The 72,089-nt window shown below is 41.0% G+C and overlaps 3 protein-coding genes across 3 annotated transcripts; 1 reads left to right on the top strand and 2 right to left on the bottom strand.

Moving 5' to 3' along the window:
* Window positions 1-12,563: 12,563 nt before the first annotated feature.
* On the top strand, window positions 12,564-16,308 carry LOC118787368 (peptidase M20 domain-containing protein 2-like). The gene is made up of 7 exons (XM_036542906.1): window positions 12,564-13,179; window positions 13,683-13,831; window positions 14,466-14,608; window positions 14,972-15,126; window positions 15,452-15,587; window positions 15,671-15,778; window positions 16,117-16,308. Exons 1-7 carry the CDS (start codon window positions 12,757-12,759, stop codon window positions 16,248-16,250), a joined length of 1,248 nt encoding a protein of 415 aa, XP_036398799.1. The 5' UTR covers window positions 12,564-12,756; the 3' UTR covers window positions 16,251-16,308.
* A 3,483-nt stretch (window positions 16,309-19,791) lies between these two features.
* Window positions 19,792-37,510, bottom strand: LOC118786769 (gamma-aminobutyric acid receptor subunit rho-1-like). The gene is made up of 10 exons (XM_036542072.1): window positions 37,304-37,510; window positions 28,740-28,790; window positions 26,949-27,055; window positions 24,336-24,403; window positions 23,671-23,894; window positions 22,054-22,136; window positions 21,528-21,668; window positions 21,034-21,186; window positions 20,462-20,658; window positions 19,792-20,114 (listed from the first exon to the last, which is right to left on the bottom strand). Exons 1-10 carry the CDS (start codon window positions 37,405-37,407, stop codon window positions 19,824-19,826), a joined length of 1,419 nt encoding a protein of 472 aa, XP_036397965.1. The 5' UTR covers window positions 37,408-37,510; the 3' UTR covers window positions 19,792-19,823.
* Window positions 37,511-47,886: 10,376 nt separating this feature from the next.
* On the bottom strand, window positions 47,887-70,146 carry gabrr2a (gamma-aminobutyric acid type A receptor subunit rho2a). The gene is made up of 9 exons (XM_036541985.1): window positions 69,940-70,146; window positions 65,860-65,966; window positions 55,201-55,268; window positions 53,394-53,617; window positions 51,831-51,913; window positions 51,267-51,407; window positions 50,751-50,903; window positions 49,945-50,153; window positions 47,887-48,984 (listed from the first exon to the last, which is right to left on the bottom strand). The coding sequence occupies exons 1-9, from the start codon at window positions 70,059-70,061 to the stop codon at window positions 48,679-48,681; spliced, it is 1,413 nt and encodes a 470-aa protein (XP_036397878.1). The 5' UTR covers window positions 70,062-70,146; the 3' UTR covers window positions 47,887-48,678.
* Window positions 70,147-72,089: the final 1,943 nt, after the last annotated feature.

Below are 72,089 nucleotides of genomic sequence, written 5' to 3'. Positions count from 1 at the left end.
GCTGCATGACTAGGTTTCAATGGTTGGCCAAACAAGGTACAGGCTAGGTGGTACAGATAATGAGTGTGTTAAACCATTAGATTACTCTTTCATGTCATTTATTTTAAAATCTAAAGTAATTGATGGGTGAATTTATATTTACAGATTGAGTTTCTATGTATTCCTGGAATTGACAGAATCAAAACTGAATTGACCCCCAAGTTTGTAAAAACACTGTACCCAGATCTGAGCATCATTGTATTATCATGTATATTGCTCGGGTTTTAAAGATAGGGTGTTCATGCATTATTTATGTGTTAAAGCTGGGTTAATCATGCATTAATCATGCATTAAAGATGGATTAATCATGTATTAATAGTATGTTACAGATAGGGTAATCATGTGTTAATCATTGGTTAAATGTGGATTGATCATGTATTAATCATGTGCTAAAGTGGAGAAATAGTTGTTAATCATGTGTCAAATATGGGTTAATCACGTCTTTTCTTTTTTCAACTTTCCTTTTGCCCAGATGTCACATGATAGTGATTGGCATGGGCATTCTCTAGGTTTGCCAGTGAAGCAGGGAAGCATTATTCAATGTCTAATGCCTGCAAGCACACACATGTACACAAATATATGCAAACAAACACACATGCGCACACAATTGCACACCCACACAAACCCACACACACACTCAACAAACACAATCAACTGGTGTTGACTATGAAATAAAGCACTCTGTCCGGGAGAGCTCATGTTGACAGACAGACAAGATTGACGAGTCCTCTCATTATAGACTTAAAGACAAAAGCCTGCCGCCCTCTATTATGAAAAGTTGTGCCTTCCCCCAGTTCTCTTTGTCAGCGTGAAGGCAGATGTGTCAGAGTGATGTTTGAATGGGGAGCTGATGAAGGAGATGGGTTTCTGAAGAGGGGTGAGGTGTGTGGGTGGCTGCTGTTTGACTGAGAACAAGCTGGCGTGCAACACGAGCCTGGATTTACTTTCAAAAGACCACCAGCTGCTCTCTCTTTTTTCTCATCTGAGCAAATGTGCCCACTTACTGTACGAGCCGCCTTGCTTTCAAATCCCACCTCCTGTGGACTGGAGGCCTTCGAAGCTTTCTCTGCCGTGGAGGGGCATGTTGTCTCCAAACCCTCGTCCTGGGTTCACACCAGCGCGCGCTGGTCTTCACTCCAAACCCTCGTCCTGGGTTCACACCAGCGCGCGCTGGTCTTCACTCCAGCAGAGCTCTCAGCTCGTCAGGTCTGTTGTTGAATACTGTGATGGATTTGACACGACTTACAGTGTATCTGCTGTTGGAAGTGTGTTTGTTCTAACAGAGGGACGAAAGGGCGTTTCTGTAGGTTATTGCTATTCATTTGAGTCCCTTAGAACAAGCTGTTATACGGACAGGTATTCAATGTTATTGATTAACAGCCATTGGTTATTCAATGGGGTTTAAAACAATTAATTCTACACAGAATTACCTTAAATGAGACAGCTGCCCAGATTGTTTTCCATAGGGAGATATTAAGAAAAATATGTTGAATTAAAAGTTTGACCTTCATATGAGCACAACACACTTCATGCAGCACATTTTTTCCCACAAAGAATCTATAATAATTTAAATGCTGACATGCTGAGAAGAGATCAGTGTTCGGTTAAACAACTCAATCAAACCTTACTCAATGAGAGCCGAGCTAGAGCAGACACATTGGTCCTCCAGGACCTGAACTGTAAAGCACAGCATTGCATATGTGCACGGCAGATGCCTTTATAAATTCAGACAATTTCACATAGCTTACTGTGCATTTCATCCCCTTATTCAGCTGAATGTTCACTGAAGCAGTTCAGCTTTAGCACTTTCCTGGAGGGCAAACGGCACACATACAGCATGATTCAAACTTTAAGACTGCTAGATGTAGGTCCAGCTGTCTGGCCACTCACTCCACGGTCGCGCAGCAAGGAGACACATTTTCTCTCTCGCAGCACTGCAGGCTGTTTCTGTCGGTCGACGTTGTGAATTGGTCCTATCCTTTGCCTGGGTCCAGGAAATGACTCCCTATTTTTGAGCAGAATTAATGCTAGTAGGCTTGAACTAAACCCAGTTCCTTCTCTCTATGCTCATTGCACATCAGTTGCAACAACTGATTCGGTATCAGCTTACCCTGTCCTCATTCAGAACCCTGCCATTATGTGGAAAAAAAAGCCTGCAGTGATCCGGGGTCACAGCACCCCGGTTATAGACATTAATCGCCCTCAGTGCAGATATCTCAGCTGAACTGCTGATGCGTGGGCAGTTGCAACACGGCATTTCTGATGGCAGTAGTGTGAAAACGATCAAGAAGATGGAGCATGATAATGTCACGATCTTGATGAAGTCTTGATCGTTGTCTCCCGTCATTAACAGGCTGTGTTTGGCTGTAAGGTTAGAAATTGTTGACTGTGAACGCCCCAGACAGTGAGCGACAGTGGTCACCGGTTTAACCTGTCTCTCACGTACCAAAGACATAGAGCCGTTATTATCTCTATAAACAGGATGTATTGATTCCTCTCTGCGGCGATGCATTGGTTATACAACAGAGTAACTTGAGCATACCACGGTCAGTCACGAATGTTAAATTAATCAAACGGAGGCTAAAATTTAATCAATTTTCAAACCCTGTGTAGTCTGTTCCACACAATAACATCACAAACAGTGTGAGTTCCTCTCTAATAGAATATGAGAATATGTCTAAAATACTATGTGCAAAGGTGTTTTTTTCCCTCTCCGGCTCTGTCGCTGTTTGAGAGGAGTTGTTGGACACGGAGCTCAGCTCTGTGAGTTGTTTGTAAAGGTTACCCTGCACACTAAATGAACCACACTCCCATTTTTCTTACATCTTCTTGCCTTCAGCAAGTTTTTGCCCCTTCCTAGTGGAGGGAAAGATGGCCTTGGCCAGCTATTGACGAACCACAAATGCACATTTGCGAAGCAGAAGTTTGATTTTAAATGAATTATAAATGAGGAATTAAGTAGTTTGCAACCACTGAGCTTCAAGAGGGGCTGTATCTACCCATCCGCCTTTGGTCCCAAACCGCGCTCTACAATAATCAATTCATGTGTTGCCAGAGTTCTACAGGAAAAAAAGAACCCTGATAGACAGCTTTCTTTTGCTGCATTATTACATTAGTATGTAAAAATTCTGACATAAATAACTACCTTCATGAAATATTCACCATTGTATTTAGTATGAATGGTTTAATGGCAGAGCACCAGAATATTAAATTCAGTACTCGGATGTGGTCGTTAGCCGTCTGTCTCACTCAAAGCACAACAGGGCAGCTTTGGAAGCAGTCGGAATCTTCAGCAGAATGTCTCTTCCTACAGTGTCAGGATTTTTTTCTTGATGGGAAAGAAGATATATTTGCATTTAATAATGAAACATAAGAGACATGCATGCTCAATTTTTCAAGCAAACCTCTAAGCCTGTATAAACTTAAACTTGTCAGAACACAGGCAGTGTTGGTCAGTATTTCATACACACATACATATATTACATATACCACATACTGTACCTGAATTACTTGTAATTTCTGTTTCTCTATTGTGTGCAAAAAGTGTTTATAAATTTTGTAACATTTTCATTATGTGTACAAACATATGGTGTTATGTTATTACCTATTGGTTCCTCTTTAGGATGTATGCCATTTCACAGAAAAGCCTTATGCTCCATACTTTTTTGTTACACCAGTCATCAGCTTTTCTTGAACTGCCTGGAGGGAGGCATTGTTAGTAAATGTCTCTCTGTGTATCAGTGAATTAATCTACAGTTATATTCAGAATTTCACTGACAATGTTTTTATACTACTTACTTCACATTTTCCACATTTAATATCACTATTTCTTTCCGTGTCTTGGAAAAACCAAGCTTTCAAACTTTTTAATCCTATGGCACTGTTTATCAGAGATGATCAACAGTACAGAAAATTGTACACCCCTTCAGCAACAGAATAATTATCCTTTAACACGCAACATCTAAATGGAGCTTGAAATTAGTTTGAAGTTTCTCAGGAATAAAAAAAGTTGATTAGTATTTCCAAAATGGACCCAAGGGATAATGTTTAGCTGGTTGCAGCTGGCACAGAAAGCTAATGGTCCTTACCAGCCCTATTTATGAATGCTTGGTGTGTCTAACCAAACATTTTCCCTGGGTTTTGCTGTCTTGTAGAACCAACCAAAGTTAGTTTCAATAGAAGCATCGGCAGCCTGCAAAGTCAATGATGCAATTCATGGGCTAGAGAGGTCATGAATAAAAATGCTTTCATCCCTGGGGCTTCCAGTAGAAAGCCTGTTTTTTTCCCCCACAGATGTTCTGTTTTCTGACATCACAAACATTGGGGCCATAAGGGACAGTTAACCTCTGCATTGCTGGATAGTTATTACACACTGATATGAGTAGGATCAAAGGCTGTACATATAACACATTGTGCTGTCTTTAACGCCACCTGAGACCGGCTTCATTCTGAGGTGCGATATGCCCCGCTCATGTCGATGCCAGCTGTAACAGAATTTTACGAATTCCATTTCTGGAATGTCAATATTGTGCCGCTAAGTGGGTTGTGATGAAGTGTACGCACTTTTAAGAATGAGGAAAATAATGAGAGCTGTCAGAGATAACGCTGTCTGTTAAACCTTGTTTTGCCACCATTTGGATGTGGATCACAGTGATTAACAGGGCCCCATTCCATAATGATTTGGCCTGTGTTTCTCAAACTGAGTCCTGGGGGCACACTGTATAGCCATTTTTCAATTCTAGCTGAGTTCAATTAATTTGGTCTGATTGAGCTGTTAATTTAATACTTAGCCAGATTTGATGTGGCTTGGCAATAATTTGCTGTCTTCTTTGTGGGAGAATTGTACTCTTGGAAGTGTGTTTACTAGCAGATGGTTCAATAACTGTCGTTCATGTTGCTTCCAAATCAGGTCTTAATCACTTCATCAAAGCCATTGATTGCATGGAAAAATCAATTCACCTGTTGTTCCAGGTGCCCATTGACTGCTGATGGAAGGGTTACTAAACCCTCACAGCCGCAGATCTCGAGGCAGAGTCAACAATTCTGAACACATTTGATCAAAATAAGCTTACACTAACCATCCATGGCGGATGGTTTGAAAAACCTAAGAAGAACACTGAAGCAATCAAGTGAAGGCTTATTTCCCTGTTGGCCTCCACAACAAGGGTATGCATGCTGCATAAAATGGGAAGCACCCTGAAATACTTCAGTCCAGTTCTACTCCCCAGTTAGGTATTCCCAATGTGCTTTCACTCTTTGACTGGTAGCCAGTCTGGGACTGATGCAGTTGACTGGAATCTCATGGTCTGGTTTCATCTACTTTCATACTGGTTAGTCCAATCAGTTCAATTAAGACTAAGCTGTCGTTAATCAGTGTGTAATGAAACCTCTCAGTGCAACAAACTGGATTACAACCAGAACACCTGCGCCAGAGGGATTCTCAGGGTGGGTCCTCCACATCTGTATGGAAAAGCTCCTTCAGCCACCCCTCCCCCACCCCAGGTGTGAAGGCAACCACAGAGGTGCCAGCGCTTCGTATGAAGGCCCAGTGCGGGGAGTTGAGGCAGGAAATAAGATTATCACAGAGCGAGCAGCAGGCACAATGTCTATAGAGAAAACCGCTTGCCATACAATTTCAGTGCAAAATGAGTTCAATTAGTCAGTAGAGAGAGGGTTTTTGATTCATTTTGTTTACTCCAGACCTTTACAAACCTAGCAACAAGCTTAACATTTTGGCTTCCTTCTGTGGTGTGTAGAAGATTTCTGATTGAATAAATCACAGCGCTGTTTAATTCTTAACTCTCGACACGATTTCTGGACAGCTCTTCAGTCAGAAGCTCTGGGTTTGCTGGCTCCTCTGAAATGCTCTGGTGTCCAGCGCAGTCACGACATGATGATCCTGTCAAGCCGGCAAGCTCTCTTTCTCTCTCTCTCTCTCTCTCTCTCTTCCTCTCGCTCTCTCCCTCCCTGTCTCTCTTCCGCAGGAACTGGCAAACTTTTCCAGCACGATTCCTGGATCACGCTCCAGTCAGGATGCGTTGGCTGTCATCACCTTCCACTCTGTGCTGCTGAAACACTCATTCTGGCCTAGGCGAGAGAGCTTAGGGAGAGCACAGCTCTACTACAGTGTGACACATCTCTAACACAGTGTGACGTGGCTGTAACACAGTGTAACACTGCTCAAACAGTGTAACAAGGCTGTAACACAGCGTAATGTGGTTTCCAAACCAAAGTGCGCATATCACAATTTATTTATGACGCTATGATTTTTGCATTTTCTGTCCATACCTGAATGAGCTCAAGGTCTGAAGGGACTTTGGGGCAGGTCCATGAATGCTAAAATGATTTCTACACTAATGGTGCAGAAAACACACCAAGCTGAGTGACAGCAGAAAAAAGACATGTGGCAGTCGCATGGCGTGGTGAATACCAGTGGCTGTGATGGAATGCGAATATTTTTGTAAACCAAGCATAAATCTGCCATTAGTACGGAAGACCTGACGCCCATGAATGCGGCGCTGTATTCAGCACGGTGTGTGAGCGTACGCACGTGTGCGGCCTGAGTCCACAAGCAAAAGCGCTCAAACAGTCCTGTTGCATTTCGCCGTCTCATTAGATGCAGGCTCTTGTCTAATTAGTGGCGCTCCCTGGGTTCGAGGCAGGGGACCGGGCGCCACCGGCTCCTGGATTAATTGCGCTGCCGAGGCTCGTCTTTCCAGACGTGACAGGAAAAGAGGGGTCACGTCAGCGGAGTGGAACCTCATGTTTAAAACTGCTTCATCAGGGCTGTCTGGGCCCGCGTGTCTAGGGAACGGCGTAGCTCTTTCCTCACGCGGGGGGGCGGGTGATCAAGGAGGTTTCGCGTTATCTTTGGTATTCAGAGTCGAGCAATCAGCGGGGACACTGATGTGCAAATCTGAACCCCCACCCCCCCGCTGCCCGCTCCAGCTGCAGGATTCCAATTACACAGGCTTCCGTTCATACGTCGTGCGGCTGTCTCACTCAGAGACACTCCCCCACCACCCCCCGACCGCGTGCACGTCACCAAGATCAAACGTGCTTGCATTCAGTGGACAGACAGGAGCCTAAATGAAAGATACGCTGACCGTCAGGACCCCGGAGGGCATCCCAGAATTCTCTTTCACGGAGGATCCTTGAAAATTAAAAAATACCTCCCTTACAGAACAGAGCCTAGACTGGAGCAATGTCTGCCAAACAGAGAGCCTGATATCGTCAATGTGATCCCGTTGTTTGATCATGGATTATTTTCTGTTACTTTTCCAAAATTATAAACAGACTGTCTTATCAGCTGTCCTTGCAGAGACAACTGGTTCATGCAATATTATATTTAGTGGGGCAATTCACACCTAGGACTCAAATCTACAAAGGCTTGATTAAAAGTCTTGCCCCCTCACCCCTGGGCCATGGTGCTGCCATATGCACACCTTATGCAGTAATAATACCTTTCCCTATCTACCATCACTCACCTCTACTATTGTGGAAGAGAGAAGCCTGTTTCCTTACAATAGGCAGCCGGCGAATTCAGCTTTTGTTCAATTTTGTCATTTCACATGGGAAAGGCCATTTCACCCCAGGCATTTAATTACACTACTAAACTCATACCCGGCATGCTGGGAACTGGGGGAAGAGCAAAAAAAAACATGTTTACAGTGGAATTCATTTATTCTCCCTTAGGCAGAGCAGACCTGTGATTTCTACAGTGCAAAGCCATGTGGGGCATATCCATGGGGAATATGCCAACAAAGTCCTGCCTGAGGAGTGAGTACATATACATACATACACACACACACACACGCATGTGTGCGCACACACACACACCTGGGCCCTCATCCATACATACGCAAATTCAGATTGTTGCATCCATAGGATTGCCCTGCGGCATTATGGGTAAGCACACAGATGCAGGAGGGCCCAGTGGTCACAGATGAATCTGAAGAGGGAAAATCTCACGCCCCATTTGACAGCCCGGTGACATGTTGTTGAAATGTTTCAGTTTTTTTTCCAAAATAAGCCTAATAGAGACAAAGTGTGCTGCTTTATTTGAAATGTTGTTGGGACACAAATTTATTCCAGAGTTGCCCTTTTTGTTTTGTTGGCTCTGCATCAGCAGTGCCATGCTTGGCGTGCCTATTTATCCAGGCAATTGTATGGATTAATGCCAAATTATGCCAAATTATTATCTATTTGATCAAACTGCAATGCACTTTGTGAGCATTTCTGTGACTGTCAGAGACATACCGTTGTGTTGGAAACTAAAATAAGACATAAAAGCTGCTTAAATTCATTACTAAAGATCAAGACAGCATTTTGTGGTCTGATCGAACAGAGACGTAATGCCTTTATTTTGGAGAGCTAAATGTCAAACTGGATGACAAAGATGCTCCCTGTGAATACTTATACTTAGAGGTAACATGACATACATCTAATGTTTGAGATCAGAGGATAGGTTTGAAATTTCCGCAGACAAACTTGAAGCAAGCCTATCCCACCAAGCCAGAACCAGAGTATTCCACTGCAGAGCATCCGTGTTAGTATCAGTGAAATCCCTGCATGCTTTTCTGTGTTTACGGGATCTGTAATTGGCTAATGAGACGGACAGTGGCATTCTGGGATGACAGGGGTGACTCTGCACGTCACAGAGGAACTAGCATGTCAGTTTGCTGTCAGAGAGTTCATCACCCTTTCCCCCCGCCCACCCAAACCTCCAGTCGGAACCACCTCTGACTGCCATAATACTCTGCCTTTAGTCATTTGTCACTAATTTGGGTCCGCTCCTCAGGGTTGTGCTTCAGTTGCTGCTGTGGAGATCCACACGACCCGTTCCAACCCGCCCCCACACACAGAGACTCCATCATTACCTCATCACATCATTACTGTCGCCAGTAGAAGGAGTAACATGTTGTGAGCCACTTTGTGTACGTTTTCCATTTGTCTGTGAAAACAAGCAGAAAATATCATGGACAGCTTTGACCGACACTTGGTGAAATGCTGGTCAGAATACCATATTGTAAAATGTACTCTTGTGCTATCGTACCATGGGGCACTGCTCAAGTTTACATTGTGGTCTGAGTGATCAGAAAATCGCCTCTGGACCTTAGATAAAGAGTATTTAAGAGAATTGAACAGAGTATACTTTATTAATCACAGAGAGGGAAACAGACTGTACAATAAGACAACATCAAATCATATTCATAAAAATTTAAAGTTCTACTGTAAAGATCTCAGGATTCAATGTGAATAATATATCACAGCCTCAAATCTGCCAAGAGCATACCATTGTGTTCTTCCTGTCTGTATTTAGAGCTAAAACTCACTGCACAAGTTAAGAACGGAACCACTTTGAGTCCACAAGCTGTTTTCGTGCCACTACCGAGGTTAGTATTATTTTATCTTTAGCTAGTTTTCCGTTTCAAAATGCAACATGATAATGAACTTTTTTTTTATCTTGGCATGGTGACTGATAAAATCACTTAAAAAGAGCATAGTTTCAGGGAGTTAAAGCCAGGCGATTCTCAGATTCAATCTTAGATGCTCAGAAAGAGGGTAGTGAAAGTCTATAGTTCTCCCGATTCGTGCTCATAATTTGTAATCAGTTCTTGCGTACACGTTACTCTAGCTCCCTCTAGTGGGTCATGCGCTAATTTGATTTGATTTCTCCTGAACGGAAAAAAAACTTGCTCAATAAAATTTAGGATTTAGGGGTTCGTTTGAAACATTCCCCCTGCTCATTACAAGAAACTGAAGAGTCTGCCATTTGCGCTCTTTCTGATCATTGTCCCGCAGTAGCTGGTTGGTCTCTCGTTTGCCCCGTATAGTATCTGGGAAAGGCCTGCATATATTTTATGGTTCATTTTCCCAGAAGAAATGTTTACATACGAGTGCGCTTTTTCAGGAAGGCAAACCGTAAAAAATTAAACGAAAATCAGGGTACAATATTGAACATCTTATTGAGGTTTTTTTCCTGATGGAAAGCCTAAAAATGGATATATTTTCAGATTTTTACTATTCTTGAAACAATTGCAATCCCTTGATAAACTTTACAAAGGCATACTGCGCTAGTTAATTAATTATAATAAGTCAATGAAATATAACATGTCATTATATTTCATTGATTTATTAATGAAATATAGCATTATAGATCTTCCTCCACTTGTCAGTCTGGTAAAACTGCGCAGCAACTCATTTATGTTCACTATAACTAGACGGTCTGATGGTGTTCTCTTCATCAATTAAAAGTGTATTTGCACCCCACCCTCTATTTAAATAAATAATATTTACAGAAATAATTCTGTATTACACGTTTCAAGTATGCTATTGCTCTCATCCGATTGTTCCATTCACACCAAGTGACTCGTTAAATTTTGGGTCATCTTACGCAAGTGCGTAATCGGTAAAAACGGTATAAAAATACAAGGCAACAGCTGACTACGCAGATGAATCAGATGTGCGCTTTAAAAGCCTCACGCCGAAATAAGGTCATAGCGGATGGTGCCTAAATATTCGTCCGTTCGTTTCTTGATAATACACAACACAACAGAGGACATGGATAATCCTCTAAATGTAAGAGAAAAGTGTAAAAAAGGAGCCATTCTGCCATAAGATTGTAGAACCATTAAAAAGGGCAGCAGTGTCGCGCAGCGGTATGGAGCAAGGCTTGTAACCGAAAGGTTGTAGGTTCAGTTCCTTGTTGGCGCACTGCTGCTGTACCCGTGGGTATTGTGTTTACCGCAGAACTGCCTAGGTGAAAAAACATGTAACATCCAGTGGTATAAATGGATGACGTAAAAGTTGTCGCTCTGGATAAGAACATCTGCTAAATGCCAACAGTGCTTTTTTTTTCCTCCACATTTTGGCTTCATTTTGAAGGCGTTCAAATACAGCTTTAACATGCCCTCTTGTTACTTGGTACACGCAGCTGCAGTGTAGGCTACCTCTGCTTTAGTGGTTCCCAGGCTGGCAGAGCAGTCTCTGAAGGGCATGTAAGGGACCTTTTTCACAGCCAGAGGGTGGTGTAGTTTACCAGCCGCGTGTCAGACCTGGCTCATTCCGACGGTTTGAGGTTGTCCAGGGGGTAGGGAGTCGGGACTGCGTACAGAGGCACTCTCAGGGGACAGAACTCATAAACAAGGAATTTGTTTACTTTAATGAGACACACCGTGACGCCTTGCGGCAAACAGACCTCAAAATCTTTTAAAATAGACATTAAAAAGGACACGGCGTCGTGCGATATTGGATTTACCTTTTTTCAGAATTAGGCACCGGTGTCTAGCGCACGTACCCAAACGCACCCACAAAGTCAGAAGTCATCAGTGATTAATGATATAATGTGCTCTGGTGTTGTACTGGCTCCATAATGGGATTGGCATTTTGTGTTTAAACTGATGTGTGACCATTAATCGTTTATTTCCCCACCTCTGATTACTGGTATGTCCACCGAGCGTCTCCTCTGAGCCACCTGTGTAAGTCACCCACATCCAATAACCGCTATTGCAGTTGACCTGACTTTTTTTTTTTAACTGTCTTTAATGTAGATATTGTCTGAACTAATAAGCACTGTCTTCACACCACATTAACTGTTTCTAATGTATGTCTTGGATGCTCTCTGTGAAGTTAACGAAGCACTGCACTCAGCTGCGTTCCCACATCAGATGTGCCAATAGTTTCATTAATTGGAATCAAAGCAATTATAAAAACTGCAGTTATGAAAACTGATGGTCAACGTTTACCTCAAGTAAGCATATTCAAAAGTTTGAATGTGTGATCTTTACTTATTTGTTCCATTCTGCCAAACAGAACACGTGTAATTAAAAAGTAATTAAAGCTATCAAAACTGCACAACTCAGTTTACAAAATCTTCTGCACATTGACTCACTGTTTGCGTCACTGGCCTGTTAACATTTTTAAAGGAAATAAAAACGGAAACCTCAATTTCTGTGGATTTCTGTTGGTCACTCTCAGTTTCCTGTGAAGCCGAACTCCGTAATTCACAGAGAAATCTATAGAACATCAGACCGCTGCACGAATAGGGGTAATATCAGAATTCAGATCGACATATTACATATATTTCCACATATGTAAATATCAACAGACTCTCGGCGAAAGCAATATTACAGGATTAAACGCAGGGAAACCGGTTTAAGCCACTATACGCATTAATGCGGTATATATGGACATACATACCCCGCAAACGACCCTTACGCTTCTCGAATTGCATTCGTGAACTTGTAGTCCTACACGTGAAAAAGAATATAAACTGCATTTACCATAGTCCATTGCGCATCACAGCCTACTGCTTTTGCGAACGCAAGCTACAGTATTGTAGCATCTGTATCTATTTTCTGAATATCACTGCTGGCCAAGGTCTGCGGTATTTCGACGATTTTATATACTCAGCACGGCAGAGCATCTGCGCCTTTTTTCAGTTCATGCAGACTCTGCTAGTTAGCGCGTCTCTTGCGCAGACTTGATTGTCGTGAATGCAACCGGTGCACTGCCGTACAGTGGGTCTGCAAAGTGTAGCGTGTAAAGCAAGATATTTAGAGTTCACTAACTTGTCGGAATCAGCTAATATACAGAAGGTCTGATGCGCAGTGAAATATTTATTGTAACTTGGCCGTTGTATCCATACGTTGTGAGAAACGTTTATTGAAATAGTGCATCGGTTTGTTCCCTGAAAAGTCACTGCTCTTGGTGAAAATGGCGCCCACAGGCGTTGTGGCAAGTGAAAAGTTGCAAGAATGGAAACTTAAAGCTGACAGGTGTATAGACGAAGCCAAAGACAAACTCTTCACTCTGAGCAAAGACATATGGAGTTGTCCAGAGGTTGCTTATGAGGAAAAACAGTCACATGAGAGACTGGTCCGTTTCTTCTCGGAGGAGAAAGGATGGAAAGTCGAAGGCCACTACAATCTGCCCACCGCATTTCGGGCGACATGGGGACCTTTCGGCGGTAAAGACGGCGACGATGTTGTGAACATCGGGTTTCTTTGTGAGTACGACGCGTTGCCCGGCATCGGCCATGCATGCGGGCATAACCTGATAGCAGAGGTGGGCGCTGCCTCGGCACTGGGGCTGAAGGGCGTGCTGGAGAGCGAACCTGGCACTCCTGTCCGTGTGAAGGTAAGGAGGTGGAGGTGGTGGGCAAGGGGTATTTGCATAACTCGCAGTAAATAATTTAAGCAGAATTTTGGCAGTAACTCAAACATTGTGCAGAAATTGAACATGGATCTGGTCGTCAATACATTACTTTATCAATGGCAAAGTGTCTTAGGGGTTAGGATGAATGCGGGTATTACTTCTTACCTTCAGCTCTAACATTCAATATAATTATTTGGAATCTGGATAATGAGCTCGCTACTTTTGCAGATGTCGCATCAGATTGACCCCCCACCCAATCCATCAGAATCATGATGCAATACCGGAATACCATGTCTTTCACGTTAGCACAAACCTTATAACTAAGTGTAGAACAACTGTGAAGTGTACCTGAAAACCTGTTCAGGTTTTGCCATTAAAGAGGAAGACACAGATACAGAGAGATGAGCCTAAGTGGAGAGATGACTGTGGGGCATCAGAGAGCAGGGTGCGAGAGAGTGATAGAGAGTGCCGTCTGTCTTTTTAAGGTGACTGTGCTGGGCACTCCGGCAGAGGAGGAAGGCGGGGGTAAGGTAGACCTGATCTTGGCGGGGGCGTTTGAGGGCCTGGATGTGGTCTTCATGGCACACCCATCACAAGAGGATGCTGTCTACCTCCCAGACATGGCCGTGCATGAGTAAGACCGCTGCTTCACACTGATGGGAATGTAGACGGCAACGGTTCGAGACAGATCAGCCCTCAAGGGGCCTATCCTGACCTGTGTGTTTGCGGTGTGACTGTACCTGTAAACTGCCCAAAGCAGCCAGCATTTACCAAGTGTCTTTGTCCAAGGTCACCCATAAAAATGTTTTCAAGAGTTTAATACACGATTTATTCTTTTAAGAAACTGTGAAATGTCAGTTACTGTATTTATTTTGCACTCATATTTTAGTTTGGGAATTTGTTTTGCTGTTGATGTGAGTCAGAGGTGATACATTTTTTTAAACATAATTTCACTTTTTTTATGCTGCTGCTGAGATGGCATGCAAAATCTTTAAACTCAAGAGCACCCCCATGCTTTCTTTTTTCCTGAACTCAGCATAACCCTTTTTAACCTCTTTAAAGATGCAGAAATACTCATACTGCATCGGTGCCCCCCCCCCCCCCCCCCCCAACCACTAATCTAGGATCAGTTTCTCTTTACTACAACTAGAAGAGTCGCTGACTCTGAATAGGTTATTGGGTGAAGTGAGCACACAAGCGCACAGCGTTATGTAAGACCAGAGGAGCCTGCCTGTCACTGAAGGAGGCCTCGGTGGTTTTATTTTTAGTGTGACTGTGAAGTACCACGGGAAAGCCTCGCACGCGGCCGCGTACCCTTGGGAAGGGGTGAACGCGCTGGATGCAGCTGTCCTGGCCTACTCCAGCCTGTCCACTCTCAGACAGCAGCTCAAGCCTGACTGGAGACTCCACGGTGAGGCCCGACCGACACCAGCACCACTGTCCCGCTAGTTTTCATTACTGCTCTGTTGGTTCACTCCCAAAGCGTGACCAAACGCTGATCCCCACAGCCACCTGTACCAATGCCTTAGCAAAAAAAAAGTGTGTTCAGACTGCATGTGAGATGATTTTTTTTTGGTGTACCCTAGAACAAATTGAGCCTCTTGCTGTTTTGTGCGGAAGTGTTGTTTTTGTAGGTTTCTCTTTCTTCTTTGACGAACACTTCGAATGACTCTCTTGTTTCTTTATTAAAGGGCCATTTTGGTTATTATGCAAATAAAAATTTGCTGTGTTTTTCAGAAAGCACCCTCTACCTGTTCTATGTGTTCTTGCGCAGGTATCATTAAGCATGGTGGGTTGAAGCCCAACATCATCCCAGCTTATTCTGAGCTGGAGTTCTACCTGCGGACTCCCAAACACAAAGACCTGTCCAGCCTTAGAACCAAGGCAGAGATGTGCTTCAAGTCTGCTGCCATGGCAACAGGGTGCGAGGTAAGGAGTCAGAGTTCTACCGAAAAAATTTTCACCAAGGAGGGTGGGGTAGATGCTTGGTAGTGTAGAAAACTTTACCCAGCCTCACTAAATAGGAATATTCATTTTGTCTTGCCTTTTCATAAAGGTGGCCATGCTTATTCTTATTAGCTCTGAAATCTCAAGCCCACGAGACATTTTTGCACCATTTATGTGTTGGTTTAAAGATAAAGCAGACTGTTAAGTCAGCCCATATGGTAGATGTATTAAACTTATGTATTAAACCTGCAGTTGGCTGTTTCTCATGAATCATGTATCAGGAGAATAAATAGACTGTACCCCTTAGGTTGAAATAGTGTTTGCAAAGCATGAGTACCACAACATTCTCCGCAACCTCACGCTGGACCAGCTGTACGAAGCGAATGGGAAGGCCCTTGGAATGGAGTTCACCACAGACCAGACGGTTCTGAACACACCCTCTGGTAACAACACATTTGTAGTTCACATGCTGCCACTGTTCTCAGGGGACTACATTAACCATGAACATTCTGCACTCTCCCCGCAGGCTCCACTGACTTTGGCAATGTGTCAGGCGTGGTTCCAGGGATACACCCCTATTTCTATATTGGCTCCACCGCCCTGAACCACACCGAGGAGTACACCGCTGCTGCAGGTACGTTTCAGATACGAGGTGAAAATGACAATGGCAGCAGGTCCGAATTGTTGTCATCGAATGCATCAGTAAAGCTTTTGTCACCCATACAAAGTACACGCAGTATATGGAACTGATGGAAGACTATCATATTGGAGGATGTAAAGTCCCTGAATTTATTTTATGCCAGCACATTTATGCATATTAGTTACTTGTTATGCTAGTTTGTGTGTGTCAGGTTTTTGAGGTAGACATTGAATAAATATGGAACTGGAGACTGGGGCACACAGATATTATTGAAACGCAGATTGTAAGCTGCAGGTTTGGAGGAAACGGGACTTTTGCTCTGCCCTGGGCAGGCTCGGAGAAGGCTCAGTTCTACACCCTGCGGACGGCCAAGGCCCTGACCATGACAGCGCTGGACCTGCTGCTCCGCCCGGAGCTCCTGAGGAGGGTGAAGGAGGAGTTCGCCCGGGCCGTGCTGAGGGGGTAGGGGGGGGTCAGAGGGTGGCTGTTGTCTCCCCAGCCTCATTTCCCTGGGACAGTCAAAACCACACAGATCACATTTTAAGCGTGTTTGCACAATGTAGTCAGCAGGATAAAGGTGTGGTCCACATAATGCTGGTTGAAACTTGTGGTTTAGGGTATTCACAGCCTGATTATACATTAATTGCTGCTTGTATTACCTCATTCCTCATACCTCATTGAACGATGCTATGTAATGTTTCAGTGCCTTGCTGGAAACCAAGACGAACTCTTGAAAACAGGAATCCTGATATGACTAATCAATACTCAGTTTGCAGTCTAAGTTGTGATTTGGATAAATAAACTAAAGCAGAGACTCTTACCATCTCATTGTGTTTCTTTGCCATCTGATTTAACATTTATGAGATATTTTAAAAATATGTGTACATTTAAGGTGCAAATTATTGTCTATACGTTTTTTCTTTATGAAAGTTAAGGATTGCCTTTTCCCACAGGAGTGGGGAAATGTTAGAAAAGCACACTTCTATAGGTGTAGCTTGAGTAAAATCAGTGCTTTTAAGTATAAACCCCACAGGAAACATCTTACGGAAATCATAGAGAACGTAAGTTGGTTACTGTGGGTTCAAAGGAAAAACACGCAATGTAAATACTGATACAACCAGGAACAGGGGTGTTAAAACACCCATTGCATGTATCTTTCACATTTTCCCAGTGTCTTTTTAGGGTATATTTATTTATATTTATGTGTAACTGATTTTATTTTTGTTAGAAGTGCCTCCAATAAAGAAAAGGAAAACAAATGCAGTCATTTCATTTGGTAGGACTCAGAGTATATACAGGTATTAAGGGTGGTATGATTTTCAATTAAGAGTTTTCATGATCAATTGCCCCCCCCCCCTTTAATGGAGGTTTACAGGAGTTTAAGAATATTGTCTGTTATGAGATAATTGGGATATTCGGTGAAGGGAATTGGTGGGGAACACAGCATGAGAATGTGGCAGCTTCTGTGACTCCTGATTGGTTGGCCAATTAACTGAACAGTGGGCGTGGTTGGTCTGTTTGGACATTTAAACCCTTTGCTCTCGTTTTTCCTGTTAGGCAGGGCCAGTCAGGGGTGGTGTCCGAGCAGTGTAGAAAAGTGAACCGCTAAGGAAACTGATGGCTAGGGAAATGCAGTGAACAGAAATTGTGAATGTTAGAGGGAAAGGGTAATGGTCTGCCTCCTGTAGCACCTGCTCGTCCCTGTAGCCTCACTGTCAGCTGGATGCTGACGAGTGGATCTGCACACTCGCAGCATGGCTGATCCTGGAGGAGGGGGTGGATATAACTGCAGTAACTAACCCCCCCCCCCCCTTCTCCCATCTCCTAGCCTAAGATCACTCTCCAGGGAGGTGTTTGAAAGGCTGTGCAGCCTGCAAATTTGCCCACCTGTACATTAAACCTACTGTAGTCTTATCTTTTTTTTTTTTTTTTTTTTTTTTTAAAAAGCAATGCAATTTAAAAAGCAATGTTTTTGACATATAGACAAATCTGATGTGCAACAGCTAGGTCTGGGTTTTTTTTTTTTTTTTTTTTTTTGCCAGAGTTGCACAACATTTAGAAAGGCATCTTTATAATTCCTTGTGGTGTTCAGGAGCCAAAGTTACGAGCACAAAACATTTTATTTTTTTTTGTTTATTTAACAGATGCCCTCATCCACAGTTACAAAGCTTAAATTTCATACATTTATACAGCAGGATATTTTTACTCAAACTGCTACCTTGTTTAAGGGCACAACCAAGTACCCCAAGTAGAATTTCAGCTTTCTTTGTCAACTTTGTGTCTTTCTGGTTATTTGGTCCAAGCCTTTAACCACTGACAAACTGCTTTGTAGTTTTTCTTTTTAAAATTATTTTAACATAAAACATCTTTTAATATGTGCAGTGTGAACCTAACTGGTGAGCTTGTATAGCTTTTTATAGCTACTGTGACCTTAACTGTAGACAAATTGTTCCATAGACATATCAGTACACATGTTGATCCACAACACCATTGCTCAAAATGCAGGGATGTTGCCTAGCAACTTCTCACAATGTTTTTTTTCTGTACAACTGGGAAAGTGCAGCCCCTCTGTCCTTTAGTGTCAGGAAGGACACTGGCGTTGCGCATACTCTGAATGTAAAAGTGCCTCACAAAGCAATCTGTACAGAAAAACTAATTTGTGTGCATTATAATACACATGGTTGGTTGATTTTGACTTTAGACATGTTCAGTTTTACTGTATCTCACATAAAAATCACACTCACAGTGGTGACATCAAACAACCTGGGCAATAAGAATTATTACATTGTATGAAACCAGGATGCATGCTTTACAGTGAAACTGCATTATTGAACCAGCATTTCCAACATAATCAGGTTTCAGTTTTTAGTGTCTGGGCTCCTTATCCAGACATGGAATTGACTCACAATGTATAACATCCTCACGAACAAAGAGCTGGTAATACTACTGCAAAGTCAATCACACAACTCCTGTCAGATTTAACCCTCGTCTGGCCATATGAAAAACTGTCATAGTGTAATCCAGTGTGCACACCCTCATATGAATCCATGTGCAACAAAATGCTACGGTGGCAAAACCGGAACAAAAACCGCTGCACTCAAGCTCCTCTCCAAATTACAGTCTCCAAGTCACAGTTACAAGAATCAATGTGCACTGTTTTAAAGCAGTGCTAGTTAAAACTTTTTTTCAGTAACCCTCTAGAGAAAGTGTCAATTTACATTGAAATGCCCTCACAGAATGAACAAAAAATGGCAGGCCAGTTGGACAATTAAATTTGAAAAAAGGTCCTGAATGCGAGGTATGCTAAAATCCATGTTTATCCCCGATACAATCTTTTTAATCCGTCACCAAACTGTGGCTTGAATTGGCATACACTCAGTAATGAGAATAAGAAAAAAAGCCTGAATCATTTATTTCCCCAGAGTTTTTTCACACCCCATAGAGCAGGTTGAAAATTATGTTTCAAATGAGGACATATCTCATTGATGAAGGGTAAAGGGATGGGTCTATATTGACTGTAATGTACACAAAAAACATTACCACTCACTTACTGGGAAAGTCAATGACCATTTCATTTTCTACACATCTAATTTACATAGCAGTGACAGCACAATAGTCATGTGCACATGCACTAGATATGCAACACTCATTTCAAGCCCTTTTTGTCTGTTCATAGACAACTGCATAAATAATCCACACAATCTGACATTATATTGTCATTGCATTCCACGCATCAAGTTCTTCAAACATACATGTGTGACAAGGAACTCTCTTGTATTTATAAATTCTGAAATGTTTTAATTATCCAGAGAAGGGACTAATTAACAACACAATATTCCACTGCATTTTAACAACAAATTGTTTCAGTAATTTTTACATGTTCCTGTGCACATGCAGACAAGCACTTTTTAAAATTATGAACTTTTTTTTATTGTTTTTCATCCTGCTTTCCAAGAACAGAGCTGTCTTGCACAGAGTCCTGCACCATGTTGGTCCACAGTGGGGAGGGGCTTAGCTTAGCACCCAATGGATGCAGCCGTTAGGAGTAGATGGACCAATAGATGATGTTGAAAAGGGTGTAGGCCCCAGGAAAGATCACCCGGGAGTACTTGTCTATGGCATGTGTGTCGATCCAAATGGTCACGTAGCGGGAGTTCTTCACCTGGCCCGTGGTTCGAGTGTCCCCCAGGGCCAACTGAGCCAGGATCCTCTCTGGCCTTTCTGTGCTGTCTGTCATGCCATAGTTGCCCGTGGTGTTGATGTCCACGTCGCTGAAGCTGGTGTTCATCATCACCTGACCCGGGTGCGAGAGGCCGCAGGTGCAAGGCAGCTGCAGTGGAGGAAAGCAGAAAATGACCTCTGAGCTAAAGGGTGTTTCTTTTAAAAGAGTCACTTGCACATTAGTGTCTGATGCCAAAAAAACTGACTGATAACAAGTTTTAAAATTCAATGAAAAAGTTACTTCCAGATTTGTCGTCTTTGGCATTTTCCAGGTGTTACAAACACATTTTATACATGTAATAGCGACTGAGTTAGCTCCAATGCTCCTTACAGGCCACACAGAGTTCTGTTCTGCCCTGCTCATGCCAGGTTTGACGCTCAGCACACATCTTTCTCTAGGGGTGAGCGGAAAATGAAAAGTGACGGGTTATACAAAAGCCAGCAGTCACTCCTTACCCGGTCTCTTAGCTTCCTCTCTTTGCGCTCCTGCACGGTGGTCAGGTAGTTGACGGCGGCGTACTCTATCACCGAGAGAAAGACGAACACAAAACTGACCCAGAGGTAAATGTCCACGGCTTTGATGTAGGAGACCCTGGGCATGGAGGCGTTGACCCCAGTAATGATGGTGGACATGGTGAGGACCGTGGTTATACCTGGATATGACCACAAAACACAGTTACAGAAAACACACACACGGTCAACACACACTGCTGGGCCATTCAATAAAAGGATTAAAAGGATGCCATATAATGATCCTGTTAGCACATATGCTATGTTGTTGTAGTTTGCTTTCTTCTTAACTTTTTTGGAGACTAAATTTAGTGTTTTTATTTTCTTACTCAACATTTTTATGTACTTCATTAGCTTTGGAACTCAGTTGAGGAACACAATGTACAGTAAGACCTTCTTAAAAGTGTTTATCAAAAGACAGACCACATGCAAATGGGCTGAATCTAGCCCTCATTTAAATAACAAGTCAATGTCTGCATTAAAGTGTGTCCACATATTCACTGAATTGTGACTCTAACCTAATGGGACCCTAGCGGGTACCGCGCGGCGGTCGATCCAGAAGGAGACCCAGGACAGCATGACCATCAGGGTGGCCGGGAAGTAGGTCTGCAGCAGGAAGAAGAAGATGTGGCGCCGCAGGGTGAAGTGGATGTACAGACGATTGTACCAGCCTGGGAAGAGGAACACATGCAAGGCCGCCATTAACCACAGATTCATTTCCAATATGGCCACCATTCCCTTTGAAACTGCTATGTAATGTACACTTCAGTCGGTTCTATCAGAAAACCAAGTTATCCGTTTCATTACATATTCCAGGTTGTCATAAATCAGACTTTGGTATCTGTGATTATTGGTCTAACTTCTCACCAGACAAAATGCTAGTCTTTTTTTTCCAGAAAATGTACAATTCATTTTCTGACTCCAATTAAATACAGGTGCTAAATTCTAACTGTAAGGTTGGCATTTGATTAGGAGCTGTACTGAGCAGCCCTATGTGGCCTTTGAGCCATACCTGTGCTGCTGTAGAAGGCCAGCTTGGTGGTGGTGTGGAACTTCTGGATCAGAAACTGAGACAGCGAGATCCTGTCATCTGTTTTAAGCGACTCGTTGCCTTTCTTCCAGTACAGCATGAGGTCGTCATCAGTGTATGCATCTGCAGTGATGAATGTAAAAAAAACAAACAAAAAAAAAAGTGTAAATGAAACAGGACGTGCTGTTATCAGTGCTGTGAAGCAAAGCTAAGAGAGTGTGTCTGGGCATGCTGCCCTCTCGCTTTCATTGAATTTATTTTGAGTTTTAGCTGGTCATAAAAGTGGTTTACCGCCTTACACACATACCATTAGCGAATACACAGAACAAGGACAGCAAATATTGGATATTGACTAAATTAAGAGACCCAAGACCCTCATTGGAAAAATATTAACAAAAAGGAAGGACAAAACGATGAAAACATGTAGCAAGACAAAAACACTGAGCAATTAACAAAAACAGTCTTCAAAAACACAGATTTGAAATAACGTGAGAAATGAAATGCTCACAGCTCTCGATTTCCAGCGAGCAGGTCTGCGTGTCGAGCGGGAAACGGCTCAGGTCCATGTTGCACATGGCAGTGACTGTGACCCTTACAACACAAAGCAACATGTGTGAGCAATGGAGTCTCTCTTTAACTATTACATACACCAAACAGTGGCACCAATGCCAATGGGCAGCATCGTAGTATATCGGTATGGAGCAGGGCTCATAACTAAAAGGTTCCTGGTTTGATTCCCTGCTGCAGGACTGCTACTGTACCCTGGGTACTTTACCCAAAATTGCCTCAGTAAATATCCAGTTGTGCAAATGAATAACACGTAAAATTGTAATCTATGCAAGTCATTCTGTTTAAGAATGTTTGCTAATTGACAATAATGTAATGTAATTATGCAATACACAGTCAATGTTACTCAACACAGTATTGTTAAGGATAGCCTCACAAATGCATGTTTCTGCCAATCAAATCGATGGGCAGAAATGGACCACAACACGTTACACAAAAAGGGAAATATCTGAGGTTCACCTATGTAACTGAATTGGATTTAATGTTCGTTTTTTGCAATTCTGAGTTTAATATGACAGCTGGAACTAGTTTAAACTTCCATATGTTCTGGATATCAACAGTGTTGAACACACAAATATCAAATAATGAAAAAAAAAAAAACTAGTTAAGGCTCATTTATCCTATTTCAGACAAACCAAAATACTTCGGCCAAACACTTTGTTTAGGTGTTGTTTAGGGGAGTTCATAGCATTTGCATCACTGTGTTCTGTGTTGTTTATGTTAAATAAAGGAAATAATGAAAGTACATCTGTTTTGCATGCAACAGATTTCCGTACAGATGACTGTGGTCCATAGACAGAGATGTTATTTATTAAACTCTGCACAATCCTATGGGATTACTCACAGTGAAGTTCTTGAGTCATTCTACAGAGGGAAATGCATATCCCAGACCACCCATCCTCACCGCTGTGCACATAAGAAGCACATGATCCAGGCGACACTTGCAATTACTGACAGGCAGATATTCACATGCATCTCACATTTTACACTGTTTCTCAGGCAGAGTTGCTCTTTAGTTCTTTTTCCTCACACAGTGTGCTTATGCTAAACTGCAGAGGTGGACACCCCGGGTTCAGAAGGTAAAAGTCCATGTATTTGTTCTAGCCATTCACTAAACAAGCTGATTTCACTAATTAGCTCCTCTACCTGGCTGAAGAGTTGTGCGAATTACATTCAGCTGGTGTCGTGCATGGGTGGAACAAATGCGTGGCAGGACTTTTACTTTCTGAAACCGGGGTGTCCACCTCCGCTAAACTGTGACATTAGAGCTAGTGGTGTTGGTTAATCAAATTAAGAACAACAGGAGGGCTTTCAGCAGGATGGGCTCACTCCACTAGGGGGAGTGCTTCACCACAGTGATTCAGCTCTCTTCCTCTGGCAGCCCCCAGTAATTACTGAGAGGTTGTTCAATCAGCCAATCAGTGGTCAGCCAAGTTTTAAAGATATCACACACAGTCTCACGGGGGTACCAGGTTCACTGGGTGCACACACCCTAAAGACAACTTTGTAGATACCAGGATTTTGAGATTTATTAAGTCCAGGTGTCTGCAGTGGTTACCTTAAGCTATAGAGCACCTTGCCATCAGGATACACCCTCAGCATGACGTTGTCGGTGGTGGTGTCATGGATGAAGGACCGCTTGGAGTGCACGAAGAACATGTCCGGCACCCAGATCTTCCTCACCAGCCGGCCGTCGAAGGTCATGCTCTGGTTGTTGGTGCTCGGGAAAGCCAGGCGCTCATCCTTCCAGTAGTGCCGTATATACAGCGTCATGGTGAAGTCCTGAAACGTTTAGTGGGGGTGGCATGTTGCTAAGGTGCTCAACTTGTTACCAGGGGTTGCAGGGTTCAGTCCTGGATGGGGTACAGCTGCTTTATTTATCCTGGTCATTTCTGGTTATGAAAATAACTAGTCGTATGAATGTATCACTGTTTTGTATCTACTAAGCAAACATATGATGTAAAACAAAAGTTAGATGCAAAATAAGATATGCAGCAGGCTGTATAAAGAGAATTCACACTGACCTTTTGTCATACTTTATAGTATCATCATGAAAAAACAAGTATATAAAGTCCTACCTGTTTTTACACACAATTATTTGCTTTTTCTGTACCGAGTACAATATTATTAGAAAAGACATGAAGACATTAATAAAAACATTATTAGTGGAGAAACTCACCCAAGTGTAGTTGGACTCTAAAAATTTATTTTAAAAAAACTCACCATATCAACTTCAGAAATTGTATCAAGACTCTCAACTTGAACATCTACCCCAACTGGAATTGCAGGTCCTACAAATGTTAAAAGGTTAAGGTTAAAGGTTAAGGTTAAAGGTTAAAGGACATTGCAATGAAACACTCCAGGACAGAAAACATTGACATTAAATTGGCTTTTGACAAACTGTCAGCTGGCCTGGCCACAACCAGCAATTTCAGGACCAGAGACAAGGATAACAAGCCCCCACCTCTAATCCCTCTTTACCCTCTAGCCTTTTTATACTATTTATTATATTTCTCATATTTTGACCAAGTCCTATAAAAGATCACTTCAGGATTCTGTAATATTATGTCATGTTTTATTTCCAAACTGTGTTTATGTGGACAAATGTTGACATCCTAACGAAGCAGACAACTGCAAACATATTCTCATTGCACAATGCAGACAGATTCAGGCATACCCCTAAAAAGAACAGAGTACACAGCAGGCAATGTTCTAAGCATTACATGGCAGATTTGATTTTAAGTGTTTTCACTATCACAAAAGCTACGCAAAACTTCCAGCCTAAACTGATAGAGATCTTCAAATATGAGGATGTGCAAGCATTTGAAACCACAACTGAAGAGTGTGAGGTGAAACTAAAGGACAGAAAAGCTCTTGTGTCAATCATAGCCTCTCTTCCATGAACTTTGTTGGGGCATACAATGTCAAACAGTGGAAAATGTTTAGCTGAACACTGAATGGGCTGTAAACCTGGTGTTTACACATACATTTACATACAGTCTAATCACATGCAATGAAATCTGTGTTCATTTAAAACATTTCATTGACTTAATTAAAGCCATTCTAATTATGAGTATGTCTAACTGCAAAAATTGATATATTAGCAATGTATGTACATTAACATTCTCCTTTTCAGAGAAAGTCCCCCGGTGTTGCCTTGACAACACCATCCTCCCCAAAAAAACCCAAAACAAATCAGCAGCTGGAATGAGCACTAAATCTCCTGTGCCAGATGTGAGAGCACTCACGTGTCCCAAAGAAAATTACCAGACGTTTCGTACTGGGGTGCTGGCTGCTGTAACATTTCCAGTTTACACCAGGAGAGTCAGACTTTATTCCTATTGGGTGGTTTTTCTGGTTTTTGCTACTACTGATTAGCCTTGCTTAATTGTTCCAATCAGTTACTTACCTTTGTATATTTATGCTAAAATATACTGCGGTAAAATATTTCAATATTACGCACATGTGTGTGTTTTCATCAAAAACCTACAAAAACACTGGCCAACCAAGAATTAAGTTAGATGTACCTTGCTTACACGATATGAGCAAATGCAGGCATTTTTCCACATTTTTAAGCCTTGTGATCTACAAGTTGTTCAGGACACTGTTCCAACGAACAGACAGGATTTGGCTGTATTTCAAGCTAGCCAGAACAAATTCTATTTTTACCTTCCTTTGCTTCCCATGATCCTTAGCGCTTGCAGAAATACAATTAGGTCACAATGGATCAAAGTTACCACGGCCTCTGACAGCTGCTGGGTGTCCTACGTTTCTCTCCCTACAGATTTTTAAGCTGCCTAGAGTTGACATTTTAAACCGCAGACAGTTGAAGCAGGCAAGCAGGGTTATCTGGGTGATGTCTTGCTCAGGTTATAGCGACAAACCTGTCCTATCTGACCGGTGTCTACAGGTGAGTCATCGCCAGTGTTCACTGCCTTCACAAATGTTCAATTCTGCATTGAGTCATTTGCCACTTTCAGTGAAAGATGAGATGCCTGCTGTTTGCAACCATCACGGCTTCTCTCAAATATCTCTCAGCAAGTATAAGCAAAAAAAAAAAAACATTACTATTTATGAAATTCCCGGATCACACTTTAATGCCTCGGATCACAAGGAATTGTTTTTTTCCCCCATAATCCTACACTTTGCAAAGCCACCACAATAACCAAATCCCAGTAAATAACCATGAAAAAGAAAACAAACTATGAAATCCTTGCTAGTACATGGCATATTCAGACACTGACATGGGAAACAAAATTATGAATTGTTTCCCTCTATACCATCAAGGATTTGAAATACTATTCCTACCAATGACCTCAAGTCAGGCTCTCCAAATATACTTCCTACTCCTTCATGATTTCATATGTACTTCTAGATATTAGACAAAAAATGCCCAAAAACTGCCAAATTGTATAGCGAATATGTTTTTCATTCAAGTAATTAAAAACTTATTTTATTTGCATTGTTGCATTTATTTTGATCTTCTTAGTAATGAAGTGTGATATCTCCATCGGAAAAAAAAGCTGGCAGCTGTAGCTTGTAAGCATACAAATTATTAAATTTCAGACGGGCAATTTAACAGCTGAGTGTTAGCCTGGAGCTGGTCTGTAATTAATCACCAAACTGCAGAACCGTAATCCTGACTCCACTGCATCACTGGACAATGGATGGAAGCTGCACAAGACATTTAGTTTTGTGAGGGCTGTGCATGAGTTTCTGAAAGACACAGTGACTTCTGAAACTTTGCATAATCCGCAACAGCTAAAATTCCTGCGCTGTGGTTTAGTTATTTTGCTAATACTACGAAATAGTGCGTTTGAAATTAAAGGATTTTACCTCCAAACCCAGGTCTCATGGTAAAATCGTGGTCTTCTATTCTGAGGAGCTGTTCTGATTTTGTCATGCCAGATTTGGTCATATCTGGACTTCTTTTCAGGATAGGACTGTAAAGAAAGGACAAAAACTCTGAGTCTCAACTTTGTATGGACACATACAAACACACATAAATTCCATAACACACCCTCAATAAGACTTCAGATGCAGAAAATGTGAAACTGTAAAGAACCTAAGCATGTAAAAATGCATGTGTAGATTACTCTTCTGCTTGGCAGACACGCTGACCTAGAGTGACAGACAAACGTTTCCCTACATTTAATATATTACCTTTCCAAAAATAATAATACTAACACTGAAGGTTTTACAACCCTGAAGATTTGCCTCCCAGATGGGTCAGTCCTTTTGTACACTTGGGAAAGGCAGCTACCCTGAATTGCCTCAGTAAATATCTGGTATAAATGGATAACGTAAGAAAACATTAGCTGTGTCAGTCACTCTGGATAAGAACATCTGCAAAGCAAACAATGTAAAATGTAATGCATTTACTAGACTAGTTTGGATTGCACAAGAGCACAGCACTAGCACTCCAACCATTCAAAACTGGAGCCCTCTGGGTAGTACTTTGGGTGGTATTCACTAATACATATAATCCTACCATCAGCCATTACAGTTACCATCACATTTTAAGTTTGAAGTCAGAGTAGATATGCATTTAAGCATAAGACTCCATATGGAATTCCAATCAAATGCTACCATCCAAAACTGTTACTCTTGAAGAGAATATCAGCCTGATAAATCACAGCCGAGAGAAATATGAAACGCATCTATTAAATCTAACCACACTTCAGTTTTCTCCAACCTTGTAGCCACAGATTTAATCTTTTTTTTTTTTTTTTAAATGGTACACTTTATTACATTTGCATTACATTACCTGTTACATTGTTTGTGGTTAATGCAAGAATGAAAACAAGTTATAAACCCAAAACACAGTCCAAAGTGCCCTGGACAATGACTGCAATGTACAAAGGAGAAAATACAGCAGACAACATTGTTTTTCCTCCATTGCCCAATTGTCCCTGTATTGTAATGGAAATAATCAGGAAGTAAAAGGGGCTTACCAGACTAAAGCTCTCGAATTTGTTCTCAGTATTCAGCTTGGGTTCATGAAGGATTAATTAAAGTCATCTTTTCCTACCAAGTGCAGGCCATCCACATGACCTTTTCACCCTCATGTTGACATTCTGATATTTGGCAGAAGCTCTCATCCAGAGCGACTTAGAAAGAATCAGCACAAAGTGCAGCTAAGACAAGACCCCTGTGGTTGCTACAGCAGATGGAGTTTGGGACCAACCATTTTAAAAAACTGCTTGCTGCTTAACATGAGAGATTTCAGCAGTAGTGCCTATGTGCTTAAAAGAAGGTTCAACTAAAAATTTTATCGGAGCGCAGGAGACACAAGCAACCGTAGGGCAGGGCTATGGTTTGGCCAGTAAGTATTTAATGGACATTTACCCAAGAAGAGTGAGGACTGCTGAATGAACCGAAATAAACACAAGCCATGTAAACACCTCACAGAGAGGGACACCCATGAGAACAATGGGATTGGTGTGGAAGGAACCATAATGGGATGATGGAATGTGGTATTTTTAAAATCAATAAATATCACCCATTGGTGTGTAAAGCTACTAACAGGAATGTATGGTTGTGCACTCTGTAATACTGCAAATTAGTGAACTCATCTTTAACCCTTGGTGCACTCACTGCTCTGCTCTGCCGGGGAATGTGACTGACCTGCCGGATTTGTGAGTCCCAGCGTCCACCCTTGCGGTTTCTCTCCTTGCCCTGGAGATGGGGAAATGGGGAAAAAAAACAAGGTCAATATTGAGGATGGAAAGCAGCTTGAGTCATAATTAATCTGCTCAGGCCCCTGCCCCTCTTCACTCACGGAGCACAGCGTGAAAATTCCAGAACCAGAGATACAGGCTCCTTGCTGCACAAATACTTCACTGGTGGGTATTAAATCCAGCTACAATGTCTTACAAATTTGTGCTGCCTTTTTTTAAATACTCACTTCATCATGAGTTTGGTGTTCGCTGGAATCATTTAAAATATTCTGAAGAAAAAATGTAAAACTTGCTGCAAACTTTTAATCTCTACTAAATGAATCAGTACTGATCCTACATAAAACCTCCCTTCACCCCAAAGAAGAATAGTGTCCGCTGGTCCTACAAATACAGTCCTGAGAGTTTTATAGATACTCAGGATGTCAATAAATAGGTATAAAAGTATCAGCTGACTCAGATTCCCAGCTGGAACAAAGACCAGAAACCCTTCAAATTTAAGTGGACACCAGTGCTCCATATGAACATAAAAAGCACCCAGCGGTGTTAAGATAAAGTTCACATTAGATAATAAAGATCTATGCATCACAACCAAGCTAAAAATTATATTAAAAAATGATGATGATGGCATGGTGATAAACTCAGTCAAAACACAGAAACATAAGTTTTTAAAAAGTATGTTTGAATACCATACATAGGTTATTTTGTACTCGAGCATGTCTTAAACTTTGACACGATCCTCTCTGGTTTCCTCAAATCCTCTAGCAATCTAACACACTGTAACATCTGCAGTCCAATTTGTTCTGCTTGTAACAGAGATGAAAGGATCAAACTAACAGATCTCCAAAGATGGCCTGTTATAATTCATTTATGGTAGCCATGGACTGTTGTAATTTATGTATGACAGCCATGATTTTTGCTTTGTGTGCTCATACCAAGCAATTTCAGGGTGTGTCTGAGGGTTAGCCTGAGGCTACTGATGATTTCCAACACTACCAGGACAGAAATAACTCAGCAATGCAACAAACGCCACCCCAAGCCAAGGTTACCTGGTAACAGGGCAGTGTGGAGTGCACCATTCTCTACCAATGCAATGTGGCTGCAGGTTTTCCAAATCCATGAAAATGCAAAAAAAAAAAAGTTCCATTTTTTTTTATTAATTGAGAATGATGAAACCTCTTGTAATTAAAATATCATTATTCATATTAAAATATCATTATGCTATTACAGATTTACTGGTACCATTTATAACTACAATTAAGGTAAGTACCTATAAAAGAATGGAAACGCTCTTGGAAGAGTAACATCAATTAATGTCTGTCGGCCAATAAGAGAGGGGAAAAAAAAATAAAATTCTCACACTTTGAGATATTTGGGGGCTTAGTGGCCCTCAATGGTCAGAGCTGGAGAAACACTCGCTATTTTTCTAACATTATCCAAAAAAAAAACTTGTTCAGACCTTGTCTTGGTTCCCTGAACATGGACCTGTGTCTAGCACCCACAGAACACTGCAGTGTGATCCAAGTTGACATTGCTCTTGTGGATCATTGACACCCTGTAAACAATATAATTTAAGGTAATGTTTACAGATCATTGTCTATGAGGCTTGATGTTGCCTTTTGTGTACTGTAAGTATATGGAGTGTGGGCTGTGCAGCAGATTTCTGCACTTTTTTAGTTCTGAGCATAACTACCTTCCCCCTTTCCTGTCTACCCAAGAAGACAAATAAAAAAAAAAAAGCCTTTAACAGGTGTTACAGCAGTGGGACAGAGGGCAATCCAAACGCGGGGGTGTTAATCGAGTTAAATTCAGCAGCATAACTGCAAAGCAGGTAAGGCTACCCAAGCAAATAAAGCACAACAATAATTGTTGCACTAAACATTTTGGGAAGCCCTGCAACAGGCCCTGCACAATTTGCTTTCCTCTTCACTTTCAACCCGTGATAGGATTAAAACTGAACAAGACATGCTTCAGACACTCAAAGGTGGATTGTATTGTGTGGGAGAAGTGAATAAAAAGACAATAAATAAATAATAAAAACCACACTCTGGGATCTTGCAGCATGCTTTCACATCAAATAGCATTGTGTACTCATGTTTGAGGATATATTTGTATAATCGTTACAAAAGCATATCCCTCTAAAAGGAAAATAAAGACTTATTTGTAAATTACATCACATTTGTGTAATTAATGTCACATCAGAGCATTTTAATGCTTTTTCAACACCTTCATGCCACCTCATTTCTTCGCAACCATGACAACCCCTCACACAGTAGCACAGAGGGGATGGGAGTGTACTGCTCTGATACAGGCAGCCCACGGCTACCTTCCACACTACAAGTCACACAGCATGCTACAGTAAAGTGGAAGCTCATTGGAGGATAGGTGCTACTCCACTGACATCATCCAAGCACCTGGCAAATCACATAATATAAAGCCCCAGACCACCTACCCACCCATATCCCCAGTAAAATTCAGCCATCTTGTGCCATCACTGTGAGATCCCAGTCATTGTCAGTGAGTGTTTTGGGCCACAGAGATTAGCCTATGCACATCTTGTTGACTGAGCCACTCGGGACCCCCCACATCAATGCATTTTATTTTGTAAAAACTGTGACATATTGCACTTTATATCTATTCATGAAGTGGAGATGGCCTGGGGCTTAAATCTCTTCCGGGCCCTGGGCTGTGTCCCTAAATGCACCTCAATCAAAACAGATATTAATATGGGCATGAGTGAATCGAGTCGGGGGGAGGGGGGCTGGGCCAGACCAGATCGGTTTGTTGTGCTGTTTTATTTTACCTAGTTTTTTTTCTTCATTCGGTGGACGCGTGAGCGGGAGATCAATTTATTTCATCCTTTGAGTGAGCTGTCTGGCTCCAGCTGCAAATAAATGCCTGTCCAAAGACCCTGATTAGTAGCTTCCTGCTCTCTGTGTTCTCTAATTCCTGAACCATCCAGCAGTCTATGCTATAATACCGTTTATACCGCGCTTTATATTTATAAGTGCATTTAAAAAATGTCCTCCCAGGCTCCATGCATTGTCTCTGAGGGAAGAGCTTCCCACATTCCTGTCTGTGCATGACAGAGATACAGCCCAAAACAGACATAAAGGACAAGGGATTTACTCCTCTCAAGGCTGGGAAACCGTGATAAAGGTTAAATCCAGACCCTAAGCATGCAGGACCAGCGGGTATCAAAGACACGTGTGTGGGATTTCCCCCCACTTGGACCCATTTCAGACCCATTTTTTTATGCATTTTATACAGATTATATTCGTAAATATATCAAACATGGACCCTCTTTGCAAAATGAGACCAAGTATGTTGTTTGTAAATGGTACTAAATAGCAAACTAAACTGTGACATAGTGGTGTAAACCTCTGTCATAACAACAAAATGATACATTATATCATTGCTCAGGTGTGGATATTGTATCAGAATATATCTATGAGTTAATTTTGATACTATGTGATATAATACATTTGATGCAATATGATACAACATATCCTTAAATTTTATTCTGTGCTTTTAATGAAGAAATTTAGTGTAACAAAGCAGTGGTTCATTACACAACATTGATTTAACACTCAATAATGAAAGATAACTAGGACTGCCACAAGTGGTCATGTTACATAAATGGATTGATAACAATCAATGTTAATCATTACACCCCTACTTCGACAACCCTGTTTGTTTCATGATGCTACGTGCTCCTCACGAATAGTGGTTTTGCAGGTAAGCTGAACACCACTGCCACTTGATGTAATCTGCATTTTGCGCACATCTAAAAAAAAAAAAAAGTCCAGTGCCCCACATAAAATTCACGTGCGGCTCGGTGATTATCCTTATGACCGTTTTAATCGCCGCTGGGGCCAGCGCGAATGCATTTCTCTCTCTGCGCTCCAGAGAGAGAGAGAGAGAGCGAGGACAAATGCAAAATGGATTAGCGAAAGCACAGTGGAGCGCTCTGAGGGCACCGCTGCTCGGCGCTGACGTGAACGCTGCAGAACCCGGGCAGAAAGTGATACGATCTGCCGTGACAACCTGCTCAGGGGTGAGGGCCAGCGGCGGTGGCTGCTACTGTACTCTGCCTCTCTCTTTCTCTTTCCCTCTCTGTCGGCTGCAACAGCTGGTCGCTAATCCCCTTGGCAGAGATGTCACTGCAATCCCCTCCATCTCTCCGGGGGCACAGACTGTCTGCTTCCCTGCATCGCTATGTCGCCACTGCATTGCTGGACAGGGTCAGTAAATAACTACACTAGCCCCCCCTCCCCTAAGGAGGACATTTCTCAGCTAGCCAGCTTCACGCCATTTTATTTTACGCTTCAAAATCTGCCGCTCAGTAACACCAGATACAATCCGGCACCGTTTGGTGTCCGAGGATGTGAATATTAACCCACTGAGGGATTGTAGCTGCAGCCACTGACCCTGATTGTGCTTGTGCAGTTTGTCAGGTGGCGTAAAGTAATGGGTGGCATGGAATGGTGTTTATTTTAGAGAAATGAAGCGGTGCACTCCTGCTTTGGTGCGGCTGAGTTCAGTAACGAAGACTGTTGCTCTCTGTTTTTACTGAGAACGTGGACAGTCTGATAATCATGTCCATCTCTCATCGTAAGGACACTTTCACCTGTCGAAATTAATGTCTGGCACCATGGAAATAGTGACCAGTAAGTGTGAAGGAACAAAAATCTTTGAGCATTTTAAAAGCAGAGAGAAACCACTTTTGATAGACAGCTAAAAATCAATTCAATGATCACTGGCAATTTCAGAGTGCCAGTCCCTATGCATTAATTCAATATCACATAGTCATAACTTTTAGAGACCACTCTGGGAATTTGGTACAATTTATTATACATATATATTAAGCTATTGCTTCTGTGCCTTTGAAGAACAGGGTATGCTATAGCCTGAGTGCAGGCTTCTAGTTCCATGACATCACTGGGTAATTGGCACTCTCTGTACATTAGTGATTACTGGACGCCATTCGCTCAATGGCAATTAATCACATTAGCACATTATCAGTGTACCTAAGTGCTAAGTGACCTTGAAAAGAACAAGTGAACTGTTTAGATTTGACAGGGAGAGAGACAGACTTCCAGTGCAAAGTGCCAACACTCCAGTGACTTTGTCCTGTCGGCCATTTGACGCAGTAGCTGCAGCATAGAATGTGTTTGTCTGAAATTAAAGCTCATTGTATGTGCCTTCCCACATGGAACCAGCCCAACACTGCCACCAGGGCCATAGCAGAGCATGTCCTTAGTGAGTGATACATACACACTCTTCAATGGTGCTGTGACTCTCACCCAAAATTAACATACCACATTCTTCTGTATTTGGACGACAACAAAGGTATTATGCATCATGCTTCATCCAGCCATTTTCCCAGCTGGCCTTCAGTCCGTAAACCATGGCTGGGCTGGTGTATGGTATATCTATACACCACCAGTGTGCCACCAGGTCCATTTAATTGAGACACAGTGCATTTTAAAATATAAATGACTCCCTTCGGCATTTGAGATGGCTAAAACAATTTGCATCTGTAACTTATCACCTCCATGCATAACAATTTCCTTGGTGTCCCCGCTAGAGAGGAATGCTGTTAGCTACTCCCCAGGTGACTCCACTGTAGTGTAACATCAAATTACCTATGGCTTGAGAAAGAGAAAGCTGACAGTAAGGGAACTCTAGCTAGCTAATTTACAAGAAAATAACTGTGGCATTGACCAGCAGAGCTTTGCAACCATTTACTACTTTATACCTTATATTGTTTGGTTGCTGTAGTTTTGTTCAGTTTAGGTCAATAATGGCACCATACACCTGTCAAAAGTAAATCTAATAGTATATATTTTTTTCATTTTATCACTTCTGTAAATTCTTGTATGCAGTACAACAGAACAGTTATCTGTTAACAGTGCTTTTGATAGGGGATGAACCATGACCATTTCACCTTCCAAAGCCCAGGGACGTGTCTGGCATCACTATACTAATCTCTGGCATAATGACCAGTCAAATAGCCTGTCGCTGTTCAACAGCAAAACAGTGGATCATGCTTATTTTTGAGACACCGTGACGGCACAAAATTTTTGACACCAGCCCCAAACAAGGTGCTGCATGCTGCCACCAATGGGTCACCACAGGGATAAAGGAGAAAGAAAAGACCAGAAGAATAAAACAGGTCTTAAGCAAATAAGACGAGCGAGATGTACAGTTAAGAGCTTAATCTTTTGTTTCAGCAAAAGGAGGCTGAGAGGGTAAAAAGGGATATTTGAAGTGTTTAAAACCTCTGAACAAATGAAAAAAGTGGACCAGGGGAGCTATTTCAGGTTGGCTCTGTTGCTAGTATCAGAGGATGCAGATGGATGTAAAATTAAGATTTACACTGATGCAAGAAAGCATCTCCCTACACAGACAGTTATTACAGCATGGAATAACTTGCCGGGATTTGCGGTTGGAGACTCTGGGATCCTATAAAACCAAACTGGACACAGTGACAGATTCACACTAGATTACATGCAAATGATGAGCCAAGACAGGATGGATGGTCTGTTCTTGTCATTACACTTTCTTATGTTCTTATGGTTTTATCCAAGCAATCAGCATCAAAGCTGCAATGTAATATGCAGTATGATGCATGATGATATGAAGGATCTGCCTCCCCTGGCTCTCTGTCCCCAGTAAAGGAGATGAAAATCTCCAGGAGTATCACCCACTGTGGCCCCAGAGCTCCTGGTCTTGAGTTTGATCCAAAACTGGTACCATGCACCTCTTATCTCATTTTGACCATTAATAATAAGCATTTATTTGTTACGATCACAACGCTGTATACCTCAGGTGTGTTTTTCATAAGTACAAGTGTTTTACTTGCATATGATATCATCAGCTGTTCATTATAGTTATATCCAGTAGGGTATTACATTAATCATTAGTCAAACAATTATTTCAGACATTTCTACAGACCAAACAGCCTTTTAAGTTTCATTTATATATTCAACCTGTTTCAACAATCACCTTAAATCAATTGAAGGATATTGCTAATCTAATAATACAAACACCAGGAAATTAATCTTAGAAGTTTCGTCAATGCCCTTCACCCCTGTGTCAGGAGAACCAGGGACACTATCACGGTAACCGTCCATGCCTTGAGACCAATTGATTTGGTGAGTTCTTATAAAAGCATCTAGTGCTCATGGAGAAAATCAAACTCAGGGAAGATGTTTGGTTGCACATACTCATGATTTATATTTAAGCCTTAAAATGGCCATTGATTTGGTCAGTGAGTTTGAATGGTTCTTCCAACAAAACACTTTTTATTTGGTTAATTTTCAAATATTGACCAACTTATTGACCAAATGATCAAATTAATTTCAAGTTGCACATGTATGTAAACTCAGTCGTTTGGAGGTAATTATTTTCCACAGAAAGCCCAAGGAAGCCTTTAAAGTCTCACTCTACACTTCTTTAAGTACAGTCACAGAACACATTACAAATTCACCTCTAAGGTGTAACAGTTTTCTGTGTGTATCTCTGAGGATGAAGATAACCATGAACTCCCTGTTTTGTTGGACACAAGTGGGAAAAGATTACCCAAATGTCATGATCAACAGGTCAAAATCCAAACTGCTGGTTTCTTTGTCATCAGCTTTCGGTAAAAGAAATAGCCTACATGTTCCATGTGCATCTGGTTCACCAAATATGTGGGTAACACCTTCTCTGGTAAATTTAATCTCTTTCCAATTCCACAGCTTACTTTGACTCCCTGTTGATTCTGCATAATTTGAAAATGCCAGAATTCAGCTACAAAATCTCCACGCAATAACCAGGTTAGTATGTCAGAGTGTTTTGGTTTGAAAACTATCATTTTGTAACAGGTGTTGTAGTGAACATGGACACGGTGTAAAGCCAATGGAATAACTGCCGTGCCCTGTCTGTACAGCAGCAATTAAATTATGAATCAAATATCAAATTGCCTCCCTGCCCCACATACACTTTGATAGACTGTTCAAGGTAATCTAAAGCAAACCGCTTTACTACCATTAATTTAATGTGTGCACAGCAATGTAAACTACATAAACACAAAGGTGAGAAGTACCAAGAAAACTTTCAGAACGTACACTGGGGAAACAAAGATTTTTAGTCAACTCTGATATATTGCCCTAAAATTTGCAAACGCCTGACAATTACCAACAGTTTTTTTTAACGGCAAAGGAAGAGAGAATCGCTTGTCACCTGACGTCCACTGCAGCCGCAACGAGCGCAGAAGGATTAAGGTCTAACCTTCCACTGTTACTGTACCAACAATGAAATCGGGTCAAACAACTCCACAAAGAAAACCGCAAAGGGTGCTCTGGTCTTAAGGAAGCATTAACTCCTTAGGCAAAGTATCTTTGTTTGATACTAACATGCCTATATACCAACTGCATAACTCAAAGACTACAGTAGACACTACTTCCCTCGAACACAAATATTGCTGAAAGCGCATATGTACTATAATTAAAAGATGTGTCCCCTTACCTGGAATTTCTGTAGGGCTCCAACTTGTGACCCCTCGGAGGAACCGATCTCCCACCCACCTCCACTAACCAGACGCACATCAGCACCAGAACATCCGTCTGCATGTTGCACTCGCCCGCGCGACCGCTTCCGAAATCAAATTCCAGGCGCAGAGCAGGCGGAAAACTTTCCTCGTTTCTGTGACATTATAGATGCCGTTTTGACAGAGGAACGTGAAGCTGCACACATCAGAAGCATCCCACGGTGCTTATAATCTTCACAGCGGGCAACGCAATTTCGTCTAAACCCATAAATCCGTCCAGCGTCAGATGGCACGGATTTGATCTGGCCAGAGGCAGATATGCATCGCCCACACCTAGTCAAACAATGAAGTGGTCTTTCGATTCGTCACCCCTCAAATGAGAAGCATTGCAGTGACATCCCCACAAGAGTATTGGACGCGTCCCGCACTCCCAGGCGCCATATTCCCACCTATTTATTAATTAGAATCTGAAGACGATTAAAGATTTTCCTCTTGTCTAGAAAAGGCTAAAAGATACAAGACTTTATTCGCCATGACAAGTAACAGGCAGATCGTGACTACTTTTTTTACCTTGATAGAAACACACTAATACTGTTCATGTATCTATTCCTCAGAAAAAGTAAAGCTTTATAAGTGTAAATCACAATATGGCAGCCAGAATGTGTTTTGTTTACAAAATAATACGTTCATAACGCGACTGTGAATATCGACTGGAAATATTTTTCGTTTATATAAAATCATGTTTTGTAAGAGTGGTCAGCAATGGACTAATGTATCTCAAGAACCCCCAAGAAAATATTTTCTTTACAGTCAGTTATGAAACCATACAAAGGGCTATACAGCGCGAGCTGAGGCTGAGCAAAAGATTATTTCCTTCTGTGTGAAGTAAAATGTTTGCACCATTAGCAGCTGTTTAGCCTTTGTTCAATAACCACCCAATAACCAAAGTGTTTTTAACATAGTTAAATAAATATCAGGCAGAAGCAACTGATTATTATTTAACTCATTAAATGAGCATTCACTCATTTTAATTTTAAACCACCTCCAATCTGATTGTCATAATGAAAACGTTTTAATGTACCTCAGTGTCTTTTTTATGATTTAATTTAATGTAAGGGGTGATAACTATATTTATGTTTTAACATTGAACATAAATGTAGCAGCGAGCAGTGATTATTGGGCCAAGTAGATGCCTTCCATATCATATAACCTAGAGCCACCTCATTCTATCACATTAATTAGTCTGTAATATTGCTGCATTTAAATGCTTTCATCAAAAATCCTACGGCTCATTGGTCTCTGCACTACTACGAATATTTATAACATTTTAATATTTCCAGTTTTGTTGAAAAGACTTGTAAAAGATGTTTAATACATTTTATACCATCCCACCCTTCGGTTCAGTAGTAACACGTACTCGTGACATTCACTGCAGACGCTGAATAAGGACTCTACTTTTTGATGATCACAGAGTCAAAAAAAAAAAAAAAAACTGCAGAATTTAAACTTGGAGATAGAATTTCAATTTTCTAGAAGAACTGGGCATTTCAAAATGGAATGGGCTGTGTTAAAACTCAGGAATCTAATTGTTTATGCATTCACATAATTTATTGCATGGCAGGTAGCAAAATATGAGAACAGCCAATCAACTAAAAAGGGAGGATGCTTGGCATGTTGCACTATTGCTGGAAACAATAATTATTTAATTAATTATAACCCTCGTGATCTGTGATTAGTATATAACCTCTTCATTACTGATGTAATTGCAATGTTGTTTCACCAGAAATGTGTCTGAATTTATTTTTGATTTGTCAGCTCACCGGTAGCTTGAATGTGGTGAGAAGGGCTGGGGAATTGTAAACAAGGGTGCCTCTGCTCCACACCTCCAAAGATTAAAAAATGCTGATTTTATGCTGATGAGATGTTTTGCTTTAGCAATAAAGCCACTGTTGAGTAGTGCCCCACCTGGGAATCCGAGATGAGTTAATTACCCACTGTAGTTTTCATGAGTCGTTAAATTCTGCCATTTTGTGTTCAAGTGTTTGTGTCTGTCTTTGAAAGTTTTGGACAGTTTTTCTGAAACACATTCTTTGAGCAAAATGGAATGGAAAATAAAATTCAGTGGAAATGACAGAAAAACACTAGAGTTGTGTGTTTTGAAAAACAGAATCTGCCATTTTTATTAATACATAGTGGAAAATGTGCAGATCTAGATATGTATGACATGTACAGAAGGGTCTGCTTTGACAGGCTGCCAGGCTGTCTCTCTCTCTCTCTATTAAAACTGGGAGAGCTGGAGTTACACAGCACTGCAAGATGAAAAGATCCTTCAATGTGTGGCTCATCTGATGAGCAGAGAACACATCCAGTTCTCAGCCAGACAGAGAACATAGATCAATTAATAAAAAGGAGCGCAATGGTTACAATGTCACATGGGGCTCTGTGTTCTCTGAGGGAGCAGGGCCAGACCATCACTGGGCACGCCATACAATTTATCAAAAGATGTTTTAGTGCTTTCATTAAATAGTCAGTGTACTTCATCTGAGGGTTTTTATCTATGGTATCTTTAAAATTCTGTCTGTCTGTCTGTCTGTCTGTGTGTTAAATTCTCAGAACACTGGATATAATTAATATCCCTTAGGAAATAGGAACATAAAATGATAAAAAAAAAAAATTATGGATACATTAGCAAATGCATTGCATCATATAGGCCTGTTTGCATGAATGTGTATTTGTGTTTTCACATAAGCAGAGAAAACCAACACATTTATACACAGGGAAAAACATCCTTAATCCTTTTAGGTTATATGACTCTATGTGTATATCATTACCAGAACCAGCGAATGACTATTTCAAATTGTGAGGGAGAGCCCAGTTCCTATGAAGATAAATCTATTTTCTGTGATTGTGTGTATTTTTTTTTCTCTGCTTTTATGAGGGGTGACATGTGGAGGGATATCTGTGGGGCACGCGCACTTTGGCTCAGGAAAGCTTGTCGATGGTGAAGGCTTTTCCACGTGTCCTATTTTTTTTCAGCCGGCTAAACAGTTGGATTATAAGATCATGAATTTGGGTTAGCTCTGTCAAAGTCCATTTTTAAAATTGGTGTAAGCAACGCAGAGCATTGTTTACGTTTGATATTTTTGGCTCTTTGCAGTGGGATTTGTGTTCTTGGTGACCTATTTGTGAAAAATGAACAGTGATAGCGACCACATGAAGAACAGAGCACAGAACATTCAATTAACTGAAGTCCTTTTGCACATGCAGGACACTAACACACACACACACACACACACACGCGCGCGCGCACACACACACGCACACACGCACACACGCACACACACGCGCGCGCGCACACACACACACACACATTGCATGCACATCCAAGTACAGTCACACACGGACCACAGTTTACGCCCCTCCAAACACATGCAATGTTGACTGTATGTGTATCTCTTTTGTACAGGAAGGTCTGTGGGTCAGACATTGACTTCAAACAGCCATCATTTGACAAGTTTCAAATGTGTGATTCAAGTTCATTTGCATTTGGTAATTGTTTTGAAATGCATGAAGACACTTTGTATGCATCACTCTCATATGTAAGAGCGTATCCATGCAGGCACACATGGATACTCCCATGCAGATACAGAAGGAGCATACTGTAAGAGACCTATACAACTAGAAATATGTAGGTCATCTGTTGCAGCTCTTTAACTCCGTGCAAGACCTCATTCTTTTTCATCAGTCTTGTGATGTTACTGTTGTACTGATGTTACAGTTTAATCAACCCTTCTTTAATCAACTCTCCATTCCTTTTGAAAGTAAAGAGGAAAAATAAAATTGTTGTGACACAGCATAAATAGCAGAAATTGAGAATTTTTAATATTTCAGAAGAAAGGTGGGGGAAGCAAATCAGGACTAATTTACATGAGTCGAATGATGCTAAAACGGACAAAAATAACAACCAAAAATAACTCAGATAACTCAAATAACTAAGAAAATTTATTCTACGGGCCAGCATAGTCATAACACCAACTATTAATTGCCACCGCCCCCCCCCCCCCCCCAAAAAAAAAAAAAACATTTCTTTCTGATATTAATGAAAAAAAATTGTCAGACCAATCTTATACTGTTGTATAAGATATATTTCATAAAAGAAAAAGTAAAACGGAAATTAGTCATTCAAATTAAGGGTACTTATTAATTAAGCACTTTGTGTTCAGAATGAATTAAGACCTGAGCTTCTAATAACAGTAGTGCATATTATTTCAGATTAACTGCAATTGAATGATTACAAATTGGATGGAACAGAAAATGGTTAGCATTGCAAAAAAAAAAACCTGAAGGAAATTCAGATTTGGGAAGAAGAGATTAAACTGGACTAAGGTGGAGAAACATGGAAACATTGCATCAGCATTGCACCACAAGCTGGTTCTCTGTATAATAACTTTCACTTTTGTCTCATTATATAGCAGTGTAGAGTCGCAGAGTTGGGGTAAATTCTTTTGTGTTCATCCAGGGAAACCTATACTTTAGTCTATATATTTAGACATTTGTCTATTTACTGAGGCAATTAAGGTTGAGTAGCTGGTTAAAGGGAACAACAGCAATACCTCACCTGAGAGGTGAACCTACAACGCTCAGCTCCTTTTCCCTTACATTACACTACAACATATGTTGTATTTAATATGAAAAATATGGGAATTGCCCTCAATCTAGTCATCTTTAATAGCATTAATTATGTTGGGTCTAAGATGTGATATTCGTAATGTCCAAAAATATTTACTCAACATGAAACCATATGTAAGCTACAAGAACTACGTCCTATTACAGATATGTTAGGCTGCATTGATGATGTCAGTCTCAGAGTGCCACCACCTGTTTGGTGAGAGGAGAGACATCCTTTAAAGAAATCCACCAAAGCCACTAGTGTGAATCCTGCATTTTCATTGGCTCTCCCACCCTCACTCTGGGTCACATGGCCTGAAAAAAATCTGCACTAATGGTGCCCTCTGTTAGCACAGGATGTTAATAACAATCAGTGAAATTAATTTACCTCTGCATGCTAATGTCGCCGTGCATGATGATGCCGAACACCTTTCATTTTTTTTGCAGTTGGTGTTCTGTGATAAATTGCAACACAAAGTTAGGTATACAATGGAGTTATTCCGAAACAAATTTTAAATTTTATAATTGGTTTTGGTTTTATCAATATGATGATGTTGATGGTTGTGGTGGTGATTATGACACTTACTGACAATAAGAAGGAAGAAATTTATTTATTTATTGCATAAACATTATTATTATAAAAGTATTTTTGGATCCAGTATTATAATCTGTGTACCACGTGCAGCACCATGGTCTGTTAGCTTAGTACTTGCATATCAGACCACATCTTGTCACTAGGGGGCAGACAAAATCTTTGAAATTTAACCTAGAGTCATGTCTGGTGTTATGTGCTTTCATTCATCAAGCTGTTTGTGGTGTGTTCACTGTGTCTTAGATGACACATTTCAACCATTACTTTAAATTTTCTGTTGCTGTTAACTTGGGTGTTCCCTGCTTGCATCTTGGTTGCTTTCACATAATTATTATAACCCAATTTGTTAAGGAGGTAAATTTTACAGTTTACAGTTTTACAGGTACAGCTTGATTGCACAGCAGTTAGTTGGCTAACTCACAACCCTTTCAATAATGGGTTCCTAAAATTGCAGTTTATGAATTTAAATCCTGTAAATCTGGTCAGATTTAACACCTGTGTTTAAGGTTGCTAGCTGTTGCTGTGTAACATACAACATTATTGTTTTTAGAGTTGTAAAAGGATAGAAAATGTATTTTAGACTTGTTTTTGCTATCCATTGATTAGATTGTTTGTTTGATTAATCCCCTTTAAAAAAAAAAAAAAAACATTCTCAAGTTTTTGTAATCCAATGACAAGGTCTGAAATTTATTATGCTGGCAAAACTGTTTACATATTTATTAAAATTACAATTTCCTTATCAATTATAAAAGATAAGTGTTGATGGCATTTGTCTTCACTGGGCATCTGTAATTTCCTAAACTGTCATCAGTATGAGATGTGTGGAATCCTCGAAATTGGCTCTCCTGCAATGCACAGTGGGACTTTCAGTGTGTAAAAAAAGCCACTGGCAGCAGACAAGTGTATTGGAGGATTGTACACAACTCATTTCAGTGCTTCTAGCATGAGTGCAGGAAAAAAAAGTTATGCTTAAAGTCTGCTGAATGCATTAGTAATTTAATTTCAATTTAGCATTAGTCTGAGCTGTTTTGGCAAGTCTGCAATTTACATACTATATATGTTATTAGTGGGGAAGTTCCAATTTTAAAACATATGTATTTTTGGAATGCCTTATATTCTGTGATGTTTGAGTTTTTTATATTAAATGTTTGCAAGCTTGCTGTCAGAACAAACCTGACAGACCAAAAGGGTTTACGTTTGTCAGGACATGTGAAACTGTATGTGTCTCTGTTCTGTGTTTTTATGATGGAGCAGTAAATTCATTTAACTGAAGAAATGCCAGCATGGAAAACACTGCGAAAATGATCTGTGTCATGGAACGTACGGACATATTAACATGTCTAGAGTAAAGTAAAATCATGAAGTGAAAATGTTACAGTTAGATCTCATGGAACATGCAAAACATCTTCACTGTGGCTGATTAATCTACTATTCATAACATTTATTTGGCAACTTTTTATGAACAATGAAAAGGCAGCAGTATGTGCTGCATCCCTTATTGACATTGGCATGTCCCACATCATAAGAAAAAAGCTTGGTTACTGGTAATAAGATTAATTAGGATGCTCTGTATTGTGTAGGACATGGAAACCATGGTCAAAAGTACATCAGATGTGTTAGCTGTGATCAATAATTTAACACAGCCTCCAGTGTGCTTTACTCCTCACAGAGAAACCGCTTCAAGAATGCTGTGTGTCCAACTCCAAATGTTCCCTAAAAATTGGAGTAACGCAGCACTGCTGCTGTTACTCAAATTTAATGAAGCGATCCCACGTAGCAAAGATGGCAAGAGCACTCCTAAAACTGCTTTCAAAAACACAGTTTAACAGAAGAAAAAAAATCCAGTTTTTCTGTTTGGTAATTATTTAGAAATTACTTAGAAAGTTAGAGTGGCACTGATGCACAGTATTTCAGCAGAAAGTAAAAAAGCACGTGTTACACCTGAACACGTGCTTTTTTACTTTTATCTGTTTGGAAACACCACACTACAGATTCACCAAACAACAGCTGGACTTGAAGAAAACATGTTTGTTAATTCAGTTAACCCTCTCTACTAACTCACCTTGGGTTCAACAGACAATATTTAAATGAAAAAATGAGTTTCTTTTTACAAATGACCTAGAAATGAAAATACTGTAAATTGTATGAAAACTGGACTACTTAAAGCCCCAACAGCAATGTATCCCTTTTTGCCTGGTAAATTATTTTAATATTCAGTGTTAAGAGTTAGAGTCAGGCAATTGATTCAAGAAAAGCAAGCCTCTAACCTTCTAATTACAGTCACAGCTACACTGTGAACATTCATTTTTGAGAACTGAATCCCCCCCCCGCCCCCCCATCCCACCTCTCCCCCCACACAGCACTAATCTGGATTTGGTATTGCTCTGCGGGCAGAAGATTGCAACACTTGATGCAAAGCCAAATGCATTACATTACATAAAGGTCTTCTCTCTTCATTAGAAGTTAATCTCCACTAACCAACTGTCATCTGATGAGTGCGGCTCGGCTGAACACAGCAGAGGGTACGTGGTGGATACACCGAATCTGCCGTTGTGTTGTCAGAGTGTTAATTTATTAAATAATGCTACAAAAAATACATGAGAAATAGATAAGTTGATTCTTTAATCCCGATTAAAGACCAGCTAACCGTACAGCAGACCTTTCACTGAGACAGTCTGCAGCTGAGAGTGTCTAAACCATAATGACTCACCAGTCAGCTGGAAAGGTTGTTCATACTCTGGGCAAACATCATCTCAGTGCTATTCATTTGTTTTTGTATGGTATTCATTTAGAAACAGAATCTCTGTTTAGTTTCACGTGATCATGTTTTTCTCAGCAGGAAGTCGTCTGGATTGTGTCTGTTTTTTGCAAAGTTCTCCTCTTGAATCACAAGGGAATATAAAAAACTGTTTGGGTGCATCTGTAGATTTCTGTGTGCTTCCACTGAGATAAAGTGTCATGGCGGTGGTGGTTGTGATTAAGTGGTTGAACCCAGACCTACCTGAGGCATTCCATAAGCACCTTTACCTCTGGGTGTTGCCACCAGGTATTAAATAGAAAACAAATCTGTTACATTGTGTTGTTTTTCTTTGGTATTTGATTTATCCAGTATACATTTCATTATGCATTTTCTGTGCAGCAGTGTTTTAGCATTAGGTTAGAAAAACATCCTTTACACACATTTCACTATTTTGTTGCTCCTCATGTAGACTGGGTCACACACACGCACTACATCATAAAGTAATCTCCACCCTTGATAAAAGCAAATCCACAGCAAACATACTCTCCATTTCAGTGTACAACTCTGATGTGCGAGAGGAGATATGGGACACCTTGTACCCTGAGTTGTCGCTGGACCAGCTCAGGACAAGGATTAGCGGCGCTACGTAATCGCTACTCTCTCTGCGCAGTTTTGACATTAATACAATGGAAGCAACCTTATATAGCAGCGCCTGTCCGACGCTGATTTCTGTAGGCACAAATAATTGCTCAGAACACTGTGCCCTGATGAACCAAACAAATCTACCGACACTCACGAGGCCACAGTGCACTCAGACCGTCCCATAATGCATTGCGACAGAAAAGGTGGCCATTCAGGGCAACTGCTGCGGCACGTAGTCTGATGGTTTGAGTCACAAATTTAAGTAAACATCGCAATGACACACCCTTTTTGGGAAAAACATGCCATTTGCTTAAACTTGTAATGGACACCATAGTGATTAAACTGGACGTCAAAGGCTTTGTCAGGCAGCAGGCCTGCAATTGCGACCCTTGAATGCTAATATTTTCCGTGGTGGGAATTCTAATCCCTGGATTCAATCAACACTTTCATTCAGAATGAAATGCAGTGTAACTTTTTTTTCTCCACAAACAGTTTGCCGATTTCTGTGATCACAGCAATTAATTAACAGAAAGTAAATAACAGAAAAATAAATTCAATTTACTTAGTTCAGGAAAAATGCTGATTGAATCCAGGGCTAAGTCTCACAAAATGTATTTTTTTCAGAGATATTGAGTTCAGTTGGTTTAAATGAGTCCCTAATGTGAGTATCAAGGTTTAGCCAAATCTATCTATAATTAAGGCACCATAGAGTTAAATCTACTATCAGCCGACCCAATATATATTTTTTTTATTTTGTTAAAATTTGTCATTTCACAATCTGAAAAATGTATACATCTCATATTAATGGTTGTCATGTTTTTATTTCAAAGGCCTTATGCTTACACATGCACATCTTATGTAATTTAGTACGGTCACACACAGATTGAAATACTCCATACATTATGAATATCAACAACAGTTAACTTGTAGAAATACTCTCAAAATGTTTTTGTTTTTTTGTTTTTTTACATTTCTTGTTTTATTCAACCTGCTTCAAACAGAATACAGTGTACAATCTTTACTTTATTAAACCAAAAACACGGAGTGACTTGGTGGACTTTACCCAACCCCCCCGCCCAAAAGAGACAGACAAAAATCACTGGGAGCTACAGTGGTTAGGCAACTAGACCGGTGAACAGAAGGTTTTCAGTTTGAATCCTGGTTGGAACACTGCCGATGTACCGGTGAGTAAGGTATTTTACCCGAATGCAGCACAATAAATGGATAATGTACACTATAGGTCACCCAGGATAAAGGCAAATAATGGATATAGGAGAGAGAACTGTTTCTGATTTTTATATGTGGGATGTTGTTCCCCACTAAACCCTCTTCTTTCATGCTATTACATACACACTGACAGTTATCTGGGCTGTGGAACATCTGTGCATAAAAGGACAAAAGACGGCCTGCATTTGTAAAATCGGATCACTGCACCACCAAACGAATTTAGAGTGAAACAAACAGTGTGGTTAAGGCTGTTTTAAGTTCATCACCTGACCGATAAAGCTTCATGTGTTCTGTAAAAAAAATCTTAACAGCCTTTTTGCCTTATGTAAATATACACTTATATACAATAATGAAATGAACAAGAAATAAAACCAGCCAAGACACTCCATGAAGCTGTGAAAGATCCATCATACCCTGTACAGAGTCTCCAGCACATTAAGGTCTGACAGCTAGGAGGCGCTCAAAAAGATCCTGAAAAAAAAAATACAATGAAATCCAAAATAAAACGTCTTTCCAGTGACACCCGAACTGCAGCTTTAATGAAAGCCTTTTCGTTAACTTTCTCCAAACTTTGGTTTGTTTGACACACAGGCAGTCATGATAAAAGATCTACTGAATAGTATCTGATGAAAGAGAAACACCGACATCACCATGCAGAATGATACTGGTCTTCACTCTACATGGGTGCTTGTTACTGTCTCATTTCTCAAATAACCATGGTATTGCCACATGTCCTCATTCTTCAATAAGCTGTTCTGTGTTATATCCTGCATATCTAACATTTATATTTAATGCTTTTTACAGAAGGAAGAGGCTCAATTTACGCTGTATGCCCTCTTTTTGTGCCATGCAACTCTAGAGGCTGTCAAAACAACGGAACAATCTGTTAGAGTGCATCTACATTTGTGACAATACATTTCAACAGGCATTTAAAGTCAAGCCTCCTGCCATCTCCCCCAAGAAAACTCAGAACCTGAAATGATGAGTGGATGAAAGTCTGGCAAAACCATGCATCCTCTGTGCACCTATACCTGTAACCACAACACATCAAGTCTGGCCTGAAAATGCCTTAGAAAAAAGACCAGATTTTTTTTTTTTTTGATAAAATGGCAAAAACTGCAACATTTGATAAGATGTCGAAAAGCCTTTTTTCAGGTGTCAACTGTCCAACTTTAACACTTTGCCTTTTCTCCTCCAGACCTCTGAAATCAGTTCTCTCCTTGCTGGTATGTATTCGGTGATAAAGCACAATGTTTTCCCCAGTCCAGCTCTGGGTAGCTTATTATGGGAGGTGGTCCATGAAATATTCTCGTGGATCCTTTGAGCTGACCTGGCGTGAATGGAACAGCGTGGCCCTCTGTCTCATTTTTAGTGGTCCTCTGTCTCGGCCGTTATCAGTCTTCCTCAAAGCCAGTCTGTCCCGTTACCCCTGCCAAAGCGAGCTCTCTTCATCTCAGTTCTTTGAGCTCCGCCCGGAGAGAGTCTCAGCAGTACACAGACCAGTAGATGAGGTTGAAGAAGATGTAGGAGCCGGGGAAGATCATGCGGGAGTAGGTGTCGATGGCGTGGGTGTTCTGGATGATGCGGAAGGCGCGGAGGCCCTTCTTCTTGGTTGCCGTGGATTCGCTGCTGACGGACAGGTGCACCACCATGTGCTCCTGCTTCTCGGGCTCCTCGGGCACCATGGGGGCCTGGGTGTACCCCGCCAGGCTGTTGGTGTCCGCCTCGCTGTATGTCCCGTCCAGCATCATGGTCCGGGTGTGGGACATCCCGCACGTGCAGGGGAGAGACTTCAGAGAGAGAGAGAGAGAGAGAGAGAGAGAGAGAGAGAGAGAGAGAGAGAGAGAGAGAGAGAGAGAGAGAGAGAGAGAGAGAGAGACAGAAACAGAAAGAGGGAGCAATACAAAGAAAGAAATAATGATTCATTTTATTGATCTTATTATGACAAGGAAGATTAATTATGTCTATACTGTTCTTACAATAACAGTGACAGGGACACTGATTGGTATTTAGAGATTAATTATTAAAATTTAATGTGAAGTCTGTAACAAGAAGGATCAATAAAGTGCTGATCTTACTGTAGCAAGAGAGATCTTCTGTGTTTCTTTTATAATGATCTTAACGTGGGAGATTATTATTCATACAGTGTTGATCATGTTACTGATTATTGTTTGAGTTCAGTATAAGTAAGGGCTTTTACCGTAGCTATTTTTAGTAAATGTCATAGGCTGGATACTAGTTATTATCAATAAGTCACAGAAATATGCAAAAATAAGGAAATTAAGTCAAGGAAATATGCACATTTCATCCTCAAGAATTTGATATATCCTTTTAGTGTAAAGTCTGTCATTAACAAGTCTAAAGTTGTCTGCTTTCTCTAGGCTTCTGGCTTTCCCCTGTTCTGAAACAGCATATTGTTCAAACAATATTTAGAGCCTGACAACACCTGTCATCTGCTTAAGGATTAAATAATATGTAAAAATATGAACTCTTCACAGACCCCAATAACCAAAGCCATGTTATTCTGGCTAAATCCTTCCCAAACACAGGAACGAACTCTGACACACCGAGTGATGTAAGAGGAGAAGCCAGTCTTAATGTTAATAAATATGATTTTTTGAGTTTCCCTGTTAACAGACTTCATCACCAGGGCACCTGGCCTTGCTCTCAAATCTCCTGCTTCACTCACATAAAGGAACTGCATTCAGCTGATTGAATGGGAAATTAAGGTAAATAAAGGTGACCTTTACCTGTTCCCTCATCCGCTCTCTCATCTTCCTCTCCCTACGCTCCTGCACGGTGGTCAGGTAGTTGACCGCGGCGTACTCCAACACCGACAAGAACACAAACACAAAACTGACCCAGAGGTAAATGTCCACGGCTTTGATGTAGGAGACCCTGGGCATGGAGGCGTTAACCCCAGTAATGATGGTGGACATGGTGAGGACCGTGGTGATACCTAGAGACAGTCAGAGGACATCAAAAGCCCACATGATCAGTTCACACTGTGTGAATTATCTGGAAGGCTACGTGAAAAATGCTTACAAGCAAACCTACCAAGCTTGTTTGAATAGCTAGTTAACAGGCTGGTGGGATAAAAAACGACTTTTATGAGGCAAACTGGCAACATTTTGCTCAGAAGACTTGGCGACACTGGAGCATGCCAAATGAATGTAATGCCATTTCAGTTCAGCTGCCATTTTACAGACAATTCTCACAAGCTGGAAAATGGAAAAGGGAAAGAACCAGTGTTAGCTGAATGCGTTTAGCCAATTTAGTGGAAAATGTCAATTCAAACTCTACTCCAAAGCCGCAGAAATGCTGGGGAGTTTGTTCAAGCACAGTAATGTGAACTGAACTTAATGTTGTATTCACTATCTGCATTGCAGTTTGTTCTTAACATTTGGTGTGTGATGTTTTATTCTTTTTTTGGACAAAATACATTTGGTAGTTGCTGAAATGATCAAAAACATTGTATAAAAACTATCAATCGCTTTAAATTTTAATTAAAATTTAAATATGAAGTCATTGGGGTGGGACAGTATTGAGTTCCTACCCAGTGAAACCCTAGCGGGTACAGCACGGCGGTCGATCCAGAAGGAGACCCAGGACAGCATGACCATCAGTGTGGCCGGGAAGTAGGTCTGCAGCAGGAAGAAGAAAATGTGGCGCCGTAGGGTGAAGTTGATGTACAGACGATTGTACCAGCCTGGGAAAAGAGCGAGAATACACATAAATATCCAAGTTTGATTCCTGATTCTAAGGCATATCTGGAGCATTGCTATGACATTCTAAAATATTACTACATTATTCCTTCCTTTGCATATGAAGTTCTCTGAGGTACGTTACTGACAATACTTCATATTCTCAAAAGGATTTACCTTAAGTGTACTTAGACCTCTACACAATTAACCAGTCCAACTGCAATGCGCAGGTTCATTTCAGCGACAGCCAAACTGATAACATTAAAGGACAGTTAAAGGTACAAAGCGCAGTGTGGTCAGACTGAACAAAGGCCTTAGCGTTCGGGTTTATGCAGATTTATCTGATTTCTGTCATCTGCTAGCCAGACCTGTGCTGCTGTAGAAGGCCAGTCTGGAGGTGGTGTGGAACTTCTGAATGAGGAACTGAGACAGAGAGATCCTGTCGTCCGTGCTCAACGACTCGTCCCCACTCTTCCAGTAGAGCATGAGGTCTTCATCTGTGTAGGCATCTGGAGACAGCCATTAACACGCATTAGTCTGATTGTCTGCATTTTTCTTTATCTATTCTCGATGCCTATTATTAATTAATGTTGTCACTTCATGCGGGCTGTATGAAATTTTTCACACAAATTCTGGAAAACTCAATCTATCACAGTTTTTCATACCACCGTTGGCACAAAAGGTAGTCTTCATCTGCAGATTATAACAAGTGCATTATACAGTCAGAATTCATATATATTGTAAGAAAGTAAGCATACAGCATATTTAAGTGTTGGTCAGCCCCATGGGAATCATATTACTGTAAAAGTGATCTTTTTTGCTGTGTGTCTAAACTTGCTGACAGGTATGCTGGGGAGAATGCAATGCTCTAAGCATATATTTCAGCCAAGCGGATTTAATACACATAGATGAATAATGAAATCAACACTTACAGCTTTCCAGCTCCAGCGAGCAGGTTTGTGAGTCCAGAGGGAAGCGGCTGAAGTCCATGTTGCAGGCGGCTGTCACAGTGACCCTTTCATTAAAAACGCACCGATGAGACGGAGGCAGCACAAACACCGGCACAATGACATTCAATCACAGTGTGCTCCAGCCTTATTTCATTAAAAGCATACTGATGAGGCAACACATCTGCACCATCTTTTTTTTTTACTGCATTACGATTTTAAAGGTTGCTGAAGTTGACTTAAAAGATGAGAAAGAGAAACTTCAAACCGAAGTGCACAATGCAAGTAAAATGAATCTAGGCCAGAGTTTGCAATAGCAGTGGAATTTTAAACCCACACGGTCTAAACACACAGCAGTTTCGTCCATAAATATGAATAACAAAACTGAACTAATGTTACATTCCTATCTTTTCATATTTTTCAGTCATTTTGACACTGTCAAGTTTACAGTAAGTATTACAGTATGCAATCCATAAAAGTAAAAATATTACACAACTAATACAGTAGGACTAATACAGACTAGACAAAAACAATTATTGGCATTCAGTACCAGGATTCAGTACTAGGACCAGTCAAAACAACATATGTAGAGCAAATAATCAATGCACAATCCCCAGTCGGAGTTAAAAAGCCACATGTGCGCAGCCTCTCAACCATTACACATGCTACTCAGGGGTTGTTTACAACCTCCCGACAAAATGCATGTGCATTGAGTGTCCACCAGATCACCACTGTCAGCCTCAGAGTGGACTGCCCAAATGAGCCCTGGCAGTTTCACCAATAATGATGTCCAGGACTTCGGATAGAAAACATCCATCTGACACTGAAAGGCATAGCAGACCTACATTCCATACTAACTGCTATCTAGGTCATGGAAGCCACACACAACAGATCAGTTTGGGCTCACACCCCTGCATGATCATACACATACAATGTTTACCAGCTCTTTTTCATCTGTCTTTTAACCTACAGCACTGGCCTCTGTCACCTCCAATACTGCATCTTGAAACTGATGACACACTAACAATTAAAATTAAAAAAAAAATGTGCATGTAGCTGAGGCAAAATTTTGATTTATGCTTGAGCTTCAGTTTTAGCTTTAGCCTCAAAACATATTCTCTACAGAACATGTTTTCATTATTTTCAAATCCTGGGGTTAGTAATTCAGTATTCATACAAAAAAATTCTAATGACTCAATGCACCAGATTCAATTTACTTCAGATAGTGTCCATTTTTTATTTCTTACACAGCAACATACCTCGTTAAAGGGGTAAACATGTACGAAATGAAAATATGGAATAGCTCCTTAAATCCCTAACTTTATATGAGACTGAGAACAGCATGTCTACATTCGCCAATGTGAAATACTGTTTTGAGCAACTTTCTTGTTAAACCTTTTATACCTTTTGTACCAGATTTTCAAAAGAGTTGTTATCCGTTTTCTTCAGACAATCTTACAGTCTCCTCAGAGATCTTACAGACAAGGCAAACATTTTTCAGAAATCGGGTCAGACACACCGTGACACCTGTGCAGGATCCTCCCTCACCTCAGACTGTAGAGCACATGCCCGTCGGGAAAGACACGCAGCATGATGTTGTCGGTGGTGGTGTCGTGGATGAAGGACCGTTTGGAGTGCACGAAGAACACGTCGGGCACCCAGATCTTCTTCACCAGCCGGCCGTCGAAGGTCATGCTCTTGTTGGTGGTGCTGTGGAAGGACAGGCGCTCGTCCTTCCAGTAGTGCCTGAGGTAGAGGGTCATGGTGAAGTCCTGTGTGGAAAGGTGAGGATGAGTGTTTGAAGTCTGTTCACTACGAGGGGGGTCATGCTCGCTCTGTTGCAGGGTGAATAAAACATGCTGAAAACAGAAGCTCACGTAGACTATGTACTTTAAACTGTGACTGTAGTTCAGGTAAAAGACAAAATATTCAGCACAAAATATTCCACAAAGTAAGCAGCAGCTGTTATGGTGCTCACACTGATGCCTTTTATGTGTTATGCTAATGTTGCCTCTGCTAATATTTTCCAGGAGTCTCTCAACCAGCTTTTCCCGGGGTTAGGGAATAATTTTCTAACTGACATAGCAGAACAAAGCTATACTGAATCCCAAGAAGTGAAGAGAAAATATAACCTTGACATCTCCAAGCCCATTTCTTCCATTTTCAGAAAAGAGTGATTTCTGAGGACAGTATATTTTTGGATATTTCACAAGCCTTAAAAATCACAAGTTTTTCTTTTCCTCAGCTCAGTATTTGAAGTGAAAAAGAAAACAATGCACCTTAATCATTTTATTTGTGCTTATTTGTCCAATTTGGACAGGAAAACACTTTGATATCTATACCATTACAACAAATATAATGTATTTCTAAGAATATCATAGAAAAGTGCAGTGCAGTGATACATTTTTTGATCAAAAAGCTGCTTAATATTTTAGTACAAAACATGCTGGAAGCAAAAGGCATATATTATGCATGCCTAAGCAATGAACAAGAGATTTGTCAGCAACCTCAAGAGGGGGAATAGAGCCCTTACTCAAAGGTGCTAGCAGCCATGGTAAATTATATATTTATTTAGTTTTATAGTTTTGATTCAAAATCACATGTGCGGCCTACACATTGGGAGTCACGGAAGGTAATGCTTATCAGAAAAAGAATACCCCTCTGACACATGAGCACATGCGTGCACACACACACACACACACACACACACACACACACACACACACACACACAAAATAATCACTGCAGGACTGCAGTCACACAGCAGAGATGTTGACTTGTGCCACACTCCACTACTAATACAGATAATCCCTCATTCACTCTCCTCTGTGTTACATAACAGGAAAAGCATAAGATTGTCCATAGATACCAGCATGTATGAGATACACAAGGCCACTCTTCATGTATTTGATAGTTTACATGCAGGTTTAAAACAACATACAGAAGACACAAGAATGTGTTAGCATGCTGTTACCGACACAATGTAGAACTAGCGTTAGAAACTCAAGCCCTGGCACAACCAGAACTGAACAGAAGAGATTACAATATTATACTGACAAACCACTGATAAACATTATATTTCTAAAGGTATAATACATTAACAATTGAAAACATGTTTTATTTTTGTCAGCATTTTCTTAAGGGTGCACTTTTAAAGTAATTTCTGGTTATAATCCTGATGTTGATTAAAATTATTTATTTCTATGAAAGAGTCTTATGACTCGCATCCAATAAAGCAACCAACAAACCAACCAATTTGCTGCAATTTCGACTGCTGCAAGAATTCCTTGAGAAGAACATTGTTTGTCCCCAGTGGGTGAGAATTGTGAAAGCAGAGGTCAAGCAGTGTTCATACCATGTCCACTTCAGAAATACTGTCCAAGCTTTCCACTTGCACATCAACACCAACTGGAATAGCAGGGCCTGCAAAAACAAAGGCGCATGCCTCATTACATTATTTTCATTTATCAGACACTCTTATCCAGAGCAACTTGCACAGATTACAACTTTATCCGTTTATACAGCTGGATATTTACTGAGGCAACTGTGGGTTAAGTACCTTGCCTAACAGTATAACAGCGGTGCCGCATCAGGGAATCAAACCAGCAACCTTTTGGTTACCACTGTAGCTCCTTACCACTACACAGTGAGCTTTGTTTCCTTTTTGTCAGGTGAACAGACTATGGGAGGACCAGCAGCCTGATGTAGCTTGATCTTGTGGTTAAGAGTGAGTCACTGATAGCACATAACAATCCCCTTCATTCTGGGGCTTCACAATGCCTCCTGCTTCCATAATGTCTTGACATCTATCCTTGAACAGAATTATTGTCAGGGACCTTGGCTTGGACTTGCCATCCTGTAGGGGGCGCACTTCAGCACCAAGCTACTTTACCGCTGTAAATATCTGGATAAGGTCCAGCCCTCTTGGCCATGTAGGCTCAGACACAGCTCCCAGTGAAATGACCTGGACGCTGATCCACAGGTCTAACATTTTTTGTGGTAAGACTCTTGTTCATATATTTGTACACTGATACGCCTCTGTTGTGCTTTGGTGTGTGCGATCCCTTGATCTCTTCAGAAAGCCAGCAGGATCGTAACGAGATCCAAACACTCCCTGCACCCCGGTTTGTGGGACAAAATGGTGCGCTAAAGTGACACACAGTGTTTAGATGATGATATAGGTTGAAGCAAGATTTAGATGCATTTTTTACCACTTTGCATCACTTATCCATACACTGTGTAATCCTGAGAGATTACCAGAGACGCTAAATGCTAGATTAGAGTCTCAGCCCGACAGGCTATTGAGAGCGAAAGTGATGGTGGGATTTCTTCAACACTTTGAGATTTATTTACCATTTAATAATCTCCCTCTAACTGTCAGGAAAAAAAAATAAATAAAGTGAAGCGCAGTGTGCGGTATACAGAAGAGGATCAAAATCAAAACAACTTTCATATTTGGCAGCACTCGGAGGGAAAAAGAAGAGCTTGTTTTATTCTCCAAAGCTTCACTGACAATTTATTTTCCCAAATGATTTTCTCATGCACATTTTTTAAAAACTCTCTGTCAAATTAGGTTTTGACCCGTGGTAGAGGAGTCATGGATTGAAAATGTTTGAAGGATGCTCTTGCTCTGTTTTGTCCCTTATTTGCCTTTAAACATTGCATTAAAATCATTTTCAAGGCTATGTGCGTCACAGAAACCGTGACACCTCGATTCTCCTGGAATATAAACAGAGGACGCACTTTCCAATCTTTTATTCCTGTGATAATTTCAGAGAAAAAATCTGTGTAGCATCCCTCAGAATGAGGAGCTGTACCATGGAACCAATTTATACACCAGGTCAGTCTCTCATTGGCAGGATGTCCACTGAAATCTGATACCTGGGATTGCAGATTAGTCTACCTAACAATGCACCTACCACATATGGGATAAAAGAAGCCTGTCTCCGTCCACGTCCACGGTGACAATGTTAAAGGCTATTAAAGTGGCCACTTTCCTGTGATCACTTTGCATTTTGAATGTACATCTGATTGGAGTTTGAAGATGGATTACATTTTGTGTACAATGCCAGTATGCCTCTATATGCATCCATGGGAAAGTGTTTAGTTATATGTGCCATGTACATACTTAAGGCATTGGTCCTCACAAAGGATATTTATAACTGTACATCCAGAACCTTCCCCTGGGTTATACTTCCCATTAACCAAATTCCACCTTTACAACATGTACTATATAAGGTTGAAGTGTGGAATAGTGAATAAGGAACTCCAGAAGAACTTCAGGTTTCATTTTAAGGTGGCCCATCGCTGTTCTAGCAACTTAAGCTTACAATTCAAACTGTAAAACCTGATGCAAACAATACATTTTAAAGAAGTAAGACATGCAATTTCTCCTAGATGGGGGGCATCCCTAAAATTTTTTGAAAAGAACTGTATTCACATTATGCAAAAAAAAAAAACCTCCATAGGATTTAGATATAAATTGAATACTCAGAAATGACAAGTGCTGCCAGGTAATTGGCAGAGAAGACATCAATAAAACACTTCAGTGCCTGCTGTTGCAGCTGATGAGGTCCCCTGTAACTGTTCCGCGAATAATTGAGACCCTCTCACCCCTGCGCATTGTTCTATTACCCATAACCCCAGTAGGCTGCTCCCCTGCCGCGCTGGTCAATTCCTCTGCCATTTTCAATTGGCCCGTTTGATTTCAAGTGGAGCCTGTTAAACAGGAACACAGCTCCTGGGTGTAATCGATGTGTCAGAATAAATCATGCCTTACAGCCGGGTCTGCTTTGTCTCCTGGGTCCATCTCCAAATGACCTTGGCACTCTTTCTTGCCCATTCTGAATCCATTCATAGTTTAAAAGTCAACCGGATTAAAGCCTGAGATTTTTTCAGCCACTCCAGTGCTCTGTTTTGTTTGCAAATTTTTTACAGCATTTTCCAAAAAAAAAAAAGAAAAAACATTTTAAACAGTCTGCTGCCGCCATTTAAGGATTGATAGTAGTCACAGTTTGGCTAACTGGAGGCAGCAGTTGATTGATCCTGAATAACCAAAACCCTCCTGCCACAGTCTAGGCTGATGATTTTAGGGCATGTCTGCGGGGCGCTCTGTACTCTGCTACTGCTGTAATTAAATGTTTCGATTTACACTGATGAGCCAAAACATTATGACCACCTGCCTAATATGCTGTTGGTCCTCCGTGTGCCGCCAAATCAGCGCTGACCTGCCAAGGCATGGACTCTACAAGACCCCTGAAGGTGTCCTGTGGTATCTGGCACCAAAACATTAGCAGCAGATCCTTCAAGTCCTGTAAGTTGCGAGGTGGATCCGCCGTGGATCAGACTTGTCGGTCCAGCACATCCCGCAGATGCTCAATCAGATTGAGATCTGGAGAATTTGGAGGCCAGGGCAACACCTTGAACACTTCATCGTGTTCCTCAAACCATTCCCGAACAATGTGTGCAGTGTGGCAGGGCGCATTATCCTGCTGAAAGAGGCCACTGCCATCAGGGAATACCATTGCCATGAAGGGGTGTACCTGGTCTGCAACGATGTTTAGGTAGGTGGCACGTGTGAAATTGAGGTCCACATGAATGGCCGGACCCAGGATTTCTCAGCAGAACATTGCCCAGAGCATCACACTCCCTCCATCGGCTTGTCGTCTTCCCATAGCGCATCCTTGTGCCATCAGTTCCCCAGGTAAATGGTGCACACATACACAGCCATCCACGTGATCTAAAAGAAAACGGGACTCATCGGACCAGGCGATCTTCTTCTTCCACTGTTCCAAGGTCCAGTTCCGATGCTCGCGTGCCCATTGTAGGCGCTTTCGATGGTGGACAGGGGTCATCATGGGCACTCTGACCAGTCTGCGGCTACGCGGTCCCATACGCAGCAGGGTGCAATGCACTGTGTGTTGTGACACATTCCTCCCATAACCATCATAAAAATTTTCTGTGACTTGTGCCACAGTAGACCTTCTGTCGGTTCGGACCAGACGGGATAGCCTTCGTTGCCCTCCTGCATCAATGAGCCTTGGGCGCCCAACACCCTGTCGCTGGTTTGTGGTTTGTCCCTCCTCGGACCACTGTCAGTAGGTACCCACCACTGCTGACTGGGAGCACCCCACAAGCCTTGCCATTTCAGAGATGCTCTGACCCAGTTGCCTGGCCACAACAATTTGGCCCTTGTCAAAGTTGCTCAGGTCTTTACTCCTGCCCATTTCTCCTGCATCCAACACGTTGACTATAAGAACTGATTGTTCGCTTACCATCTAATCTACCCAGACCTTGACACGTGCCCTTGTTTGGAGATTATCAACATTATTCGGTTCACCTGTGAGTGGTCATAATGTTTTGGCACATCAGTGTAGAAAAGAAATGGTGATGCGTAATAACAACAAAAAGTACTGGTAATTATATGGATATGGGATAAATTCAGAGAGAACAGAAAGTCCGCACCCAAAACTCTCAAAGGGAATCCACGTTTATTCTATTTCATACAAACAGAAAAACGGCAGTGGAAACACCGGGAAATCACCTGTTAGCACTATACACCTACATCATCTAAATAGGCTTAAAGAGGTAAGTAAAACCTGCTCACTCTCATGTTTCCAAACAAATCAAAGATTAGGCAGGTTTGTGCCGCTATGATTGCATAGATTCAGTTCATCAAATTCAGCACACAAATGATAAATAATAGTAATATTAATAATAAACATATTAAAATCCACTGTAAAGTAACCTTCATTTGTTTTCTGAAATCCATACACAGACAAAGGTAACCAACACTAAAATGGTACATTCTCCCATACATTCTATAAAATGGGGAATTTAGTCAGAGAACCCCTTGAGACTCCAGATGGCATGGAAAAGGTGGTATATATACTGCCTAATACCCAGACTTCACAATGTACATATTTACCAGGCATCTCTTACAATGGCCATGTCTGTTCACAACTTAAATTCTTCCTTTAGGCAAACAAGGGCTGGATCAATGCAAATTTCTCTGTATCAAAATGCTGACACCATGTGGACAACCGTAATCGGATTACCATCTTCACATAACCGGGCCCTCTTGGGGAAACTAGCAACACCCACATCAGGCGATAAGGAAGGGAATTCTGGGAATGAAAGCTTCTGCTTTCTTATGAATCCCATTAGAATAAAATATCAATGTAAAACATCAGTGCAAATACTGTTATTATAATTACAACTGGGCCTTCTCCAACTGTATTAATGATACTGAATAATAATGATAATAATTCTATAAATAAGTCACCTGCATTGCATTTTCCTCACCTCTCCCTGTACATGGAGCCATAATCACCATAATCATTGCCCTCGCCATTAGGATTATTATTAAATGAAGTGTACAAATTGCTCATTGCCCACTTCTGTCTATTCGGAGTGAGTGTCACCCTCATCATTGCGATTATTACCACATAAAGTCTGTGAATAAATCACGGCGATGTGCGCCTTGCCCACGTCTCTTTCTCTGCATTTAGTGGGAGTGTCATCCCTGTGAGCAGATGTCAGCGGGGGCACAGAGTGGGGGGGGGGGGGGGGGGGGTGGATTGCTGCTGCATGCGCTAATCCAGCCAGCGGAACCCTCTGCCCTTTAATCTCCTCATCGAAGAAGTCTACCCCAGCAGCAGACAGGGCCTCGTCCGCGCTCCAGATGGTTTGAGCGCACCCGCCCACCGCCCCCACACCCCCCCCACCCACCCACCTCCCTCACCCCCCCCCCCCCCCCCCCAACGAGCAGTGCTTAGAGCTTTAACACAACATCAAAAAAAAAACTCTGCTTTACATTCCGCCACAGAGGATGTGCCTGTGAGACAAGCACGCCAACTTGGAGGATGACCGGTGTGACTAAGAAGGCGTTCCCCTGCGATACGCTGAGAGACAGACCTAACCCTAACCCTGCCTCTAACCCAGTCCTGCACAAATCCAGTTTTTCCCTGGTCCACAGCCATTTTGTGGCCTTCCACTGGGTTCATGAATAACTTTGCTGGCTGTGGACTGCAGTAAACAACACCTAATCCAAAACAAAGAGATGCCAGGGTACCAGTCATGAGCAGCACTGCTGCACGGGTGATAACACAGTGTTTTAATTATACAAGATATGCTCAATTATGACCATGTGCGTTCATGAAAATATATCAAAGTCACTGATGATAAAATGACATAGCATCAGAGGGCTGGGCCGGTTGGTTTGCAAAACTGGAGCTTTTGAGCAAAAATATTCATCCCTTTTAAGAAATCCAAGGCTTCCAGAGGAAATAACTTGTAGTATTTGGGGGGGGGGGGGGGGGGCTTTTGTCACAAACCTGGTTCACAATTTAATGAAATCGAGACAGTTATGTTTACTGCTGGTTAATGAAAACTGCCGCAAACTCTGTTATGAACTTATCTGTTCACTTTACCATGGATGCTAATTGACCGGCTAATTTCCATTACACTCTGACCCCACATGGGTAGATTTCAAATCTCTGCACAGTTTTACCAAAGAGTTTTAAAAAGGCCTCCCACTGCCCCTATAGTTTTCCCTCAGGATTAGCAGAGATGAATTGTGGGTAGTGACCCTGGTATCCTGTAGAGGTGACACCTCTTCATGCCACATGTAACCCTATGAGGCACTGCTGAAGGGCATGGCTCATTATTTACTCTGCGGACAGCACAGAGAGGAAAGTGTGTTAGCTATTCAGTAGTGTGAGCCATGTACCCATCCTCATTGGCTGATAGTGTTCCTGCTTGTGGGGATATCTGGTGCGGTTTGATAAAGAGGCTCTCCCAGGGCCCTCTACTCAAGAAGCAGGGTGTCTCTTTGAAGTAAGTCTTAGCCAACAGAACTCAGAGAGTACCAGGGCAACTGGGTAAACCTGGCACGGTGTGATAGGTACCTATTTCAGCTTTTGGAATGGAATTTTTCCATCGGTATCATGGATATCACAAAATCTCTAAAATTACATTCCGGTGAAACCCAGAATTCCAAAACACCTTGCTTTATAGACTCCTGTAAAGGACTGCTTACAAAATGCATATGCTACAGTGTGGAAGGATAGTAGTAGTTGCAATGTAGTGTAGCAATATCGCCTTGGGTTTTTGTCCAACGGCTTTCTTGCAAATCAGCTTAAAGTAGCAAAAGTAATGAGCTACTGTCTACTGTCTAATGAGTTACTGTCTACTGTGCTTAACACAGCCATTAGGTAAACTTATATACTTAAACAGTGGGGGGCTCTCTCAACTATTTAATTAACGAATTCCAAAATTATGTAAAGCTGAATATTAATGCAGTCTGCTACCTCCATACTTCAAGAATTTATCATCATGTAAAAACTAGAACTCAAAATAGGCTAATGTCCAAGCAGACAAGCAGAGTAGGACTCGGGAAAACATTAAAACTGCAGCGATGTGGCATACGGACAGTACATCACACAAGAATTTCATTATAAACTGCTAACATCCCTTAGAAAGTCCATTATATAAATATCTATGGACCTTGGACTAGTGGACTATGACACTGCTCTTCACCTCCACTGACTCCTATAGATTATCCAGCACTTTTTTTTTACCATAACACCGCTGGTACTATTCAGTTCTACATAAACATCAGACCCACAGCTATCTTAGCCATCCATAGACATCAGGCAGCAGCATCAGGCATCTTTGTGCCTAAGATGTTCCTGTTTGTTCTTTCCAGTGTTTGTTTTTGCATTTGGTTGCTCAAAAAACATGAGAACATTACAATCTTTCACAAACTCAATTAAGGTCATCCTTTTTCCATTGTGTGTGTGTGTGTGTGTGTGTGTGTGTGTGTGTGTGTGTGTGTGTGTGTTGTTGCATAGGACACAAAGCTGCTCAGAGTCCTAGACACATATTAAAAAACAGGAATATTGTTGTTTTTATTGAGCTTTTATCTTTCCGCACACAGCACCTCATTAATGGGAAAGCACTGAAGCGAGGCCTTTTGAGACCATTTTAAAGATCATATTGTCCTCCCTTCCTGTTAATCTGTCCCCTCATTTTACACTGAATGTGCTAAAGCTTACATCACCGATGGCCTCACACCTGTTTTACACGATCCCACTTTACATATATGAGCGCTAAATCCGTCATGTTTCCACCCAGCGCGCGGTCACGTCATGTCTAGCAGACACATCGCAGCTGCGATTGCATTACAGTAAATGACAGCGGAGTGGTTCCCTTTCCATGGATTAGCAACCAACTAAACCTCCTGCCAGTTATTTCCCTCCAGATTAAGGCTATATCGTGCATTAGATGCTGGTACTCCCTCTGAAAAGAAATCCCATTGATGGGATGGCTTTTGGAGGATATTCTACGAAATCACAGTAAAATGTGCATGCTATCATCACCCAGATGCATATGTGATTAAGTAATGACAATATATCTGTATACATATACTTGTCGGTCTGTGCATGAAGGACAGATCCACCAACAGCAGTACACTAAGAATAAATTAATATATTCACTGTCTGCTGGCTTCACAGGGTACAGATAATTACCTATTCCCTTAAGCTAACTTCTTTTCAAAACAACAAAAAAGTAGGTCAAACAACAAAAGAAAATGAGATAACATTTCCACTAGTTAAGCAAAGTTGCTTTAACAGTAATAAAATTATACGGTTAGATCAATGACCAACTGTGCCATCCCCCTGTATGTACAAGACCACTGCTTAAAGAAACACAGGCGCTTTCTGTCTGAAATAGCTACATTTCCTATCCTTAAACAAACTAACATTTTACATGAAACCAAAGGCATATGCCCTAAACAAGGGGATAATTGCCTAAAAGCACTTAGAGGTTAGAAAGAGCAGTTCTTAAATCAACCAAGCAGTCAATTTCTTCTTACCTCTGCACTGGACTTATTGTGTATATATGGAAACTGGGACCATCTGAAACAGGTGTGTAGCCATCAGTGATGTAAGCATTAGCAAAAAGTCACAAAAACAACTGCAGACTGACTGGAACCAGGGATAAATCAGTTGTGCAATCATGTTCAGGATGTTTCCAACTTTGTTCAGACGTCCTGCTGAACACACAGCAGTGATCTCTGCGCTAATAATTCCTCTCTTAGGCAAGAAGAAACACAGCTGGCAAACAAGACAAGGGGCTTTCATTAGTTCCACTGTATGCCATCATGAGAAAGGAGAAGAGGTTCAGAGAATAACATCAAACAGCGGCAGCATTGTTTTTCGCAAATTAATTCACACCGTTCCTTTCAAAAGCTGCTGCGCGCTGACTTTGAAAGTCGTCTACATTATGCAGACAATCCAAATTTCTGTATAGTTTTCTATTCTGAGAAGCAATCCTCTTCTTTCTCCCAGACAGATTCAAAGAGGGGCCTTGAGCAAGTTCCCGTTTCATATTTTAATGCCATTCCAGCTCTCTGGAGAATTCTTCTCAATTAAACTACAGCTGCATATGAGGCCTGGCAAACGTAAGCAAACACACATGCATTTATCAAAGGAAAACCTACAGAATGAAGCATGTATGCTCTGGGATATGGAATCTGCATGTCTAAAAGGCTTTCACTGAAGAACAAACTTACCAATCCAAACACATTTGACAAAGGGGGTGGAGGATGAAGACTGGGTAAATTTAAGAACATCTGGTGTGGAGGCGATCACATGATCAGAAACCTAAGGGTGGTTCAATAAGAAAATAAAACCCGAGAAAATCTCCTGGTTGGATACACTGATAATCTATAAATCATTCTTGTGAGGGCAACTGGTGTGCATCTGGGCTCAGCTAAACCCTTCATTATGAAAATAAAGACTGACTTCCAGGGAACTTTAAATGAATGCTTATTAAGAACAATAACTGTACAGTACTAGTAACAAAAGGAAAAAGTCCTACGAGAAAAGCCAAGGAAAACCCTTATTTGGACAAAATAAGTATATGATGAAATCAGCCTTGTGTGAGTTTAGCATGTCCAGCTCAATAATTTTTCTGAGGTAAATTTTAACAGGTATTTTATGCAGGAAGATCCACTGAGAAAGCGCTTAATGCTGTTGACAAGTGAAAAACTGACACATTGATGCTGATACAACAGGTGTGGAAGGGGTTTGTGACCGCAGGCTGGACTCATAGGTGGGACACTCTCGACACTGTCCTTAAACACAACTCAGCAAATGCCCAGCTGAACAAATCAATAACAAGCTAAATGTAAGTTATGCTGGATAATTCTGTCCACTAGACAAATGGATCATGGAACTGTGACTTGATGTCAAAAAGACCTCTAGAGGGAGCCAATTCTTACTTTGCTAACACCTGTAAAAAAGAATGTATCAATGCAACGAAATATATTCAGTCTAAAGACTGCTTTTATTGATTAGATATAAATGTTGGGAATTTAAGAATTCCATAGAACACAAATATTTTTCCTCAACTTTATGATTTCTGATCTTTGACTAAAATGTGTAAACAATTTTGTAAACAAGGAGGCCACAGAAATTAAGAAAAGAATATGTGTGTATGAATACTGAAGGTGCTATTTTGTTAAATGTGTGAGCTTAATTTCAGAATAGCCCACAAGGTGAGAGGACAGTACAGTCATTTTGCCTTCTAGGACACACAACTCTAGAATTGTGACTGTTCAGTCCTCAGACACTTTAGTTAATAGGGTCATTCTCTGAATTCTGTGAAAAGCTCTAAATTATCCTTCTATAACACCTCCCAAGGGACATTTTAGGTCAATAATTACAACCCCCTGGTAATTTCTAAAAAAAAATCACTTTTAATGTTTTGATTTTCTGAGGAAAATCTTGCTCCTCTAAGTACATGAGGAAAAAAGGGGCATTGATTTCAATCACCTCTTCTGCAAGATGAAAAGTCTGAATGATCAAGAAGATCTTTTGAACACCGAGGATATCAAATGGGAAAAGACAAGGGGAGAGCAGAATTTTTAAAGCAGACAAAAAAGTCTTTGAATAAATGTAAAAAAAAAAAAAAAAAAAAAAAAAAAGAAAAGCACACCGATCTTTACCTCCAAACGCTGGCCTCATGGTAAAATCGTGATCGTCCACTCGCAGCAGCTGTTCTGTTTTTACCTTACGCGTTTTCGTCACGTCTGGCATCTTCGGTGCTAAAGCGCTGTGAAGAGAAGACATTTCATTGTACTGTGCACAATCTCTAAATCATTGTACCGCAGACTTGAAATGACTAGGAATGTAACCCTGTATGGAGCAAAACCTAGCCAAGAGACAACACCAAGTTAACACAACATCATACGTATTGCTTATCGTTGATTTTAAGTGTGAACAATTATAATGGATAATGGACTTACGGCTAAGAGACTGCTCAATATCTCAGAACACTTGCCACATGACCAATCAAGCCCATGTATGAAAACATCTTTTGCATGTGAAAACATTCATCTTAAGAGTCTTTGAAGTAAACTTTTAATTTGTAATGGATATTGACTGATGACTAATTCATGCCATTTAGATTTTTCTTCCTCAATCTAGGCATCTCAGCTCTGATCCTGTGGCACCATGGAACTTCTGGTTGTCCAGCTCTCTTCAGAACACTAATGCTCTCTGAAAGATAGAGAAGCTAACATTGGTTCAATTGAGGCAATAATGGTTACTTAAGCCAGTATACTCCATATCTTCCAGGAACAGGATTGAGTAGGCCTCCTCCAGATACTGCCCTTAAGTGTAAATCACCACACCAAAGACATTTTCACAAAAAGGCATTTTTAAGGTATTGGAACTGATGAAATCCCGATCAATGATTTCATCCTCTTTCAAACATGTGCAAGCTTGAAAACATTCCTTTTCCACAATGAAAAAGAATCCCGTACACTTGAGAAAGAAAGGAACACATAGTACGTTGTCATTCTAACAAAGGATTTGTCCTTGACATTGTTTTAGTCTGTAGGTATCAGGGCTCTTGGATATAAAAAAGCCAAGCCAATGCACAGCATAAAAATGAAAACATATTTTGATATTATCTCATGGTGTTCCAATTTAGAGAAGAAGCTGTTGTTCTGATAGCAGAAAGTACAGACAATCAACCAACTCTATCAAGAAAAAGATTACATTTCACACCGACATACGGTTCCTCAGAAATGAACAATGCTCCATACCAGGTGTGTATATGCCTCCTCAGATTCTGCAGGCTTACTAAACAGCAGGACAATATTTCCCCTGAGTCATGTTCCTGATATGAATTTGATATTAAATCCCTACTTTGATCCAAGTCCTGCATCCTTGCAGTTTACAATGACATTTCTCAAAGTTTACAAATTGCATCCCCTGTTTCCATCCTATTCACCTTAGGATGGTATTTTTTTTTTTTTTTAGGTTGAGACACAAGTATGGCCTGGGATACCACAACGGGTTTTAGGGAAGTGATTAAATTATAATAAAACTCTTAAATAGCTGTTTTAAATGCAGAAATCTGCGTAACTGTTCATGTAACATAAACTTTTGTTATTGCAGGGTAGAGAAGAATCTTGGCTGCATGTCTTATGACAGTATAATATTTTCATATTTTAAATAAATGACTGAGATCATATTTTTATAAAACTACATTTTTTTTTTGGGGGGGGGGACAGATATTTTTAAGGATTGCTTTGTACTGTGGATCCATTTCACTAGTTAGCTGTAGATCATGAGAGTTGTGGTCCTGTTGAATCAACAAATTGTGGCAGTGGTGTTTTTGTGGGCTTACCTGACAACACACACAAGAGGGCAGCTGTAATGTGTCACGTTGTAACCTCTCAAGGGTACACACAGAGTGACATTGTAATTATTCACCCATATCTCTGAGGATGGAACTGGAGATAAGAGTGCAAATACACACAGACACACACACGCATGCACACACACACACACACACACACACACACACACACAGAAGACTGACAGAGATAACCAGATACATGTGGAGGATACAGTCTACGTTTTATGAAGCAATTCATATTATAGTTCATATGAACTTGAATGAATCTTAAATAGTCCATATACTTCTGGTAGAATACAGACTAAATATAAGGAACAATTTGGTGCACCAAGTTTTAAGCTGCATGTTTTGCCCTATGCTAATAGTCCTTGATGGGTATCTAAAGCTGTTTACTCACAAAAAGTACACAATAACACATGTGCGCACCCCCAAATGAGTAATCAAAGGTAAACCAATAATGATCTAGCATACAACAAATGTGTGCTGTGCCATTTACAAATCAAAAACTGGTGAAGAGCCCCAGTGGACCCTTAAATGGGAGTTGTCCTTAATTTTATTAATAAACCATCGTATCCAAAGCCTGTGTCCATGACAATAATACATACATATGTAATGGATCACTCCATGCCAATTCGCAAAGTTGGTGCCAGTCCAACAGAATTTTTGCTATAAAAAGTTACCGGGGGGTGGGGGTGGAGGTGGGGCTGGGGGGTTGAGCTCAGAATTCAGTCATTTGTTATCAATTTTCAAAAACAAAAGCTAAAATTAACTCAACTCAACTTTAACATTATGTGAAGCACCTTATTTGACTTGCAATGACTTGTGCTTTCCTGAAAAAAATCTGCAATTCAGGGGTCACTTTTTGACAAGCTGCTAACCAATGAGTCAAAGTTATTAGTTCAGCTCCAGTCTGATCATTTGCCAAGATATGTAACGAGTTCAAGGCAAAATGACTACAACGAGGGGTGAAATTCACACTAAAATTCTTGTGATGGACACAGACAAGGTGTGTAACACTCCACAGCAACGCACCTGCTAATTTTGGATTTTCAATAAAGGTTAAAGTTGCAATTGAATTCATTAAATGTGTTGCAAATGTTCAGGTTAATGAACTACATAAGCACTGACCAAATTGGCCATATGTGAATTTATCTGTATAAACGTTATGCATAGCCTACGGTGTCGTGCACTGCAGATGGTCAGTTTGGTAATGATAAAGAACTCCACTGCTCTCCAAACTGGCAATTTTATTCATTTGGCATGGTATTGAGATTTATCTATATTAAAAAGGTCAGGTTCATAATATGGCGTTAATTCCAAGTTCATGGGGTCTATAACGTAAATGTATTTTCTGTGGAAATTTAACTATTACGTCAGATTTGAACATATACACAGCTCTTCATTAATATGGAAAATAGCGAGAAAACGAAAAAAAACATGCAACGTGAAAAATGTGAAATTGGTGAGCTACTATCCTCGTATCGAAAAAGTACTCGAAACCTAGACAGTCAGACATCGACCCTGTGCCTGCGCACGCGTGTCCTCTGCGCGCTTTCTGACAAAGACGCACATGGCACGCCTCGTTTTTGACTCTGATTAAATTGTTACCGATTCTAGGTAAAAAAAATAAATAAATAAATACATAAATAAATACATAAAATAAAGGCGTCAGGTGTCCACGCCCATTGAAATGTGCCCCCACGAAGTTTGCGCTATCGATGTAACCAAACCCCGGCGCGTGCTGCCCGTGTCCGCTGATGGGGGTACTTGGGCGTACTTGCGAAAAGAGAATAAATTGTTGTAAAAGATATACAACATGCAAATAAGGGCCGAATCTGTAATCGATAAAATACTATATGACTGCTCTCCTATCCCCAAAGACACTGATCAATTTACGCGCATCACGCGTCTCCCCCACTTGCAGATAAAGGCTTGGTACAACATTTTCCAAGATCTGGACTCATAGGTTTTCTCTACGCAGTGTCAATCAATCAGTATCGTCACTGTTTTCATTGAACGGTTAAATCTGACCAAGAACGTGAAATCCTGTAGTCGCTTAAGCATATTAAAATGTACACAATGCAGCTTTTATGAAAATATCTTAGCAAGCATTATGAATATCAGTAAATTTACATGTTACGACAACTATAGCTGCAGCAGCTCCTGCGGCTGGTAGTAATACTACTAGCAGTTATAACACTACTATTAATAATAGATTATGATGGCATTGCAATCATTTGTTGTTTAAAAACATGATATAGAACATTATGTCACTCCAAAGGTCTGTTTTCAAATGAACGTTGAGCCATTAAACGAAGACGTCTCGACTATCTATTGATAGTCATCAATACATTGGGAATATAATGCAGCCACTTACTTTCCATGCTTGTGTGCTTCAACGGGTCCCGTCCACCTCCTTCTCCTAGTTTTATGCTTTCGGCACTCACCAGCAAGGATCAGGCAAAAGAGTAAGAACAGCAGTTTTGTAAAATAAGGCATTCTGCGCACACTCTTAAAAATCCAAGGATGACACTAGAAGCTCCCAGTTAAGTCCCAGTCCACAGTGTTTTGAACATTGGTTCATCATTTCTTCTACAGCAGAATACGCGGTGCCACAGTCATCGCGGTTGTAGCTCTCTGTACCACCCGAATGAGTACCAGGGACTGATATGTTTTGTATTCCAAGCGGCTTGTCTCGCTTGTTATGTGATTGGTCAGCAAAGGCACAGCTGCTTCGAGGGATTCGAACAGAGGGACTTTGCGCGGTTTCCCGTGACCACTCTTCGGGTCATCATACCAGCCAAGCGCTGACGTATTGTACTCGAATTTTTTCACACAGCTGCTTCGGCGCACTGAAAACGGAGGATTAGTTAAATACATTTGTCCTCAAAGAACTTTACACCCACTTAAAAAGCTATTTGATGATAATCCCCATTTAACATTATAAAATCCACGCGTTTCTTTACAATGTCATAATTGAAACCACTCTTTTCCCAAAAGATAAAACAAAAACGAATATATTGGTCATAATTTTAATCAAATTCTAGCCTGGTAATTTAGTGAACGTTGTCAAAATGGGGAAAATGAGGAAAAATTACTATTTGGAGAACTCACAGCAAGTGTGTTGGCAAAACGTGTGGCGCGTTTTTACGCGATTTCTACAGTATTGCAGAATAAAATTGCACTGTGACTGGGACGCATTATATTTGATTCATTGTACACATTGGGAAGCTTGTTCACAGAACAACAGAACTCCCATGTCAGAACTCTATGAGTTATGTGCGTTATTTGAGCTATGCAGCACTCCATAATTCAAATCCTATCCCCTCTAACCTGAACACCAGGGAATAGTGTCGTAAATGTCTAATCCAAAAGTGCATTGGTTAATAGGTAACTGGTTAACGGTTACATCCCATGCTGAATTTAAAGGTTTAAATTTGATTTAGGGTTTGAATTGTGTTATGCTCACACTCACTGGGCTTGTTAACCTCGTCTGACACTGTTGCTCATTCAACTTGAACGGATACAATTCTGTTCTTTTGTTCTGGAAGTCGTTCTGAATGAGAGCATCTGCTAAATGAATGTAATGTAATGTAAGGTATTTTTGCATTTCTCAACCCCCTGACGTATGTGACAGGTACATAAACTGGTGTTGCCTCTGCCAGAAATATGCAGTCATGACACTCTTCAAACAGAACAGAAGCAAACTCTGTTATGTGGACAGCAGCTTTCACTTGGCACACAGTATGGGCATTTAGCCTGTTTTAAGCCACGGGGAACAAATCTCATTACACAAAGCAATACCACAGATAAGTCAGAATTAAGCGATAACGAGTCCACATGGTGCCTTTCATCTTTGTGTTTTTTAAATGATGAGTCTAACTTTCCCCTAGTGAATTTCTCAAGTATTAGGGGTGGTAACAAATAAAAAAAAAACATTAGGAGTGGCTTGGAACAGCATGCCTTTGGATGTCCTCCACGAATTATGCGTGAACACGGGCAGGTAGGCCAACCAATCCTCCCTTCAGTGCCCTCACTGAAAAGGTAGTCCACTAGGATTCTTCAAGACGGCCTGCAGAGTAGCATACAAGTTAAGGACTTGTAACGTTGTTGGTTTGAGGTCCTATGTGGAGCATGTGTGTGCAAGGTGCTTCACTAAAGGACAATTCACAATGGCAGCCAAATGAATAAATAAATAAATCCTGCTCCTAAGTCAAACCACAGCTTTTCATAAAGTGCCAAATCTGAGCTGAGGGGTTCCAGTTGTAAACATCTGAAGTGGGTCTCACTAGTTCTGACTGGGTCACCTGGCCATCCTAATCTCCCTCATTCTGTCCCAGGTAAAGACCCCCTTCTAGGGTCCCTGTTAGGCTCTTGGTCCCCCCCTCCCCCTTCTCTTCAGGCTTGCCAGAAGTTCTGGCCCTTGTCTAGAAGACAGGACTGACTGACCATCTACAGAATGTACCTATAACTATGTATGTCAAAATAATCGCATTATCTCTAGGAAAGCATTTAGCTCTTTCAGTT

Source organism: Megalops cyprinoides, chromosome 12 (genome assembly GCF_013368585.1).
Source record: "Megalops cyprinoides isolate fMegCyp1 chromosome 12, fMegCyp1.pri, whole genome shotgun sequence".
Lineage (NCBI taxonomy): Eukaryota > Metazoa > Chordata > Actinopteri > Elopiformes > Megalopidae > Megalops > Megalops cyprinoides.
The sequence above is the reverse complement of the archived record's forward strand: the minus strand, read 5'-3'. Positions and strand labels throughout refer to the sequence as shown.

Bases quoted from the DNA above. Each gene is read 5' to 3' on its own strand.
- LOC118786769 (XM_036542072.1), bottom strand. From the start codon at position 37,407: ATGCAGACGGATGTTCTGGTGCTGATGTGCGTCTGGTTAGTGGAGGTG. The intron at 21,187-21,527 runs GTATGGCTCAAA...TCCTCTTCCCAG, and splicing joins GGCCTTCTACAGCAGCACAG to GCTGGTACAATCGTCTGTAC. The intron at 20,659-21,033 runs GTTAGAGTCACA...GGTCATATCCAG, and splicing joins ACCCGCTAGGGTCCCATTAG to GTATAACCACGGTCCTCACC.
- gabrr2a (XM_036541985.1), bottom strand. From the start codon at position 70,061: ATGCCTTATTTTACAAAACTGCTGTTCTTACTCTTTTGCCTGATCCTT. The intron at 51,408-51,830 runs GTAAGTGTTGAT...GGCTGTCTCCAG, and splicing joins CTCGCTGGAGCTGGAAAGCT to ATGCCTACACAGATGAAGAC. The intron at 48,985-49,944 runs GTAAAGGTCACC...CTCTCTCTGAAG, and splicing joins GAGAGCGGATGAGGGAACAG to TCTCTCCCCTGCACGTGCGG.
- LOC118787368 (XM_036542906.1), top strand. From the start codon at position 12,757: ATGGCGCCCACAGGCGTTGTGGCAAGTGAAAAGTTGCAAGAATGGAAA. The intron at 13,832-14,465 runs GTAAGACCGCTG...TTTTATTTTTAG, and splicing joins CCAGACATGGCCGTGCATGA to TGTGACTGTGAAGTACCACG. The intron at 15,779-16,116 runs GTACGTTTCAGA...TGCCCTGGGCAG, and splicing joins GGAGTACACCGCTGCTGCAG to GCTCGGAGAAGGCTCAGTTC.